Source organism: Nicotiana tabacum, chromosome 13, assembly GCF_000715075.1.
Source record: "Nicotiana tabacum cultivar K326 chromosome 13, ASM71507v2, whole genome shotgun sequence".
In the NCBI taxonomy this organism is placed as follows: Eukaryota; Viridiplantae; Streptophyta; class Magnoliopsida; order Solanales; family Solanaceae; genus Nicotiana; species Nicotiana tabacum.
Genome location: NC_134092.1, coordinates 90,834,225 through 90,906,313, shown reverse-complemented (window position 1 = coordinate 90,906,313; position 72,089 = coordinate 90,834,225). Strand labels below are relative to the sequence as shown.

The 72,089-nt window shown below is 38.0% G+C and overlaps 2 protein-coding genes across 3 annotated transcripts; both read right to left on the bottom strand.

The window, feature by feature from the left end:
- Positions 1 to 34,686: 34,686 nt before the first annotated feature.
- On the bottom strand, positions 34,687 to 36,782 carry LOC107818209 (chlorophyll a-b binding protein 6A, chloroplastic). Its single transcript, XM_016644161.2, has 4 exons — positions 36,407 to 36,782; positions 36,090 to 36,192; positions 35,203 to 35,491; positions 34,687 to 35,042 (listed from the first exon to the last, which is right to left on the bottom strand). The coding sequence occupies exons 1-4, from the start codon at positions 36,598 to 36,600 to the stop codon at positions 34,891 to 34,893; spliced, it is 738 nt and encodes a 245-aa protein (XP_016499647.1). The 5' UTR covers positions 36,601 to 36,782; the 3' UTR covers positions 34,687 to 34,890.
- Positions 36,783 to 43,473: 6,691 nt separating this feature from the next.
- On the bottom strand, positions 43,474 to 54,612 carry LOC107776317 (uncharacterized). Of its 2 annotated transcripts, none has more exons than XM_016596211.2 (4): positions 54,405 to 54,612; positions 50,156 to 50,341; positions 49,542 to 49,610; positions 43,474 to 43,843 (listed from the first exon to the last, which is right to left on the bottom strand). In XM_016596211.2, exons 1-4 carry the CDS (start codon positions 54,405 to 54,407, stop codon positions 43,820 to 43,822), a joined length of 282 nt encoding a protein of 93 aa, XP_016451697.1. In that variant the 5' UTR covers positions 54,408 to 54,612; the 3' UTR covers positions 43,474 to 43,819. The 2 variants fall into 2 exon arrangements, with proteins under 2 accessions (XP_016451697.1, XP_016451687.1); XM_016596201.2 differs by having other exon boundaries at positions 49,571 to 49,610; positions 54,405 to 54,604.
- Positions 54,613 to 72,089: the final 17,477 nt, after the last annotated feature.

Below are 72,089 nucleotides of genomic sequence, written 5' to 3'. Positions count from 1 at the left end.
GGAACTCAACATGCCCAAATGTATATATGCCCAAAAAGAATAAAAGAATGTCATTATAAGTGTTCCCACATTCTCAACATAATCAAATATACATGACAGGTATATAGACAAATAATTGAAACAAAAGAATAATCAATATTGTGGGAAATTATAGTAATGTGGTGGTTCTACTTAGCAAATAATTCACATTGAAAAACCTTTTGTTGTCATTAAACATTAAACCCCCAAAGAGCTAAATGTGTCAATGAATTAAGGCTAAGAAGGAAATTCCATTCAAGGTTTATGCTCCCTTTGAATCCCCCGGCACTTCAAAGTTCCCAAGGGACTCAAGACCCAGTGCAATGCTTGTGCTGGGAAGGGCAGCCCAACTTAGAATCGAACTCCACTCCCAAATACCCTTAAACAATAACAACATGTTTTCCTCACAGGTTTAGATGCCAATGACGTCCTTTCAATGTAGACTAAACACTATAGCATTACTTAACACAAAAATATACTTCTCCTCTAACACAAGAACATATAGTCTACATTGGATACCAACCAAACATATATCAAATGAATTTGATGATCTGACTTTAAACACATGTAGGTGAGGGGTAGAAGCATCATAAGCACACTACAAATGTATGAATATTAGAGTTGAACAATATTCCAAGGAAAGGCAAAAACTATACAGCAACAACTCAACAAATACAGAGGTTATCAAAGATATCTAGGACATGATCAACTTTCTCAATAGGTCTACAAATTCACAGACTAAAACATGGAATCCCTAAGGTTTTCTACAGAATCATACTCCTAATAGGGTTAGCTTCAAACAAGTCATCATGTTCAGATAACATCAGTAAAGGTCCTTACTAGGTTTTAGGGGTCATATTTGGTTTAAAAAATTAACAGTAGGGAAAAGACTGGAGTGGTTTTGGACAAGGTATAAAATCAGGAATTAAGCAGGAACATGCAGTATCCAGTTAGCTACTTGACACTTCAAATATAGCAATGATCTTATGTAGATAGGGGGAAACTTTACATATTTATAGAATTGGATTAAGCATGTCATGAGGAGAGAGAGTTACATATAAAGGAAAGATATTGCATTAGAACAAGTTTCACTTAAACTTAAGTCTAGGTTAGGACATGAATCTGAAAATGATCATGCTTCTATTTTTACAATTTATCACTTGGTTATAGAAGAGTAACTAGATCTTTTTTAAGGAAGAAAATCTTAAAAGATAAAATGCAAGTTAGTTCTCAAAGGTCGGTGATACCCCTAAATGATTAGAGACAAGATATAATGACCCGACCGGTCATTTTAAGCTCTATCATGTCATTCGGCGGTTTGACACCTTAAGTAGCTTCACTTCAGGTATTATGACTTGTACGTGTGGTCGAAATTGAATTTCAAGAAGTTCAGAGTTGATTTAGATAGATAATTCTAATTTCGAAAGTGTTAAGTTGGAAGAGTTGACTAAGATTTGACTTTTGAGTAAACAACCTCGAAATAGGTTTGTATGAAGATTTCGGACTTGGGCGTTTGTTTGGGTCGAGTATCGGGTGGCCCGGGAGCATTTCGACGCTTATTTCTGAAGGTTGGCATTTTTAAATTTCAAGGATTTCTTAAGATTGATTGAAGTGAATTTGGATGTTGTCGATGTCCGTTTGAGATTCTGAGCCTTGGAATAGATTCGTATCGTTATTTATGACTTGTGCGTAAAGTTTGGCCTCATTCCAGAATGTTTAAGTATGAATCGGACGCGTTCGTCAAAGTTTGAATGTTGGAAAGTTGAAAGGAGGTTTCGGTCGTCGATTCGTAGTTTTGATGTTATTTGACGTGATTTGAGGCTTCGACTAAGTCCGTATTGTATTTTGGGTTGTGATGGTATGTTTGGATGGGGTCATGGGGGACTCGGGTTTGAAACGGATTGAAAACGAATTGAAACTTGGAATTGAGGACATGATGTTGCTGCTAAGTCTGGTATCATCGCACCTGCGGAAGGAGTGGCCGTAAGTGCGGTCACGCAGGTGCGGTCATGCAAGTGCGTAGGGGGCTATCACATGTACGATTTTTGTGGAAGGGACCTGGGAGCGCAGGTGCGAGGAAAATTCCGCACCTGCGAAGTTGCAGATGCGGAGGAGTGATTGTAGAAGCAAAAGAAGCTGGGCAAGAATGGAGCCGCAGAAGCGGAAGGGCTCCGCATGTGCGAGCGCACAAGAGCGAAGGTTGAACTGCAGAAGCGTTTATGCAGGAGCGGACTTGGGTCTGTAGAAGTGGATTTGCCTGGGCTTAGGGAGAATTGCACCTGCGATGGATTTGTCCGCAGGTGAGGCTAATGGTCCGCTAGTGCGAAAGTCGATGGGTAGTGGGGCTTTTAAATTGAGGATTAGCTCTCATTTCTCTCATTTTTCTTGGGTGGCCGAATTTGGGGAGCTATTTTGAGGGGGGTTTTATCATGCAATACAAGGTAAGTAATTTTTCACTTGTTGTAAGCTAAATATATGGTTTAAATGTGGATCTAAGGATGATAATTTATGGAAATTGTGGAATTTTGCTTGGAAATCTAAAAATTGGTATTTTTGGATTTTTACCACGAAATTGGACATAAAATTAGGAATGAATTATATATTTGAGTTCGTGGTGTTATGGATAAAGTTTATCTTTCAAAATATTTTGGAATTTGGGCACGTGGGCCCGAGAGTTGACTTTATTGACTTTTCGAGCGGAGTTGAGAATCATTATAATTGTGAACCACGTAAGGAACTTGCCAGTTTGGTGCGAACTTTCCTTTGGCTTCTTCTTGACGGGGAAAGATTTTCTTCAAAACCAACTACACCGGGGTGAATTGGTGAGGCTTCACTCTTTTGTTAAATGCACTGGCCATCCTATTCTGATATAACTGGACATGACATATTGCATCCATTCTTTTCTCATCAATGAGCATGAGTTGTTCCTACTTGACTCGTATCCGCTCTGCGTCGTCCAATTTTGCCTCTTGAATGATTCTTAAGGACAGTATCTAGACCTCTGTGGGTATCACCTCTTCAATGTCGTATACCATCATGTACGGCATTTCCCCAGTGAATGTTCTCATGGTAGTCCGATAACCCAGTAAAGCGAAAGGTAACCTCTCATGCCATTGTCTGTGATTGTCTACTATCTTTCACATAATCCTCTTGATATTCTTGTTGGCTGCCTTGACTGCCCCATTCATTTGCGGTCTATGGGCTGTGGAATTGCGGTGGACGATTCTAAACTTCTCAAAGATTTCTCTCATGAGGTCGCTGTTGAGATTAGCGACATTTTCAGTGATAATAGACTCCGGTATCCCAAATATGCAGATGATGTTGTTTCGGACAAAATTTGCCACTACTTTCTTCGTGACGGCCTTGTAAGTAGATGCCTCGACCCATTTGGTGAAATAGTCGATAGCTACCAAGATGAAATGATGTCTGTTTGATGCTGCAGGATCTATAGGTCCAATCATGTCCATGCCCCAGGCAGCGGACGGCCATGGTGAACCCATTATGTTTAACTCATCTAATGAAACCCGGATGAAATCTCCGTGAACCTGGAACTAGTAATACTTCTGCACGTAGAGGATACTGTTGCTTTTCATAGTCATCCAAAAGTATCATAGATGATCTCTACCTTAATAGGGTCGATGTAGGTCTTGTCTGGGTGCTGAATCATAGATGATAGGGTTGCAAGGGTGTTAGGGAAACCGTTCTGAATCCTGGGGATGTGCTTGAACTCAATCCTTGTGAACTTCTTGCACAACTCCTTCACGCAGTGCAGGTATGGCAGTATCTTGACATTTTTGGTGGACCATTCTCCTTTGGACTTGGTGTATCGGTAAATCGGAATCTCCAATGACCAAAAGTTCTTTGATATTCATGTCGAATACCATTCTAATTTTAAGGATGCACACTTCGTATTCATCCATATTATTGGTACAAGAGAATCTTATCTTTGCCGATGCTGGATAGTGTTATCCAGATTCTGAAATCAGGACTGCCCCAATCCTGACTCCTTTGAAGTTTGTTGCTCCATCGAAAAACATTCTTTACCCAGGGTATGATTCTGCAATATCCTCCCCAGCAAATATTACTTCTTCATCGGGGAAATACATGTTAAGCGGTTAAAGCTTGTCCTTTGATAGCCTTTTGAGTTATGTACAAAATGTAAAATTCGATGAGGAGAATTTGCCATTTAGCTAGTTTTTCGGTAGGCATTGGCTTCTAAAAAATGTATTTTTGCGGGTCGAGCCGAGATATCAGAAGCGTGGTGTATGCTGGCATGTAATGCCTTAGCTTCTGAGCAATCTAAGTCAGAGCACAACAAGTGCATTCTATCAGGGTATACTTGACCTCGCATGGCTTGAACTTCTTGCTTAAGTAGTAGATGGGCTCCTCCTTTATCCCGATTCCGTCATGCTACCCCAACATACAGCCGAAGGCATTGTCCAAGACTGACAAATAGAGCAACAAAAGTTTCCATGGTTTGGGGGAACCAACACTGGCGGGTTTGAAAGATACTCTTTGATTCTGTCAAAGTCTTTCTGGCACTCCTCCATCCATTTTGTGGTAGCATCCTTCTTCAGCATCTTGAAAATGGGTTCACAGATTACCGTGGACTGGGCTATGAAATGACTGATGTAATTCAATCTGTCCAGGAAACTCATAACATCTTTCTTACTTTTTGGTGGCGGTAATTCCTGGATGGCCTTGATTTTTGATGGATCCAGTTCTATCCCCTTCTTGCTTACAATGAAACCCAATAGTTTTCCAGTAGGGACTCCGACGCACACTTTGCTGGGTTCAACTTCAAATTGTACCTTCGCATACGTTCGAAAAATTTCCTCAAGTCATCCAAGTACTCCGAGCTCTTTCGAGACTTTATGATGACGCCATCCACATAAACTTCAATCTCCTTATGAATCATGTCGTGAAAGAGGGTCGTCATGGCCCTCGTGTAAGTGGCACCGGCGTTCTTGAGACAGAATGACATAACTCTATAAAAGTAGACTCCCCAAGGCGTAGTGAAAGCTGTCTTCTCTGCGTCTTCCTCGTGCATTAAGATTTGATGGTATCCAGCGAAACAATCCACAAACAACTGCAGTTCATGCTTCGCGCAGTTATCGATGAGTATGTGGATGTTTAGTAGAGGAAAATCATCCTTTGGACTAGCTTTTTTGAGATCTCAGTAGTCCACACATATTCTGATATTTCTGTCCTTCTTGGGCACTGGGACGATGTTTGCCAACCAGCTTGGATAGTTGGTGACCCTTACTACATTTTGCTTTTATCTGTTTGGTCACTTCTTCCTTTACCCTCAGACTTAATCGGGTTTGAACTTTCTCGTCTTGTGCTTGACCGGTAGCCTGGTTGGGTCGGTGGACAGTCAATGCAAGACAATATCGGTGCTTAATCTTGGCATGTCATCATAGGACCATGCGAACACATCGACATAGGGGAGCTCAATTATTTTTTCCTTCTGCTCAGCTTCTAGATGAATGTTGATTCTAGTTTCCTTTACATCTTCTTCGCTTCAAGATTGATCTCTTTCGTTTCTTCGAGGTTGGGCTTTTTCTAACTTTCCAACTGAGGATTTCCTGTGGGAGATTGTCGGGCATCATGCTCTCATCATACTCCTCGTAATTTGGGTCATTGGCTCAATGGTTTCGTTATATGTCATAATCGTGGAACGCGGTTTTTTATCGGTTTGATTAGTGAAAAGAAAAGCTAAGTATAAATAAAGTGGAAAAATAAAGTTGCAATATTTAGGAAAATGATTCTTTTTATTTCATCATAAGGGGAACAAAAACCTTTTTCTCGGAGTTAACAGTGCGAGCTTTCCCTTCCGGAGGCTGATATCATATACCAGCCCTTCCTTTCTGCGCATTATGTTCAATTGGCTCTATGATTCCATCTAACTTGGCTCCTAGCCATGTTCCCGACCTGTATCCATATTTCATCATCTCCCTCATAACCATCTCAGATCTATACGGCGACTACACTCCCAAATTTTGCTCAATCTTCTCCATCTCAGTAGTCTGCATGATTTCCACAACGTGGAAGGCAACTCTGTCCATCCCTTCAATGAATGGAAGAACATACTCCAAATAGGTGAAGTGACCCCACTCGCCATGAACCATGATCTCTTGGAATCTCCACTCGAATGTTATGCATTTGTGTAAAGTAGATGGTACGACCCCTGCCATATGTATCCAGGACCTGCCCAACATCAAGTTGTAGAAAGAGGAGATTTCCATCACTTGGAACAACACCGGAAAATCGACCGGCCCGATTTGCAAAGCTAGATAAATTTCTCCAATAACAGCATTTTGTGAACCAACAAAAGCTCTCACCCTTACGTGGCTTTCCTTGACTTCCCTCAAATGAATTCCTAACTCCCTTAGGGTGGAGAGCGGACAAATGTTGACTCCCGACCCTTCATCAACCTGCACTCGCAACACCACTTTGTCCCTGCATTTGACAGTGATGTGAAGATCCTTGTTGTGACTTGTGCCTTCGGTAGGAAGTTCGTCTCTTCTGAAAGTGATCATGTTGGCTTCGACCATTTTCCCAATTGTCGCGGCCAATGCCTCGCTAATGGTGTTACTTGGTACACTTACCCCACTTAGTACTTTCAACAGGACGTCCTTATGACTGTCGGAGCTCATTAATAGATCCATGATAGATATTTGTGCAGGAGTTTTCTTCTATCGCTCTTCCACAGAATACTCTTTTCTTGACATTCTTTTCCAAAACTTAGCGGCTTCTGGGTCGGTTATGTTCCTCCTTGAATTTGGTCTCTCCCCCGAATTTCCTCGATTGACATCTTCAGGGGCGTAGCATCTCCCAGACCTAGTCATACCATGGGCTACGACAGAGTCTGTCATTTTGGCCTTTCTGGTATGTCCATGGGATGATTTTGTACTCCCATTCTTCTTCATCTCGAGTAGCATCGGCAGGTTGCTGCGGATAAGTCTGAACCGTCACTGTAGGCCTTAGTTGTACTGTAATGATCGGAGCCTTTTGAGTAGGGATCCTTGCGGCTTCTACATTTCCTATAGTGACAATTGTTCCCTTCAGGTCATACTCTTCCTCTAATATGATCATGTTAGCTCCTTGGTTTCGATGATTTGGCAGTGGGTTACAATTCATGTTGGGTGGTGCCGGAGTGCACTGAATGGCTTCGCTCTTGATCAGGGTTTCAATTTCATATTTCAACTTGAAACAATCTTCAGTATCGTGCCTAGGTACATTGGAATAGTACACACATCTTTTAGTGGCATCAAAATATTTTGAGGGATGTTCAGGAACCCTTCCCTCGATTGGGTGTATCAATTATGCTCTTCTCAATGGTTCGAACAAGTAGGCTAAAGGCTCAACAATCGGGGTATAAGCTCTAGGACCCATCTCTTCAAAGTTGGGACAAGGGCATGGTGCATAAGCAGGTCAGTTCTGATGAGTAGTGGTTTGGACGGGAGCATATGGTCGTTATGGATTTTTGTTATTGTTGGCTCGATGAGGGTTGTATTATGGCTGAGGGTGGTAATATGGCTGGGTATTATAGACTTGGAGCGTAAGTGGGTGGTGGTGAGTGGTTGTTTGGGGAATAAGAGGTTCTCCCGTGATGTGGATTGGGTTGGTAGTAAGGGACGACTACTAAAACCTCCTATATCTTCTTCTTTTCGCTATCGATTGACCCTGACTGGATGGCCATGCTAGCCGTTTGTAATGCTATCATGGATTGCACTTTACCAGATTTTAGGCCCTCTTCTAAGAAATCACCCAGTTTGACCAACTCGAGGAACTTTTGTCCCATTATTCCCATCATCTTTTCAAAGTGTATTCCCTCTTGGGCTCTGATGAAATACTTGGTTAGTTCACTGTCATCCAGTGGAGGTTGTGCCCTGGCAGCCTCTGACCTCCACCGTTGTGCATATTCTTGGAATGAATCAGATGGTTTTTTCTACAGGTTCACTAGTGCGAACCGATCAGGAGTGATCTCTGTATTGAATTGAAAACGATTCATGAAGTCCTACGCCATATCTTGCCAAGTTCTATTTAGCGGATCTTGTCGAGTATACCAGGTGAGTGCTTCTCCCGTCAAACTTCTTATAAAAAATTTCAGCCTTAGCTTCTCGTTCCTCCCCACTCTAACTAACTTATCACAATATGCCCTCAAATGTGTGTGAGGGTCCCCTGTCCCATCGAAGATATCGAACTTTGGGGGTTTGTATCCTGCTGGCATATCCAAATCTGGATGAATACACATATCCTCGTAGTCTAAACTTTCACTTCCCCGGGCAACTTGGAGACTCTCATTTGCCTTCTCAACATTTGCAACTTCTCAGATACTGACTCTTCTTTCTTACGCCTGGCTTCTATCTTCATCTCGGCATATTTGTCAATCTCATTAGGCATACTGACCCTGACATGTGCTGTAAAGGTAGGTTCAGAAATGGCATATACAGGGGGAACGTACCACTCATAGGTGGCGGCATGTGCCACATGTGTGTGCTGGTTAGTGGTGAAAATGACTCTGTCACGAGGAGGGGTAGTTGCATTAGTGGTAATATGCGGGTTCTGTGATGCTTGAGCGTATTGTGGTACATAGGAAGTGTGAATAGGGGGATTTGGTGGCTTAGTTGGGACTAATGGAGGTATGACTTGAGTGGTGGGAGTTAAAGTTAGGGTGTTGTTGTTTTGGCATGATGTGGAAGGAAAGTGATCTGGAAGTGAATCTGAAGAAGGGAATCTAGGTTGCTGAGAATGTTGTCACCGCCAGGTGCCCCAATTCTCTGATATGCTGTACCTCCTCCCTTAAGGATTCCATTTCCTAGGCCATCCTAGACACGTGTTCATCATTCCTAGCGTTGTCTCTTTCCCCTGATCACTTCGGGATGTCGGCTATGACTAGAGCATGTTCAGTTGGGTCTTTTGCAGCTGGCATTTTTTCCTTTGACCTTAGATTGTATGGTGGTTCCACCAGTTTTGGTCGACAAAAACCAACTTTCTTTTCTTTTTTGGGGATAATTATAAAACAAAAAAAAAAAGAAAAGAAAAGTAACAAGAGTCAGTTTCTTCATTTATAGGAGTAGGAAATCACACAGAGCAAATAATTCGTGCACTACAACTAGCTCGTTCCTAGAATTCACAGGGACATCTCATTGCCGGAGGTAGGCCTAATTCGTAGATATTTGACAGACATTTAGACTTGACACATTCAGATTCGAAGTAATTTATTTTCATTGATAATTTGGACTAATAAAAGTGGGCAAGGGTTACATCATTGTTTCATAGAACTGCATGGGCTTGGAAAACTCGCCCTTTTGGAAAGTAAAAGAGAGAACTAAGGATAAAGGTACAAAGTGGGTAGTAGGGGAAATCAACCAACTCTAATAACCATCCCCTGAGTCATTTCCCATGTCCTTCTCTTCTTCTGGTTCTTCTTCCAGATCCTCCAGGTCTTCCTCAAACTCCTCCCCGTCATCGTTGAATTCAGACTCCTCCTCCGTATCTTCTTCTGGCTCTGTGCTTGATTCTATATGGATGCACTCCACTACCCGATCATCATCTTCAGCAGGTGGCAACATGTGGTCAATGGATCCTGGGACCACCTAAAAATGCATTGACGTGGTCACAAGATAATGCGGCAGGATATCATGGTAAATTTGCAAAGCAACCACTGCGTCCTCTAACTAGGTTATACCCTCTCTGCTTGGGCGGGCCAGTTCTACTCGGGAGTACACTATGAGGTTTAGCCCATAGGAACTGTTACCAGATCATTCCACTCTTCTTGTAGTCTTTTTATCCTTGGAATTGGGATCTGGCCATTGAGCTCATCCTCATATAGCGTTATCCTTGTCCACAGCGGTACATCTTGGATCATCCTGAATTGTCTGAGGACCCACAGGGGTGAGTATGGTTGAATTCCTTCTAGTCTGATCATCTCAATGAAGTACTTCTGAGGAGTCCTCAAGATTGCCCTTCCACCTAACCAAGAGAGTTTCCAGTTGATCCATTCTCCTGTCATATTGGTCAGTGTTTCCATCTATTCTTCTTGCCCATGTGGGAGATCCAGTGTCTCATTCTTTCATTGTGGCTGCGGATCATATTGCTAACACCCACGAAGTAGTCGATGGTGGCCTCTCACTGGAAGAAATGTTCAGTAGCCCAAATCTGAAGCAGCAAGTTACAACCCTTAAATAAATCATACCCTCGTGCACATGCAGACAAAGCTCTCGCATCTCAGCTAACACAATCGGCACCAAAGTATCTTGAAGATTGCCACGGAATGTTGCTAGGACCACTAGTAACAAGTTGATGTTGATACGGCCCCTTCGTTGTGGGAAGACCAATAATCCCAACAGTGCCATTGAGAAAGTGATAGGCCTGAGACTCTCCCACGTCGCTTGGTCACATTGAAACTCCACCAAATACCATTCGTAGCTTTCACGGTGCCCGAATCTGTCGAACATCTAGTCGAGGTTCACCCATCCGTCCTCGATACTTCTGAGGCTTCTGCTGTTGGCAAGGCCTAAGGCATCCAAGAACTGGTAATCGGGTATAGTAACTGGCAATACTAGCTCTCTTTCGTTAAACGACAGCTCCGTGAAACTTGTGACTTCTTCCAATGTTGGTACTAACTCACAGTCGGCGAATTTGAACACCGCCTTAGTCGGATCCCAAAATTCTATCAACAGGCAAGTGAGCACCCAGTCTGCTCGGATGTTCATCAATGCAGTTAATGACCCCAGGTGCGTCCGAACATCATCTCCATGCTCTCGACGAATATTCTTCCACCACTGTTTCAACTTCTTTGGTTCCCCCATTACCATGTTGATTTCAAGAATATTTTGGTTGATTTTCATTTTCTGAGGCGGGTAAAAGAAAGATATTTGGGTAAGTGTTTGCGTCAGATCCTTAAGTGTCTTGTCATGTTTGTTTTCCTTTCCACAGAAGTTATGTCGTTGGGTGCATAACCCGTTGACATCAGGGTGGCTTTCCTAATTGTGTATCGGTACCGATGACCGACTCACCTTAGATTTATGCAGTATGACCTATTTTACTAGAATAGAATATTTCCTACTTTTGAATTGGACTGAAGTCTACAAGAAGTTATGTCAGTTGACCTGACAAAGCCATTCTCTGAAACTAGAGATTTTTGAAAATAAGGTTCGGAGGGGTGTAAATGACTACCCTCGCGTGCCATTGTGTGTGATAGTGTACGGCCAAGACTCGATTGGAAGAAATGTGATGACAGTGTGTATAAAGCGGTAATACACAAATGTGTAGCAGCAATAATCATGATAATCATAAAGAGCAAATAATTATAAAGAGTAAATAAAGTAGGTAAGCATGTAATTGTAATTTCAGCTATAATCAAAGCAAGATATAAATAAATCTAGAGTCCAAATTAGTCTAAATCTATTAAGGTCAAAACCTAAGTGTGATTTCCCCAGCAGAGTTGCCATATTGTTGCACCCTATTTTGCACTAGTGAAGACAGAATTCAACTTGTGGTTTCTCTATTGTTGATGAAAAAAGAGTCACCACCTAATATTTAAAGGTATACTAGGGTACCTACTAACTTATGTTCATTATAGGTCTGCAAACCGATGAGATTATGGGTAAGGGTTTTTGTTCTTCTAAGGGGAAGGTGTTTGGCACCCCTTAAAATCTACCTGAGGTAGCTCCATAGGATTTAGACTAATTTTAAGGAATCAATTATTTATACAATACTTAATTACTACTAAGGCATGACTTACTATATGTTAAAGGGTGTGTATATGTAAAACTTAAGAGGGATGAGAGATTATAAAAGAGTTATTGAAGGTTGAGAGAGTTCTGAAAATAGTCCATATTATAAGGCTTGTCATTATTAAGTTATGAAAGTAGTTACTTTGAAGAATAGATGCTTGTATAATTTTTAAAAGGTGTACGTAAGAAAAGTGATTCTAAATGTACCTTGGTTTTAAAAATTCTGAAGAAGGCGAATCTTTGAAAATTTATTTGGGTGATCGTTCATTACTGTTTTTCATGAAAATCTGGTTTAATCCCTTATTAGAAAAGAACAGTGAACAAGTTATAATTAGCGGGGGCAAAAATTAATTACTAGCTAATTCCCTTTAAGTCCTATATTAGTTAAAGTTTGCCTATGTTTTATGTAATATTAGAGCATGAAAGTAAAGTACACAATCTAATATATGAGTGTTAGATACATGGTAATGAAATAATGAAGCAGTAAGCGTAAGATAAGACAACAAAGGCAGTAAGCGAAAATAATGAAGCAGTAAACTAGGCTATGGAAATAATGAGCAGTAACAAAAGAAGTAAGGGAGAAAGGACTGGACTCTGATGGTTGGGTCTCAATAAGACAGGCCCAACAATTGATAAGTGCGGCTATAGCTGAGTGGCTCTTCAGGAAATGCAGTGAGGATGGTTTGGGCCTGAGTTTCTTAGGAACTCAGCCGGCCCAAATGTATACATACCCAAAAAGAATAAAAGAAGGCCATTAGAAGTGTTCCAACATTCTCAACATATTCAAATATACATGACATGTATATAGACAAATAATTGAAACAAAAGAATAATCAATACTGTGGGAAATTATACTAATGTGGTAGTTCTACTTAGCAAATAATTCACATTGAAAAATATTTTGTTGTCATTAAACATTAAACCCCCAAAGAACTAAATGTGTCAATGAATTAAGGGCTAAGAAGGAAATTCCACTCAAGGTCAATGCTCCCATTGAATCTCCCAACACTTCAAAGTTACCAAGGGACTCAAGGCCCAGGGCAATGCTAGTACCGGGGAGGGCATCCCTACCTAGAGTCGAACTCTACTCCCAAATACCCTTAAACACTAACAACATATTTTCCTCACAGGTTTAGATGCCAATGAGGCCCTAAATGTAAACTAAACGCTATAGCATTACTTACCAGAAAAATATACTTTCCCTCTAACACAAGAACATATAGTCTACTTTGGATACAAAAACAAACATATATCAAATGAATTTGATGATCTGAATTTAAACACATGTAAGTGAGGGGCAGAAGCATCATAAGCACACTACAAAGGTATGAACATTAGAGCTGAACAATATTCCAAGGAAAGGCAAAACTATACCGTAACAACTCAACAAATACAGAGGTTATCAAAGATATCTAGGACATGATCAACTTTCTCAATAGGTCTACAAATTCATAGACTAAAACATAGAATCCCTAAGGATTTCTACAGAATCATACTCCTAATAGTGCTAGCTTTAAACAAGTCATCATGTTCATATAGAATCATTAAAGGTCCTTATAAGATTTTAGGGGTCATATTTGGTTTAAAACATTAGCAATAGGGAAAGGGCTGGAGTGGTTTTGGACAAGGTATAAATTTGGAATTAAGCACGAACATGCAGTATCCAGTTAGCTACTTCACACTTCAAATACAAAAATGATATTATCTAGACAAGGAAAACTTTACACATTTATAGAATTTGATTAAGCTTGTCATGAGGAGAGAGAGTTGTAGATAAAGAAAAGATATTGCATTAGAACTGGTTTAACTCAAACTTAAGTCTAGGTTAGTACATGAATATGAAAATGATCATGCTTCTGCTTTTACAAATTAATACTTGGTTATAGCAGAGTAACTAGATCCTTTTTAAGGAAGACAACCTTAAAAGATAAAATGCAAGTTTGTTCTCAAAGGTTGATGATAACCCTAAAGGATTAGAGACAAGAGGTATGATATCAAGTAAGCCTGCACTTGAAGATGTTGACTAATCAAGAAAATAATTAAGTTCAGCCTAATAGGTTATCAGTCTTTATAACAAAGAAAGGTAAGAAGGATCACGATTGTATTATGAAGATAACATAGTCTTAACAGATGTGTACAATAGGACTACAAGGAGAAGAGAAAAAAGTTTAATTCAAACAAAAGTAGGTCAACAAAAGCAAAAACAACTAGACAAAATAAAAGACCATAGTAACAACTCAGAAATAGTTTAACAAACACAAGTAGAGAAGAAAACATATAAACACTTAGAGATTATGCTTAAGTTTAAAGGAGAGGGGATATAAATTTAAACTCCTTCGGATTCACCTTAATCGTAGTTATCAAATAATAAGCTCAACTTCAAGACTCACAAATGATAGAGATGTAACAGATAAGGATAAAGCTTATTGCAGATCAATGAAAAGCTATCAAGTTCATGTGAACATGAACACATAATAACTTAAATATGTAGACTGTTGGAAACTCAGGAACAAAGATTAGTAATAATCAATTAATGGTTTAATCAATCATCGATTAAAGACTCAAATCAAGACAAGTAATCACAAGTAGCCATTAAACTAACAAAACATAAACGTTAACATACTGAGCACCATAAAATAATTGTAATACTCAGAATATTTGTAGCATTCAAAGGGAATGAACAAAGGAGAAGAATGAGAGATGTGCTGACCTTTTTGAGAGCAGCAGACCAAACAAAGATCTTTCTTAGTTTCTTATGATCCCAGGAACCTCAAGTTTGAACCAACGATAGTACTCAGCAAACAAAAGATAAGAACGGTAAGAAAACCTAGGCTTTGAACTATAAATTTCATAGATGATTGAAGTGTTTGTGTGTGTGTTTATCTTCAGTGTTATGTGGTTGGTCATTGTTACGTAAAAGCATTGAAGGCTCCTATTTATAGTGGCTATTGAAGGCTCTAGGGTTTTAGAGGATTCAAATCGGATAGTGGAAGATGACGATTACCAATTGATGTAAGCAAAATCGAGTGCAAATCTAAGAGACAGAGGTGAAAATAAGTGAGGGTTTTACTTGAGGGGGAAGAGATTGACCGTTGAAGGCAAAGACCATTGGATAAAGCTTCAATGTCCAGAGGTCTTTGCATTTGACATCTGGACCTTGAATAACTATGATTATATTCTGAGATATGCCCATGCATGCTCCAATTTGAAAGAACATAACAGAAACCAGATGATTTGAACTTTCGTCTTTGAGTCTAGGGTTTTCGGATTTGGGTTTTGAATATCTATCAACGAGAATGGAAAGACAAAAACTTTCTTCATAGCCCAGAGACAAAACATGTGATTCTCTAAGTTTGATTTGAAAGCAAAGAGAGAATGGTGTTTCAAGCTTGAGAGATGATACTCTGATGATCCGGATTTAGTGAACAAAAAGGGAAAATAACAACGGGATTCTGGCTAGGGAGGCAAGAAAGGATGATTTGACGAGAGCTTTCACGACCTTTCACGGATTTGTGCAAGGTTTTGTTGATTGATGTTCATGGAAATTTGATAGAATATAGAGCAAAAGAGGAAATGAGGGCGGTTGTATGAGTGATGGAAATGATTATGGTTTTGGGTAGGTTAGAATGGTCTCTGAGTTTAAGATAGGGGAATAGGATCTAGGTCGTTGAACTTTTAGATCAACGGTCCTGATATTTAGGGATTTAACAGATTTAATGGGAAATTTTGGTGTCCGTTGGATCCCTGTGATCCAACGGTTAGGATTAAATATTCTGGGTGTTTAGCAATTAAAGAAAAAATAGAGTAAAATTCATGGGCCATTGATCATAAAAATGGACGGCCCAGATGAATTGTGTTTGTTTTGTGAGTGATAAGGACGGGCGACGTGGCGTGCTTTGATTGGTTCAAATGGTTTGGGGCGGATTGCCATCCTGGAATGGAAGGGTCGTTTGGACTGGGCAGATGAGGGGTTGGGCCTGGTATTGGGCCAAAATTAATTTAATGAATGGCCACTTTGTATTTAACTAAGGAATTGCAATGGTAGCCATTTCAGGTTTTAACCCTTTTATATTTAATTTAATTAAACTTAATTATTTTTAATAAAATATAGTAAAATTATAATTATTAAATAGTACTAATTATTGAAATTAATTATTTGTAAAAATACTTTTTTTTTTTATAAATTGTAACACTAATTTTAAAATTTCACATAGTAATCTATTTAACTAGAAATTAAAGAGTAATTTATTAAATGAACTATAGAACATATGTATAGAAATTATAATTAATAATCCTAAAATAGTAAATATATTTGTAATTATGGAATGTCAATGCTATGTGATTAAATTTTAAACTAATGCTTGCTTAATTTGTGAAAAATAGATATTCATTACTAGAAAATACTTTGAAAACATTTATTGTAAATTATTAAGTATAAATAAATTAATTTAAAACGGGAGGGTCAAAATTGTCGTCAACAAGACCCGCTATGGGCACTACGAGTTTCTTGTGATGTATATTGGGGTGACCAATATCACAACAACCTTTATGCATTTGATGAACAATGTGTTCCATTGATATCTTGATTCATTAGTCATCGTGTTCATTGATGACGTCTTGGGGTACTCGCGTAGCTGGGAGGATCATGAGTAATATTTGAGGATCGTACTCCAGACTTTGTGGGAGAAGAAGTTGTACGCTAAATTCTACAAGTGTGAGTTTTGGCTTTATTCTGTGGTGTTCTTTGGGCACGTGGTTTCCAGTGAGGGGATCAAGGTAGATCCGAAGAAGATTGAGGCAGTTCAGAGTTGGCCTAGACCATCATCAGCTACAGAGATTCAGAGCTTCTTGGGTTTTGGCCGGATATTATTGTTGTTTTGTGGAGGGTTTCTCGTCCATTGCTGTACCTTTAACTAGATTGACCCAGAAGATAACCTTTCACATGGTCTGAGGAGTATGGGGAGAACTTTTAGAAGCTCAAGAATGAATTGACTACAACCCTAGTGTTGGTATTGCCTTCAGGTTTGGGTTCTTACACCGTGTATTGTGATGCATTGCATATTGGGCTTAGCACTGTGTTGATGCAGGACAGTTGGGTGATTGCCTACGCATCTCGATAGTTGAAGGTTCATGAGAATAATTACCATATGTATGACTTAGAGTTGGAAGCTATTAATCACGCGTTGAAGATTTAAAGGCACAAATCTGTACGGTGTTCATTGTGAGGTCTATACCGACCATCGGAGTCTTCAATATCTGTTCAAGCAGAAGGATCTTAATTTGCGGCAGTGGAGATGTTTAGAGTTGCAGAAATACTATGATATCACCATATTATATTATCTAGGGAAAAGGCCAACGTGGTGGCCGATGCATTGAGTAGGAAGGCGGAGAGTATGGGTAATTCGGCATATTTACCGGTAGCAGAGAGGCCACTAGCCATGGATGTTCAGACCTTGGCCAATCAGTTTAAGAGATTGGATGTCTCAGAGTCCGGCCGTGTTCTTGCTTGTATTGTGGCACAGTCATCGTTGTTGGAGCATATCAAGGCTCGCCAGTTTGATGATCCTCACTTGTTGGTGTTGAAGGATACAGTGCTGCAGAAAATTGTGATTGGTGATGACGGTGTCATGCGGCTTTGAGGCTGAATTTGTATTCCAAATGTGGGTGGTTTGAGTGATTTGATACTTGAGGAGGCTCACAGCTCGCGCTATTCCATTCACTGAGGTGTCACGAAGATGTACTGTGACTTAAAATAACACTATTTATTTCAGAGGATGAAGAAAGATATCATTATTATGTCTCTTGGTGCTTGAATTATCAACAGGTTTTGTATGAGCATCAAAACCGGGAGGGTTGATTCAGAGATTAGAGATACCGGAGTGAAAGTGGGAGCATATTACTATGGATTTCGTTGTCGGGATCCCACGAACTTTGAAGAAATATAAAGCAGTTTGGCTTATTGCGGACCGGTTGACTAAGTTCGCACACTTCATTCCGGTGGTGACTTCCTATTCTTTAGAGCAGTTGGCTCAGATATACATCCGGGAGATTATCTGCTTGCATGTCGTGCCCATTTCCATCATTTTTGGTCAAGGCACGCAATTCAAATCACAGTTTTGGAGAGTAGTAGAGTGGGAGTTGGGCACATGGGTTGAGTTGAGTATAATATTCCATCCTCATATGGACGGACAGTACGAGCATACTATTCAGATCTTGGAGGATATATTACGTGTCTGTGTTATGGATTTTGGAAGTTCATGGGATTAGTTTCTTCCATTAGTAGTGTTTCGCCTACAACAACAACTTCTAGTCAAGTATCCTGATGGTGCCTTATGAGGCCTTGTATAGGAGGAAATATCATTCTCTGATTGGTTGGTTTGAGCCTGGGGAGGCTAGGTTATTGGGTACTGATTCGGTTCATGATGCAATTGAGAAGGTTAAGGTTATTTAGGAGCGGCTTCGTACAGTGCAGTCCAGACAAGAGAATTATGCTGATAGGAAGGTTCGTGATGTTGCATATATGGTGGGTGAAAAGTTTTTGCTCAGAGTTTCACCCATGAAGGGTGTGATGAGGTTCGGGAAGAAGAGCAAGTTGAAAGAATGTACCCAAGTACTGGGCTACAATAAGCATTTAATGCTTAAGTTGGAAGAATGTAATGACCCGGCAGGTCAAACTGACTTTTGTGTAGACCACTCCGGAATAAAGTTTTGATGGTTTTTTATAGTTTTGTATGGTGATTTTGGACACATGCGTATTTCTTGAAGTTGATATGGAGGCCCGTAGGTTGATTTGATGATCTTTGGAAAAAGTTGGAAAGTTGAAAGTTCAGAAGGTTGAGAGGTTTGACCGAGCATTGAATTTATTGATACCAGGTTTGGATTTTGGTTTCGAAAGTTCTAATAGGTCTGTTGTGTCATTTGGGACTTGCATGCAAAATTTGAGGTCATTCGAGTTGATTTGATGTGGTTCGGCATTAGTTTTAGAAGTTGGAAGCTCATTAGTTCATTAGGCTTGAATTGGGATGCGATTCGGGTTTGGTGTTATTTGATGTGATATGAGGCTTCGAGTATGTTCGTGTTGTATTATAGGACTTGTTGGTATGATTGGTTGAGGTCTCAGGGGCCTCGGGTGTGTTACGGATGAGTTTCAAACCATTTTCTTCATGTTTGGATAGCTAATCTGGTGTCTGGTGTTTGCTTCTTCGCATTCATGATGATGGGGTCGCGTTTGCAAAGGCTTATGGGTTGGAAGGCGAAGTGCTCTTCATGTTTGAGAGGAAAGTAACTCTTCGTGAAGCTTTGGAGGTCAATACCCTTCGCGAACGCGAGAGGGATGTTGTGTTCGCATAGAAGGGAGGTCGTCTAAGGGGCGCAGGGGCTTAAGCCATCGTGTTCTCGAGGGAGGTCTTATGTTCGCGTAGGCATGGGCTCCTTGGTCATTGCATTCGCGGCCGGGTCATCACGTTTGTGAAGGAGGATTTTTGTTGAAGGCGAAGTTGTGTTTCGCGAACGCAAGGCTTCTTCCACGTTCGTGAAGGGTAAGGCTTGGGTAGATTATATAGTACTCTATTTCAAGGGTTTGGTTCATTTTAACATATTGTGAGTTGTAGAGCTCAGTTTTGGGCGATTTTGGAGGGGATTTTCACGATTTGGACAGGGATAAGGGATTTTGATTCGGATTGTCCATTATTCATGATTCCATCTTTGTTTTTATTATTTAATGAGTGATTTGAGTCAGAGGAATTGAGGGTTTGTTTTAAAAAACTTTCCTAAGGTATAAAATGGGAATTTGAAGGTCGATTTGAGGTCGGAATTGGATGATTTTGATATACTTGGACTCATAATCGAATGGGTGTTCGAATTTGTGAATTTTGTCGGACTTCGAGGTGCAAGCCCAGAGTTTACTTTTTTGGTTGACTTTTTTATTTTGGTTAAAGATCTTAGCTTTATTAATTGGATTCAATTCTTATGACTTTTATTAATCATATCGAGTTATTTTGGCTAGATTCAGGTTGTCCGGAGGTTGAGGAGTGATTTCACTTTCTTGAGGTAATTATCTTACCTAAACTTGGTTGAGGCACTAGTTGCCTGAATTATTTGTGATAGCTACGCGCTATGAGTGACCATATATGTGGGGTTTGAGCCCATGTGCGAGCACCGGGGTATTTATCCATGCTCGGGGTAGTGCTTAAGTTATGATATGCCTAGAATTGGCTGTAATGCTTTAAGCTATAATGTTTCTCATATTTGTAACTTTGTTGTAAACTATTTGATCCATGTTTGAGGTTACATAGAGGCTAAATCCTTGAATGAACTTGATAATTGCTATTTCTGTGATAAAATTGTCAATTTGAGTTATGATAGTATACCTTACACATGCCTACACTTTAGCATGTCATTATACCAGTCCAGGAGCATGAAATTTGATATTCATACATTACATAAATGTATTCTTGTATATTTTCTTCTATGTGATATGATTTGGACTAGATGCCTGTGACGACGCCGGGCGGATTGTGTTGTTATGCTTGTGATCATGCTGGACGGATTGTGTTGTTATGCCTGTGACCACACCGGACGGATTGTATTGTTATGCCTGTGACCATGCCAGGTGGATTGTACTGTTATGACTATGTCCACGCCGGGCTGGTAGCACATTGAATTGGCCGTGCTTGCGTGTGGATATGGATATATCCCCCTAGGGTCACCCTCTCATGTTTCTCTCTTGATGGTGTACACGCGTATTTGAGGAAACTGGTCAGTGGTTTGATACGAATATTGAAGAAAATATGGCCAGTGTTTGTTTTGGATTTGCATTGCATCTTTGCATGAAATTTCTATGGTTAATTACCTTATTCATTTGCATATCATCTTTATATGTTGTATCATTGACTGGACAGAGAACTTGAGTAATTGCACACACATACACAGAGGGTCATTTCTGTTCTTTATGACTTGGTTACATTATTGTTCTGTACTTGTTAAATTGATTAAACTGTATAGGTTATAGTAAGTATCATTTATAATTATCGCTTATTTTTCCTAGCCAAGGTTAGTTACAATACTTTTTGAGTACATTGGGTCGGTTGTACTCATACTACACTCTGCACTTAATTATGCAGATCCAAGTGTGGGGACCAGTTACCAGTAGCAGATTTGCTTGTAGACTGAGCATCGATAGATGAGGTAGAGTAGCATTCTCGCCTACTATTTTGGCGTCTCTTTTCTTACATATTGTTGTTTTAATTCAAACAATATTGTTATTTAGCTTTCAGACTTGTAATCCGTTATAGGGCTCATGACTCTGTATTTACCCATTGTAGAGCTCACGGCTCTAGCAGGGAGCCCGAGTGTCTGATCGTCGGATCCATCAGTGTGTGTCCTCGCCATCTGTGAGAGAATAGAAAGTCAAATATTCAGATTTTGAAGTCAATCAATTCGCACGATAAGGAATCAAAGAAGTGGAATTTTCCTAACAGTTCTGTAGCCTCTCGAAGATAAGTACAGATGTTTTTGTACTGATCCGCAAGACTCTACTAAACTTGGTTATGACTCGTAACACCTATGAACCTAGAGCTCTGATACTACCTTGTCACGACCCCAATTTCCTACCTTAGGATGTCATGATGACACCTAGCCTTTAAGACTAGGTAAGCTAACATGTATAGAGAAATAGCGAAAATAATAATAAAACCTCGAATTTAAACCATCAAACTATCATAACAAATACAGAATATTCTAAAACATATACTGCAGCATTGTTTGATAAAGGAAGTTACAGTAACAAGAAGATAATGGAAGGTGACTCCGAGGCCTGCGAACATCGGGTAGGTATACCTTGAAGTCTCCTAAAAGCAGCTAACCAATCAATCTCTAGCGTCCAGCACAGGCAGACATACCTAGATCTGCACAAATATGTGCAAAAGAGTAGTATGAGTACACCACAACGGTACCAAGTAAGTATCAAGCTTAACCTCGATAGAGTAGTGACGAGGCCAGGTCAAGACACCTAATAGGACAAGATAAACAGAACAAAAATATAACAACGGGAAGTAATGGAAAGCGGAGAAATGAATGATAACAAAATAGTTTAGTAACGTAAACTAATGACAGAACTGTAAGAAAAAAGACAACAAGAAGGAAGCAAATAATGAGAACCACAAATAATCAAATACGGACAAAACTGGTAAGACAAGGAAGAATAAAAACAACAAGAACTGTTCAACTAATAATTCTTTTCAACATGAAATGCACAACAAGAATCACACCGAGGTACTGCCTCGTATTCACATTTCACAATTTTAAGAACAATCTTTCCTTATATCAGTGCGTGAGCCTTCCATTTAGTTTTGAAAATAATTTTTCCCAGAATAGCTATACGTGTTTTAGCCTACCTTATCACACCGCGTGACGTTAAGTAGTTCCCCTACTAGCAACACGCGTATCAAGCCTACCTTATCCCACCGTACGTGTATCAACCCCTAGCCTTATACCACCGCATGCGTATCAATATCACAACACAGTCACAACTCGCACCACAAGTGCACGTATGCCACAGCTTGCCACAAAGTCAACAATATTAATATTTCCACAATAAATAGCCCATGGCTCAACAACGATGTGTACAAGAATCTCAACAATAACAAAATAAATGTGAATTGATCAGCAAGAAGGATATCTCAACAATTAAAATTTTTATCTCAATGTGATAACGGCTTTTACAACTTCAAAACCAATAACTCAACAAGAAGATATTCCGCGAAATGACAACTTCAAGTAAAGGTAATTCAACAACTTAAGAGGTAACAAGACAATAAGGAAGGTAATAACTTCAACTAAAGCATATAAGAGCAAAATAGCAAATAAGATGTAGGATAAGTGTTAACAACGTCAAATAAAGCATGTAAGGGTACATGTAAGAGTAGATTAACAATGAGGGATATAACATGTTATGACAATTCAATTTAAGGCGTGGAAACAGTCTAAATAACCTAAACAGATCAATTACCACATATAGCCCATGTACCCACTCGTCACCATGCGTACACAACTTGCACATAACAGAATTAGCAAAAACAACCCAATTCCTAAGAGGTAGTTCCCTTACACAAAGTTAGGCAAGACACATACCTCAACTAGGCCAACTCAACCCTCAGAAATTGCTTTTCCCCTAAAATTCGCCTCTACACGATTCAAATCTAACCAAAAGTGACTTAATATCATCAAACAATGCAAGGGAAAACAATTACAATAAATAAAGCTTTGATCTTTACAAAATTTCCAAAAAGTCAACAAAAGTCGACCCCGGGCCCGCCTGGTCAAAACCCGGTCCATGGGTAGATTCCGGTGACCCATAACTCCACGAGTCCATATATGTGATTAGGTTTTAACTCTGAGTCCAAATCGACTCTAAAAACTCAATTCTTTATTTTTCAAAAATGATGAAATATAGTTGGAAATTGATTAGAATCACTTACCCAATGTTTGTAGATGAAAATCCCCTCTCCAAATTGGCTCCTACCGAGTCTAGGGTTCTAAGATGTGAGAAATAAGATTAAATCCCGACTTTTCTAACTTTTGTTCAGTTGCAGATGTCGCAATTATGACACTGGGTTCGCAATTGCAAAGAATTTCTCGCAATTGCGGCACTGACAGGCCAAGGGAAATCATCACAAATGCAACGTTGGATTGACAAATGCGAACCATGTTCCTGTCGCAAATGCGACCATAACCATCGCAAATATGAGCTCCTATACCTGCCTAAACTTCACAACTACGAACCAAGCATCACAATTGCAACACCTAAGACCCCCTGGTATGTTCGTAATTCCGAGGCTGGTGCTCGCAAATGTGATATCAGAGCACCAGCACACCAGCAAGTTGAGTTTCAACTCAAATCATTCTGCGACATGTCCGAAACTCATCCGAGCCCTCAGGGCTCCAAAATAAACATGCACACAAGTCTAAAAATATCATACGAACTCTCTCGCGTGATCAAAATACAAAAATAACATCTAAAACTATGAATCAGACACCAAAACGCAAGAACTTCGAAGTAAAGTTCAAGAACTTCTAGAATTCCAACCAAGCAAAAATGACACAATTTTGCAGACAACTTCTAAATAGTATAACGGACCTATTCCAAGTCCAAAACCAAATTCCGAACCCGATAGCCAAAAGTCAACCTACGGTTAAACTTCTAAACCTCAAGTTGACAATTTTCGGCAAAACAACACAAATAAACCTACGAACCTCCGAATTGGATTCCGGCCATACACCCAAGTCCAAAATCATGGTATGAAGCTATAGGAGCCATCAAAACACCGTTCCGGGGTCGTTTTCACAAAAGTCAACCATTGGTCAATATAAACAACTTAGGCTTCTAAGACAAGAATCAAAGGGTCCAAATCAACCCAAAACCTTACCGAAATGAAACCAATCAAACCCGTAATTTATAAAACCAAAATTACACATGTGTGAAACATCAAAAGGGGAGACGGGGCGCAAATACACAAAATGACCGGTTGGGTCATTACATTCTCCCCCTCTTAAATAAATGTCTGTCCTTGAATGTGCCTAGAGGCATACCTGAAGTGATAAAAATGTGAGGATAACGACTCTGCATGTCATGCTCGGTCTCCCAGGTCGCCTCCTCGACCAGATGACCCCTCAATTGAACCTTCCTTGAAGCAATGTTCTTGGATCTCAACTTCGAAGTCAACCAATTCGCATGATAAGGAATCAAAGAAGTGGAATTTTCTTAAACATACTTATGACTCGTAACATCTATGAACCTAGAGCTCTGATACCAGCTTGTCACGACCCCAATTTCCCACTTTAGGATGTCGTGATGGTACCTAGTCTCTAAGACTAGGTGACCCTAATATGTATAGAGAAATAGTAGAAATAATAATAAAACCTCAAATTTAAACCATCAAACTATCATAATAAATCTCAAAAGCACAACTGGCAATAACTCCCAAAATCTGGTGGAACTGAGTCATAAGCTCTACAGAATATTCTAAAACGTCTACTACAACAGTGTCTGATAAAGGAAGTAATAATAATGAAAAGATAACGGAAGGTGACTCCACGGCCTGTCGATGTCGGGCAGGTATACCTTGAAGTCTCATGAAAGTAGCTAACCAATCAATCTCTAGCACCAGCATGGGCAAACGTACCTGGATCTGCAAAATAATATGCAGAAACATAGTATGAGTACACCATAATGGTACCCAGTAAGTATCAAGTCTAACCTCGGTAGAGTAGTGACTAGGCCAGGTCAAGACACCTACTAGGACAAGATAAATGGAACAAAAATATAACAACGGTAAGTAATGAAAAGCGGAGAAATGAATGATAACAAAGCAGTTTAGTAACGTAAACTAATGACAGAACTGTAAGGAAAAAGATAACAAGTAGGAAGCAAATAATGAGAACCACAAACAATAAAATACTGATAAAACTTGTAAGACAAGGAAGAATAAAAGCAACAAGAACTGTTCAACCAATAACTCTTTTCAACATGAAATGTACAACAAGAATCATAACTGAGGTACCGCCTTGTATTCACATTTTACAATTTCAATCACAATCTTTCCTTATATCACTGCGTGAGCCTTACATTTAGTTTTAAAAATTATTTTTCCCGAAATAGCAACACGTATTTTAGCCAACCTTATCACACCGTGTGGCTTCAAGTAGTTCCCTTACTAGAAACACGTGTATCAAGCCCACCTTATCTCACCGATGCATATCAACCCGCAGCCTCACACCAACCGCATGCGTATCAATATCACAACACAATCACCACTCGCACCACAAGTGCCAATATGCCACAACTTACCACAAACTCAACAACACTAATGTTTCCACAATAAATAGCCCATGGATTGACCACGATGTGTACAAGAATCTCAACAATAACAAAATGAATGTGAATTGCTCAGCAAGAAGGATATCTCAACAAATAATAATTTCTCCTCAATGTGATAACGACTTTTACAACTTTAAAACCAAAAACTCAACAAGAAGATATCCCACCAATTAACAACTTCAATTAAAAGTAATTCAACAACTTAAGAGGTAATAAGACAATAAGGAAGGCAATAACTTCAACTAAAGCATAAAAAAGCAAAATAACAAAAGGTAGGACAAGTGTTAACAATGTCGAATAAAGCATGTAAGGTTAGATTAACACATGTAAGAGTAGATTAACAATGAGGGATATAAAAATGTAATGACAATTCAATTAAAGGCATGAAAAAAGTCTAAATAACCTAAACTGGTCAATTACCACATATAGCTTGTGTACCCACTCGTCAACTTGTGTACACAGCTTTCATATAATACAATTAGCACAAACAATCCAATTCCTAAGGGGTAGTCCACCCCCCCCCCACCCACAAGTTAGGCAAGACACTTACCTCAACTAGGCCAACTCAACCCTCGGAAATAGCCTTTCACCTAAAATTCACCTCCACCCCCGCTTAAATATAACCAAAAGTTACTTAATATCATCAAACAATGCAAGGGAAAATAATTACAACAGATAAAGCTTTGATCTTTATAAAATTCCTAAAAAGTCAACAAAAGTCAACCCTAGGCCGACACGGTCAAAACCCAGGTCTAAGGATAGATTCCGACTACCAATAACCCCACGAGTTCATATATGTGATTAGTTTTCAAACCCGAGTCCAAATCGACTCTCAAAACTCAATTCTTCATTTTTCAAAAACTTGACAATATTTCACAATTTTTCTCTTTGATTCTCATAAATTTGATGTTAAATCTAAGACATAATGATGAAATATTGTTGAAAATTGATTAGAATCACTTACCCAATGTTTGTAGATGAAACCCCTCCCCCCCCCCCTCCAAATCGCCTCCTACTGAGTCTAGGGTTCGAAGATGTGAGAAATGAGACTAATTTCATACTTTTCTAACTTTTATTCAGTTTCAGATGTCGCAATTGCGACACTGGGTTTGCAATTGTGAACTTTTGCAATTGCAAAGAATTTCTCGTAATTGCGGCACTGACTGATTAAGGGGAATCATCGCAAATGCGACGTTGGGTTCGCAAAATGCGAACCTTGTTCCTTTCACAAATGCGGCCATAGCCATCGCAAATGCAAACTCTTCTATCCAGCCCAGACTTCGCAATTGCGAACCAAGCATCGCAATTGCGAAAAATAAGATCTCCCTGCTATGTTCACAATTGTGAGGTTGGTGCTCATAATTGCGACATGAGAGCACCAGCACACCAGCAAGTTTAGTTTCAGTTCAAATCATTCCGCGACATGTCCGAAACTCATCCGAGCCCTCGGGGCTCCAAACCAAACATCCACACAAGTCTAAAAATATCATACAAACCCGCTCACACAATCAAAATACAAAAATGACATCTAGAACTACGAACCGAACACCAAAACACATGAGTTTCAAGCTAAAGTTCAAGAACTTCTAGAATTGCAACCAAATATCCGAATACTATCAAATCAACTCCAAATGATATCAAATTTTGCGGACAAGTTCTAAATAGCATAACAGACCAATTCTAAGTCCCAAAACTAAATTCTAAACCGGATAGCTAAAAGTCAATCACTTGTCAAGCTTCTAAACCTCAAATTGTCAATTTTCGGCAAATCAATACAAATTAACCTACGGACCTCTGAATTCGATTTCGGGCATACGTCTAAGTCTAAAATCAAGACATGAATCTATCGGGGCCATCAAAACACAATTACAGGTTCGTTTTCACTAAAGTCAACCATTGGTCAGCATAAACAACTTAGGCTTCTAAGCGAAGAATCAAAGGGTCCAAATCTACACAAAACCATCCCGAAATGAAATCAATCAACCCCGTAAGTCATAAAACTAAACTTACACATGTGTGAAACATCAAAAAGGAAAATGGGGTGCAAATACACAAAACGACAGGTCAGCTCGTTACATATAGACGCTAATAATATGAATATAATTACCAATCCTTTGTAAATAAAAGTTAAAGTGGGTATGTTATTCAAAGATAAGGATCATATATAATGTCATGAAATACAACATAATCAAAGTTTAAAAAAATGTGTTTGATAAGGTATGCATGAGATTTTAATTCTAGCAGACTATCAGTATAGTATAATATCTTTATGTATATATGTTGATGTGCATTAACTAAGGTATAAATTCAATAGTATGCTAAAAGGTATTCTCAAATCAGGATTAGTTATTTTTTTTGTGTTGTAGATGTTTTCATAGTAGGATGAGCAAATATTTTTAAAATATTAGTAAGTATTAATCTGAATATTGTATCCAGAATTTTCAGTAAGCAACTATTAGGATTTGAATAATTTAACCAAACCCTGGTTCTGTCACTAAAGATACTAGATAATGATGCATTTTAGTTTTGCTTATATAATTTTCTTTGCCTTAGTTTTAACAACTTGGATTTACTGTTGACTTTGATTTTCATAATTGTGATAGTATGCCATTTGTTTAATTGGCACATGTTAGAAATTAATATTATACCTATATGATAAAAGGTACTCCATTGATTGTATAATCAGGATTGTACCAAGGCTAAACAAATTTCATGTTTTCAAAATTAGAAGTTTCAACAAACTTTGCATATGCCCAATTGATGAAACATTTGATATACGTCAGGCTACTTCAGTAATAATAGAGAACTTGGTAAAACACACAAGAATAATGACCCAAAGTCAGTATACACTACTGGAGATTATGGAGTGACCATGAACTGAAAGCAAGCATGTAGAATAAAGGAAAAGGCTCTTGAAATATCGAGAAGACACTCAAGTAGTTCATATGGAAAGTTGCCGAATTATCTTCATATGTTGGAGATAACAAATCCAGGATATGTTGCTAAGCTACACAAGTCAGAAGATTGATGTTTTATGATTCTATTTGTAGAACTTTATGCAAGAATAAAAGGATGAAAATATTTTTGGCATATTCTAGTAGTTGATGGAACTTTCCTTAAAGCATCACACTGAGAAACCTTAATCACAACTTGCACACAAGATGCATCATGTAAGTATAGATCATCAATAAAATAATGTTTAAACATTTCTTTTTTCCCCTAAAAACAGTGATATACTTGTAATAATTTGATTCTTTTATACAGGTAAAATTTGATAAAATCAAGTCTGGACGTCAAAAAAATGAGATAACGAATTCACTCTGAGAAAATTGCACTACCGTCCCGCATGGCGTGGGGCGCTAGTGCAAAAAGTGGTCAGAAATGAGTTTTTCAAACTTTTTGGATCTCCTACATGCGCGCCGCATGGGGCGGTGATGGTAGGCTATAATTACATGCTTTAGTATCTTATTACACTCCAAATTACTGCACTTTAATTGAGTTTGAGCTTTAATCGCTAGTGCTTTGCACTAATTATGTATTTTATGCCTTGTAGGAGAATTTTGAGCTATGTAAATGTTATGGAGATAATTCGATTTATTTGAAGCTTTGAAGTCGGAGTAAAAGCCCAAGGGATAAATCCTAGATCGCATTCGGGGGTCGAGAACCACATCGGGATAGCTGAAAAGCAAGAAAGTTCCGTACTCTGAAAAAGTCCCACAGCCGCGGTGCGTGGGGCGGCGTATGGCGCGCCGCGGCTGCCCAATTTTCCTGAAGCCTGTCAGAACAAGCTCTCTGAAGTTTCCCACAACCGCCCCGCGTGGTGTGTCGCCCCATGCGGCGCGCCTGTGCAAGTTTTACAAAGCTATTATCCCAGTTCGCACAGGAAAAGGTTTTTTCGTCTGGGCCTAACCCTATTTAGTATAAATACATGTAAAAATATTATTTTAAGGACTTTTGACACATCTAAGACCAAATGAGGCTAGAGAGAAGGTGGAGAAGTGAAAGCACAAAGGATTCATCATTCAATCCTCACTCAAGACAAGAGTTTGGATCGTTTTATATTTTTCTTTATATTTGTGATAAATTACTCCATATCTATGAAGTAGTTCTCTTTAGGGATTGATGAATTTGGTGTATTGATATTTGTTTATGGATATTAACTCTAGTTTTTATGCATTGAATCATTTTGGGTGTTTTAATTATTGCATCTATAATCACATGTTCATGTAATCGAGAGAGGAATACCTGTGATATTTTTGCATTATCTTGTTGGTTGAATTCATTAATTCTTCTTAGTAATCGAAAGAGGCTAGTTGAATTATTGTTTAGACCTAGTTAGGTGAATAACTGAGAGGGGTTCTCCTAAAGACCAATCCACTACGAACTCTTGCATATCTTCACCGAGCTTAAATTGGTTCACATTGTGAGGTTGAGACTTAATCGAGAGAGAAGTTTCTACTAAACGTTTGAACTAATAATTGAGTGAATTCGAGAGACTCACTTGAACATTAGAAGTGAACTAACTAGAGTTAAATCTCAGACAATTATCTTGCACCTATCCAATCAACCCCTATTTTCTCCCATTGATATCTTCCTTGCTTACTTTTGTTGCGATTGTCATAGTCAATTAGCTCTAGATTCTTAGTTAATTTTAGTTTTTAATCACATAATTCTCAACTGTTGATCATCTTGGATAGCAATCTAGCTATAAACTACGATAATACTGTTTAACTCCAATCCATGTGGATACGATATTATATTATACTATATTCGACTAGCGAGCATATTTTAGTGTGTGTTTTGCGCTCGTCAAATGTTAGGTGCAGGGCGCGACGCGGTATCCCAAAAATATTAGAGTGACTTTTCATTTTCGCTAAAAAGGGGTAGTTTTGTCCGGAGTTTATTTTTGGGGCCGCTTAAATACACCAAAACACCATTTTAGATGGACTTTTGACATATTTTTGACCTAAGGAGGCTAAGAAGGCTTGGGAAGAACACAAACACAAGGATTTCATCATTCCTTCCTCACTCAAGATCCGGATTTGGATTGAATTTATGTTTTCCTATACTTTAGTTATATTTGTGAAGAACTTCTCCGTGTCTATGGAGTAGTTCCTTTTGGGTTTTGATGGATTTGGTGTATTGGTGATTGTTTGTGGATTATAACTCTATTTTTATGTATTTAAATCTTTTTGGAAGATTTAATTATTGCATCTATATTCACTAGTTCTTGTAATCGAGAGAGGCATAACTTGTGATATCTTTGCATTATATTGTTGGTTGGGTTCATAGATTCTTCTAAGTAATCGAAGGAGGCTAGTTGAATCATTGATTAAACCTAGTTAGGAAAATAATCGAAAGAGGTTTTCCTAAAGACCAATCCACTACGCATTTTTGCACATTTTCACAGTGCTTAAATTGGTTCATCTCGTGAGATTAAGACTTAATCGAGAGAGGAGTTTTTGTTGAACGTTTGAACTAATAACAGAGTGAATTCGAGAGACTCACTTGAACATTGGAAGTGAATTATCTAGAGTTAGATTCCGAACAATTATCTTGCACTTATTCTGTCAAAACCCTATCCTCTTCCACTAATAGCCTTAATTGCTTATTCCTTGTTTCGATAGTCACTAGTCAATAGCTGTTGATTTTAGATTCTTTGTTAAATTTTATTATTAATCATATAAATCTCAAATGTTGATCCTCCTGGATAGAAATCAAGCTAGAAACTACGAAAATACTATTTAAGTCCAATCCCTATGGACACGATATTATACTATACTATCTTTGACTAGCGAGCACAATTTAAGTGTGTGTTTTATGCTCGTCAACACCTCATATCTCTTGCAAAAGGCCAAAACTACTAGGTCTACCGGGCCCAGTGTGAAGGGATAAGTGTAAATATTTAAATACCCCTCCACATGAGTAGTAATATCGACCTCAGGCCCGGGGACTACCACGTTCTTACCTCCCCATTTACAGTCCTCTTGGACTATGGGAAGGGTATCTTTGGTAATAGAGCATATATATCTCGATTCCCCTTCACCTCGGTCTTGTTTGGATGAGGCCTTCTCGACTTTGAAGTCGTCGGTGATTGAACAGCCCCCGGGAATAAAGCTTTTCATAGGGGCTCTGGGGCCGCTTTGATAGCAGCCACTTCGGGAGAAACCACCTCGGGAGCAGTCGTCTCGAGAACAACCACCTCGGGAACGGCCACCTCGGTACCTGTGGCCGGGTGGGAAGATGAAGAGGCAGCCTGCTGAGAAATTGATTTGGAAGTCTTGATTATCGTGATCTGGAGAATAAGAAGATTTGAAGGGAAGATATAAAGATTTAAAGGAAAGATATGAAGGTTTGAAGGAAAGGGTATGAAGGTTTGAAGGTATGATGAAGATCTAGGTAGAAACCTAAGAACAATTATGAAGATTTGAAGATCAAAGGTAAAGAGATGAAGATTTAAAAGAGTTGATAACCGCTAGATAATTCGAAGATAAAAGCTAGGATCGGAAAGTGGAAGAAGTACAAAAGGTCGAAGCTTTTATAGTAGAAAATGTAATCATTGCGCGACGTTTCACATTCGGATGAGACAACTCGATGGTTGACACGTTTTCTAAGTCAGAACGACGTGACTGATGGGACGTTTCGGCTTATTCGTCATCATGATTGTAACGTACGAAGGAAGGAACCGGGGTTCATTTATCGTTTCCCATCATTTCGACAAACCTACCCTCTAAGAAACGAGGGATTATTTGTATACGGGTGAACTCTGGGTCAGCACGCATCCTAAGTACTCGATGAATCAAACGAAGTATAAATATATGAGATAGAGACCGAATCTGAGAACTCTTTAGTTCGAGGCTGGAATAGGGTGCTCGCCACCGGGCCTGACAAGACAACACCCCCCGAACTCAGAACAAGCTCCAAGACCTCGGAAAACATTACAAATGGTTGCACGCGATTAACAGAGGGCCATGATATCCGCACCCAATCGGATATCACAGCGCGGATCTTGCCCGATGCCGGTAGCGTATCAATGATTGATGTACAAGGAGGATTTTTACCTTTTTTAGAACTGTACTAGGGGTAAAAATCCCCTACTATATAAAGGAGAAGTTTCTTATTCAATAGACACATTATAACACGCATATCAAGGCAATACAAACTTATTTCTCTGTTTTTTAGCTATTGAAAGGTTCTTATTTAAATCATAGTTCTTCATACATATTTGGCTTCGAATTGAGGGTCCGGTCGAGGGCAAAACTATTGTTAAGCTTAAATCCGAGTCCGGACTCAACGTCACAACTGGTTTGATTATTTATCTTATCTTTAATTCGTTTATCTACATTTTTTATTACTTATGTTGAATCAATCCAAATATCATCAAAATCACGTACAAATTTAATTGTTATCTGTTTTAAGAGTAAACAGACTTCATAAATGCTTCTTGGAAACTAGATGTAGAAGGTTTGAGATCAATTCATTGGATCCATCTCTTTCATATAAGGAAATTTCATGTACATGTTACAATCACTGATTATCTACTTATAAAAAACTATTCAATATAATTCTAAAGAGGGTAATGATTGTTAAAGAAATTTTAAACAAAGAAAAAATTAACACATATTAACTCAGTATTTATTTCTTGCTCCATAATAAAAAGTGCATCAGCTTCTGATCATACTATGTCGACTCACTATCATAATTAAACACTTATAGAGAACTATTCAATATATCTCCATGTGGGAATTTTTCATTTATATCTTACCATCACAATTATCTACAAATAGAAAACTATTCAATATATTTCTAAAGAGTGTAACGATTATTAAAGAAATTTTAAACAAAGAAAGAAATTAATATGCACTAACTCAGTATTTGTTTCTTGCTCCAAAGTAAAAGGTGGACCAGCTTCTGGTCAAACTATCGACCCACTATGTCTATATAAATACCGAACTCTTCATATAGAGAATACTAAAACTTTTCTCCAACATTGCAGAAATATCTTGATACAAAAATAAAAAAGAAGTCAAAAAATGAAAATGAATGTAAGGATAGTCATTGCTTTGTTGTTATTGATGGTCTTGGCCATTGGAGGAAATTTTGTTGAAGGTACTCAGATTATTATGCATGCGCAAAAACATGCCAACAAGCCTATGGTTCAAGGCTAATTAAATCTTATTGTAAGCCCATACCATTTGGAGATGCAAAAGTTTGTGTATGCGAACACAACCCACCCATTCTTAAAAGATCACGCAAGAGTTTATTTCCATGATTCATGTAAACCTGTTAATTGAAAGAGAGTTATATAGATAACCACCTTGCTATTTCTCTCTGTAATAGCTAGCAAATTCTTCTATGAAATGAAGGTTAGATACTTCTATCAATAATTAATCAGTGGAGATGCTTTCATAAATATCCTCATTACTTATTGTTGTTTATGGTGGTTTTTTTATGGTTACGTCAATATTGATATTTGTTGATGAAAAAGAATAAATCTAAGGACTTATTCTAGTCAATTTTTATCATATGAAGAGTGAATAAACCAGCGACAAGATAAAGAAACCACTAAACTAAAGGGACTCGTGGCAGATAAATTCTCTTGAAATTTATAAGGAAATACATTAATGGCTAAGAGAACAGGATCACTTGAAGATGATACAAAAAAATTAAAAGAGTCGTATAAAGTTTTCGAGAATACAAAAGGTCAATGCTTATTCCCAAACGAAATGTTAGAGGGGGAAATTAGAATAAGACTTTAATTAAAATTGTCCAAAATATTCGAGGATGCAAGAGTTTATTAATTGAGATAGTCAAGACTTTCAACTCTTAATTGGATAAATGAAACCGAAAACACTAAAATATGAAGAAAAAAATTCATTAGACCCTAGCATTCTATAATAATCATAATCAAAATTCTTAAATTATTTGGAAAACATTCCATAGATCCTTGTACTATTATTTTTTTGTCACAACCAGATTCTTGAACTCCTCTTTTCTTGTTATGAAACCACTTTAATGTCCAGTAGAAAGCGACCTGAACACAAGTTTTAACCAATGCAACAGCTTTAAAAATCATTTAATTTGCTCCTAACTAGAGTTTGTCTCATAACATATACAGTACTGTTTGGTAGTAGCATGGAAGGAAGAGATAGTAACTTTCTAGTTCTAGGTAAAAGGTAAACGTCCAATTCATTACAAATGTGTTACATGGGGAGTTTTACAATGTATGTTTGGGATGGTAGATTTATTTCAAGGCAAAATGCCTTTAGGGATAATGACATCTCCAATGTTGTTGTGCCATGGATCAGCCAAGTGAGTTGCTAAGTTCTCCAATGGTCCTGTTCCAGGGTATGCTGATTGTTGAACGCAGAACCCGACGAAAGCCAACAAGGCAAGGCGACCTACTCAACACCAACACCAAATAAAAGAACGTTAATTAGCATTTATTCAATCTCATCTTCAACTGAGACCATTCATTCACCTACAAATTTGAAATTTATTATACTTTGTTTTTCTCTACCAAAAATTTAAATTCAATAAGAAGGGTCATCATGTTCTCACCATTTTTGACTTCCTTGACTTTGAGTTCTTCAAACTTTTTTGGGTCCTTAGAGTAACCCAATGGGTCAAAAGCACCACCAGGGTACTTCTTCTTCTCAGGGTCCTTCTCCATACTTCTTTGGTGCTCTACAAAAGCAATGGCTAAGAATTCAATGGCCAAAATTGTGGGAAGAGTACCCCATGGGACGGGTTGGCCCAAATATGTAGCTTGCCCTCCGGGAATGGCAGCCCATTCTTGGGCCTTTACCCAGTTGCCCAGGCCCAATGCTTCTGGTACTAGGATTCCAGGCTGCAAAAACAATTGATGAAATATTATATATGTTAGAAATTCACTTGTTCATTAAAAGAATCCGAAAACTTTAAAAGGAGTTTGTAATTTCTTCCCAAACATTTCAAATGTTGAACTTGGAATATTTCTAGTTTTTTTTTTTTTTAAATCTAATAAGCATTTTATTCAGCTTTCCGAACAGAGTACATTGAGATGAGGGAGTACACAAAAAGTCTAATATTTCTAGTTAGTGATCATATTATTTTACTATAACTCAATCACAATAAAAAAAGATTTGCTCTAGAAAAAAATGAGTAATACTGAGCTCCGTTCGATTACTATGTTAATGACCTTAGGGACTTGACCAGGTTAATTTCGATTCATCATCAAATATTAAATTATAATTCTTTAAATATCAAATTAATTACCTCTAAGTACACATGGCAACGTACTACTTTATTCTAACTGTAACTTTCCTTTCCCATTTCCCCTACTTTAATAACAAGAGTCTGTATGCCTTGGCTAAGATTATTTGTACTAATTATATTGTTAAAAGTCTCATGTTTAGAAACAAAATTTTTACTTAAAAATAAAACAAGTAAATAGGAGCTTAGCTTACCACAGCAAGCATAGCCCATCTGCAGTGAATGAGTTCAGACTCCTTGTATCTCTCCAAGTTCGCTGGTACTTCTCCTAGACCAAGTGGATCGAATCCAAAATCTCTGTATTCACAAATCACCCTCCATTATACAATTATTCTGAAGTTAAATTTAAAAAACATATTTGACCGTTCAGCCAAAAATAGTTAAAGTCCCTAGCCGAATATACAAAAAAATATACACTAATTATGTATAAAATGTGTATACTATATATAATATATGAAAAATATATATTTTCCACGACAACTAAAATGGATTGTAGGGAGTAAATTATTACCCGGGGGCAGAGCCGTCAAGATAAGGAGGGCGGGGCTGGCCCGGCATCCACTCGGCAGACATGCTGAACCGGGAGTTGGCATTGGCTGCTCCTAAACACACCGGCACCGCGGCGGCAAATTTAGACTTGGAAGAAGAGAGGACAGAGGGGGAAACTGCTGCAATTCCGCAGCTCATCAATGTATTGGAAGCCATTGTATTAAGCTACTATTAGACTTGAAAGAATGTTAAAATGGGAGGAAAGAAGAAAAGAAAAATGAGAATATGGGGAATAGAGGAGCAGGGTGATGGCAAGTATAAGGGAAGAAGAGGAGATATAGGAGAATCTGAATGTTGAATGTTATTGGTTAAGGAGTCTGGCTTCTGTTGTGTAATTGGGCCATGTGGAAGATGAAAATGGGATATATTGAAGATACTTGATGTTGCTTTTGTGGTGGAGGTTCACACAGTTGGCTTAGAGTATTTGTCTACATGGATAATCAACTGAAGTAAATGTGTATAGAGTTTAACTTTCATGTGATGAAGGTTTAAAAAATATTTGCAAAATAAAATCAGTTAAAAAGTAATTACATGTAACTCTATAGTATAACATTAATTGGGTAAGCTAGAATAAATATTAAACGGATAGCATGCTATAACAGGTTATATTACACTGATTATATAAGAAATTCTTACACTGCCATGGTACATTGTGTGTGCATGCAGGGGTGGATGCACGGTTACCGAAGCGGTGTCATGCGACACCGATTCGTCGGAAAATTTTATCAAAAATATGTATTAATACGGTACGAAAATGGATAACTAGGAAAAAATAACACCACTTGACATAAATTGTGTCTTGGTGTGTTGGTTATGTGTTTGATTTTGCTCTAAGAGGTCAAAGGTTCAAACATCACTAACACATTTTTCTTTTGCAAATATTTGAGAGCTTTTGTGGTTAAAATTTGTGATGAAGTAGAATTGAACTCGGGACTTTTTCTAGTTTAAGACTCAACAAAATCAATAGACTAAGGCTATACATGTTACATTCCAGCTCTTCAATAAATTTCGACACCGCTTACAAAAATTCATGTGTACACCCCTGTGTGCATGTACGGATGTACATGAGTATTGTCATGGGCTGCTTTCCATCATCGACCCATGACCCCTTGGGCGCGCCCCGTGGCGTCCCGGCAAGCCTCCCAACGCCTAGAGCCACGGTCGGCCCTGTGGTCCCGACAGCGCCAAGTGACAAACGAGCATGCGCCTCTGTCGCCCCACCGATAATCAGTGCCAGCGCCCAGCGGCTGGCGAATGCCATCAGCGCTGCGCGCACCGACAATGCCGCGCGCGCAGACCCAATGCCAAGCACCAGCGCCCCGCCGCTGGCAGATCCAAATAGTGTCGCGCGCTCCCACAGCAATGCGCGCGCAGACCCTGATGCTCAAGACAAAGTTGCTGCCATCGGACTTGCTTCCATAGAAAACTAAATCCTTTTCATTGTAATTATAGAGTAGTTTTACTTCATTCATTTTCAGTGTGCTTCTACAGCTTTCTTAGGTCAACTCATGTAACTTTGGTTTATTTTTTTTAAGCATTATTAAGGGGGACCAAAGCATTCAAACATTCAAGCATTCAAACAATTCTCTGTACTGGTGTCTCTCCCCCCGACACCGCATTGCATCTTGTAATAGCTTTCATCATCATCAATACAATCATCAGCTTTCATCATCAATTGCTCATTTTTCGCTGCTCAATTGCTCACGACATTGGTTTTCCCGTACGGCACTGACAATCTAGTCTAGCGTACGGCGAGGACCTCGGTTGGCGTATAGCAACCGCACTAATATCGGTTACTTAGCCTTACGTCGCCCTTCCAAGGAACTTCAGGAAGGCGCCGCGTAACAGTTGGTATCAGAACCTAGGCTCGACATCGGACGAGGGAACTCATTGCCATCATCATCACTATTTCTGACCATGGTGAATTACGGGGATCGCATCACGACCCTAGAAGAGACGGTTGACGCATTACGGCCCATCGTGGATACGTTGCCTGATCTAAAAACCAACCTAGTGCAAAGGTTGGACGACCTGAACCGCAGAATGCGGCAGGCCGAAGTTGACATAGCAAACATCAGTCAAGACTCTGAGGAAGACCGGCAAACGGCTGCCGTCGAGGCAACCAAAATTCATGGCAAATTCGAGGACCTCCAACAGGAGCGTGACGAGGATTTAGCCCATTGGGAACTAGAGGCAGACAGACTGACCGTCATGCAGTAAATCATAGACAACTTGACAGGCCAGCTCAATGTTGTCAATGCTGCCCTTCAAAGCCTGCTCAAAGGAGGCGAAAACCACATCAGGGGTGCCATGAACATGGCCCCCATGCCACAAAAGCTGAAAATTCTGGAGCCCAAACCATACAACGGAACCCTGGATGCTAAAGAAGTGGAAAACTTCATCTTTGACATCGAACAATACTTCGATGCCGTTGGATAGTTGGAGGAATCCAAGAAGGTAGCAACTGCTGCCATGTATCTTCAAGGCGATGCATAACTCTGGTGGCGAGTCAAATACAAAGCCATCAAGGCCGGTGAAGATACTCTCCAGACATGGGCAGAACTGAAGGCCGCCATACGCCTGCAGTTCTTCCCCGAAAATGTGGAATACAATGCACGGAGAAAGTTGCATGAACTCTGCCACACCAGGTCGGTGTGGGACTACGTGCATGAATTCTCCGCACTCATGCTAAACATACGGGATATGGGAGACAAAGACAAACTGTTCGCATTCATAGAAGGTTTGAAACCTCATGCTCGTATGGAGCTACAAAGACAACGGGTAGATACCCTGCCCAAGGCCATTCAAGCTGCAGAGTGCCTTGGGGATTACCAGTTGGAAACTTAGAAGAATAGGCCCCAGCCGCCTGTCCGAAGGGGATACAACGGGAGCCAACCTAGCAACGGTGGCCCCAACAGAAACGGAGGAGATCGAGGTGTATCCAAATCTAAGACTCCTTCCTCAAGCAGCAATACTGCTGCATCAGTCAATAACAATCAGGGGAGAAAACCCCCATCAGAATGTCGTCATTGCGGCGGGGAACATTGGAACAATCAATGCCCCAATACACAAATCAATGCTCAACAAACTGTTGACGATGATGAGTCAGATCAGGACGGCTTAGTCGGCGAAGAATAGGTAGGGGCCTTCAACGCATTTGTTGGCTCCATTCATGATACCTTGGCGGGAACCAGTGTTGGCAACCCCAAGAAGAAGGCATTCCCAATCGACAAGAAAGGGAAAGGAAAGGCGGACGAGAGGCCTCCCACATCACAAAAGAGGACCTTAATGTTCGTTGACATGAAACTAAACTGTAGACCTATTCGGGCATTGATAGACACGGGTGCTAGCCACAACTACCTGGCCTCAACTCAGGTGCAACGCCTCGGTCTAGCAGTGCAAAAATGCAAGGGTCGTGTCAAGGCTATCAACTCTCCATCTCAGCAAGTGAGTGGAATAGCCAAAGAAGTGCCAATCAAGCTTGGCCCATACAAGGGAATATTCGACCTACACATAGCTATCATCGATGACTTCGAACTGATAGTGGGATTGGAATTCCTCAGGCAGACCAACACCATCCCGGTACCATATGCCAACATGCTCCTAATGATGGGAGACAACGGGGCCAAACCCCACACCATACCGTGCATATCCAAGAAGATGGCCGCTGGAAACATCACGGCCATGCAGTTTAAGGAGGGAACCAATAGAACTGAACCCACGGTTCCGGCTGCCCTCAACATCATCAAACAGACATCACATCATCGGGGTCCAACAGCTCATGGCACCCCTCATTGTGTGAAGACTTGTCAAGCATTCCAAAAGGACAAGTCGGATCACTCAGCTCAAGCGGGACTCTTGGAGCAGCTACCTGTCCCACAGAGACCTTGGGAAAACATTTCCCTGAATTTCATCACAGGATTACCCAAGGTAGGAAATCATACAACCATCATGGTAGTAGTAGACCAATTTTCCAAGTATGCTGCCTTCATCGCAGCCCCACAGAACATATCGGCAGAAGATACAGCTCGACTCTTCTTCTCTCATGTTGTCAAACATTGGGGTATGCCCAGCAACATCATTAGTGACTGCGACCCATGCTTCACTAGCAAGTTTTGGACCCAACTCTTCAGTTGCCTCGGATCCAAATTGAGTTACAACTCAAACCATCATCATCAGCAAACATATGATCAAACAGACCGGTTCAATGACATGCTGGAGGAATATCTCCGCCAATTTGCAACCGGGTCACAAACACATTGGGTGAAGCTTCTGGATGCTGCTCAGCTGTGTTTCAATTCACAAAAGTGCGCCCATACAAACAAAAGCGCTTTTGAAATTGTTACCGGACAGCAACCGCTACTCCCACAAAATGTGAATGCACCAAACATGCCATCATCTCATCGAGCTGCCAGTTTCTCGACAGAATGGGAGCAAACTTTGAAGATAGTGCGGAGCTATCTTGTCAAAGCCCAAGAGAGGGCAACGAGGTATGCCGAACAAAACCGTCGCTTTGCCCAACATCAAGCAGGGGACAAAGTGATGGTAAGAACCCCGAGGCGGAACTTATTTGCAAAGAGGACCCAAGATCCTCTCCTATTGCAAAGCTACATCGGGCCTTTTTCCATTGAAAGGCGCATCGGAAAATCCACATACAAGCTGAACACACCAGCCTGGTGGAAAATCCATCCAGTCTTCCATGTCAGCCGCTTCAGGCCATTTCAGAAATGCATGAAAGATCATTCAGAAAGACATCTCACAACACCGAGGGGAACAGACCTCCCAGCCAACAAAAGCCTGACCAATCATCATCATCCAGTAGGTAAGGCTCCGAAGACGTCGCCAACTCAGGTGGGGGAGAATGTCATGGGTTGCTTTCCATCATCGACCCATGACCCCTTGGACGCGCCCCGTGGCGTCCCGGCAAGCCTCCTAGCGTCACGGTCGGCCCCGTGGTCCCGGCAGCGCCAAGTGACAAGCGAGCATGCGCCTCTGTCGCCCCACTGATAATCAGTGCCAGCGCCCAGCGGCTGGCGAATGCCATCAGCGCCGCGCGCACCGACAATGTCCCGCGCGCAGACCCAATGCCAAGCACCAGCGCCCCGGCGCTGGCAGATCCAAATAGTGTCGCGCTCGCCCACAGCAATGCGCGCACAGACCCTGATGCTCAAGACAAAGTTGCTGCCATCGGACTTGCTTCCATAGAAGACTAAGTCCTTTTCATTGTAATTATAGAGTAGTTTTACTTCATTCATTTTCAGTGTGCTTCTACAGCTTTCTTAGGTCAACTCATGTAACTTTGGTTTATTTTTTTTAAGCATTATTAAGGGGGACCAAAGCATTCAAACAATTCTCTGTACTGGTGTCTCTCCCCCCGACACCGCATTGCATCTTGTAATAGCTTTCATCATCATCATCAATACAATCATCAGCTTTCAACATCAGTTGCTCATTTTTCGCTGCTCAATTGCTCACGACATTAGTTTTCCCGTACGGCACTGACAATCTAGTCTAGCGTACGGCGAGGACCTCGGTTGGCGCATAACAACCGCACTGACATCGGTTGTTTAGCCTTACGTCGCCCTTCCAAGAAATTTCAGGAAGGCGCCGCGTAACAGTATGTACGTATGTTTGTATTTTGTACCCTTAGGTACAAGTGGACTTCCTTGCATACATATTGTATTACTAGGTTTATTTCAATGTTGGCAAACCTTCCATAATAGAATGGACATATGAAACAGTCACTTGTCACATGTGAAAGATTGCAGGTTTCTGAACTCAAATTATTTGGGCCAAATTGTCTAACCAAGAATCATCTGGGTAAAACAATCAATGTCAAAGTTGCTAACTAAACCGTCGTCGACATATTTCTTAACTAATACATTTACAAGGCGTTTATTAAGTTTTTTTTTTTGTTTCTCGCCCCTTTGATCCCCTTTGTTGGAGCTATTGTTCCTTTGGTGACTCAAAGTCTCGAACCCATAACCCTGGGGTTGTAGGTGGTGCTTTATTAAGTTTATTGAAGTTTTAGAAAGAATAATTTTGAAACACATGTTTTTTCCACTTTTTTTCAAATAAATTTTCTCAATGAAAAAAGAGATTTAGGATGGTTTTCATCGAAAAACTCTTCATACACTCAACAAAACAGCTCAAAATTTTTAAAGAAAAAACTGCAACTATCCAAACACGTATGAATCTACAGACTTTCGTCGCATAAAATCATCTTCGAAACTTCTTCCAACCGGTAATGCAAGTTAAACCATGTATATTACCATGTCATTGACACGATAAAGTAAATTATATTAATAAATAATTGCAAAGTAGTAATCTGAAAATCAGTACCTTCACCATTTACTGTACAGAAGATTTGAACAAAAGCTTTTTATTTTTTAATTTTTTTTGGTGATGGGTAGACATATATAGAGGAAGGAAAAGAAAAGTGTTAGTATTGAATCCTGAATTAACTAGAAATTATAACTAGCAGGATACAACCCCAATCTCTAATCAAACGTTCATTTTCTTCCACTTTGTTGTAAATTGTAATATATAAATGTCTAACTTTTATACAGATTCGGAGTGATCAATCACAAAGCATGTAATCTATCATACTACGCTAAATTGAGGATATGTTTTTCTCAATGAGAACTTGTGTGAAATTTAATTGGATCTCACATAAGAAGAAAGAAGGAAGGTCCCAGCGACATTACAAATAACACTCAGAATTCTTAACATAGCATAATTTAGCGATGGGTGGAGTCTTACTGTGTCTCCATCATTTCCGTGGTATCAATATTTTTAGGTTTAACCATCCGGTATCCGAAATTCACTATCCCGATTAATCCAGATTCGTGCCAGATAAGCCAACTAATAGGGGCAAGGACTCCCTTCCAAGAAGTTCTCCATTCTTAGAGTAGAAGAATCCTAACCATCCACCACACAATTCAGTTGGTGGTGTCGCTATCTGTATCTAATCAATCATTCTAGTGTCCTAAACAAACAATCATTGTTCCAAGGGAGAAGCGATTCATGCATGGAATGAATATGAGATACAAGAAAATTCACACAGCCAAACATTTACATGCAATGCAAATCTTTAAATCAAAAAAAAAAAAAAAAAAAAAAAAAAAACCTGCAATAACAAAGACATAAAACCATTCTCGGGTAAGTGTTCCATCACACTGCTTTTAAACAGAATGACACAATACCATTCTCGGACAGCAGGCAACTTAGCACTACCTCAAGTGTCTTATCAAGCCAGATACTGTGTACAAGAACGTGGATCTTTAAGAAATAAACTGTTGCTGGGGTGGTTGTCACCAACTTGCACCACTTTCTGCATCACGGGACTGGTAAAAATCATTTGGTCTCACAATATTTACATCCTCAAATTCATTGTCATCTGAAAGGATAAGAGAACCACAAATGGATGAGAAACTGTTTAACAAAAATGTGTATCATAGATGGAGCAACTAATATAAATATTGTGATGTCGAAGAATAGAGCACTATGTACAAACAGGGACGACCAGAAGAAATCCTACATTCCTCAAAAGCCCAATTTCACTTCCTGTTAAATCTTGCTCTCGGGAGTTTAATAGCTGTGGAAACTGCTGCTGCTAATAACTAGAAATGTCATACAATTTTCATCTTAAATTCCCAGAGAAACCAAATGCAGAATTGTTTTACTTTTAAAATAAGTTCTAATACCAGAAACGTTGTTGTAGGAGTACTTCTAGCCACCAAATTCACAATTGTTTTACTTTTAAAGTTGGTGATGGTGTGGCAGTACTTCTATATGGCACCAAAATTAACAATTTAAAAAGCAATCATGTATTTGATGAGATACAATCCTTCACACTCCCCAGCGGCTCCTTAAGAATTCCCTCCTTCCATCTTCTTCCATCCCACACCAAACTTCTTTATCATGGCAAAGCAGAAAAACCTCTCGTGCTCCACAGTCACACGGCATAGCCGACGTTTCCAAAAGACTCAAACCCCTGAAGAAACAGTTAATCTTGAGTCATCCCTTGACTCCCATCCTCTCAAAACTAACAATGAGAGCAGTGACTCTTCAGAAGATCAAGTGCTAAGCCAGAAAAGAGACGGAAAAAGACCCATGGATCAAACCCCAAAAGGCATGCATGCAAAAAGGGGAAAGTGGAAAGTACTGAGTCAAGATGAATTTCTATGGTCCAGCCGAAAAATCTAGGTTTGAATCCTACAAGTCAATCTATGGCATATGGGCATACTATAAGTCTCTCTTATGAAAGATTTTCATTGTGATGTTGTCTCTATTTTTTTCAACGCCTTTCTCCTCTGTTTGACACTATTGGGAACACTGTCTATGAAGAACCTGTGAGGATGTTTTATGCAAATCTCTTTGGGAATAATAAAGACGATTTGGAGTCAATGGTTTTAGGTACTCGTATTGTGCTTGATGTGTATCAATTTTAGAAAATCTTTTCTGCTAAGTTACATGGTTATGATGTGTTTGTTCAAAATTCCTGGCCTAAAGATTTTGAAATGTCCCTAGATGAGGCAAAAGCAATTTTGTATGAAAATCCTCCTGCTATTGGTCCCAAGAGTTTAAAGTTTGAACATCGTGTGTTAGCTCATATGATTGCAACCACCCTTCTACCTTAGATTGGTTCTTTTAGCTCCTTAACCACCAGGAATATCTCTGTTCTGTATTTTCTTGTGTGGATTCGCCAGTACATGCTTGAAAGTATTAGAGAAGTTTCATCCTCTGCTTCATGTCTACCGTATGGTCTGTTTATCTCTCATATTCTCGAAGTAATGAAGGTTGATGTGGCACCTTTCTCTCCCAAAATTATCTCCAGCACTTATGATAAGACAACATTTGCCAGTGTTGTGAAAAGCGCTCGCTTCAACACTTAAAGCGCGAAGCGAAGCCTCACTTTTATGTTGTGAAGCATAGCAGGTGAGTTGAAGCGTGTGCTTCTGCTAAAAAGAAAGAAGTGCAACTGAAGCGAGAAGCGACAGTAGCGAGTGCTTCAGTATTTTAAGTGACTGCCTACGTTAAAAATAAAAAAAACTGTGTCTTTTTTCAAAACATCATCGAGTAGCTGAGCAAAGCAGCGACTAGGGTTCCCATTTTCAGCACTTTTAAAGTTTAAGTTCAAGCCCGGGTATGTGATTTCCTCCTCCTCCTCCTCCTCCTCCTCCTCCTCCTCCTTTCACTGTTTCAGTCTTAAAATTGCAGCAAAATGCTGCCAAATTTTTTTTTTCCTTCAGTTCTTTTTCTCATTCTCTTCTTCTTCTTTTTATTTTCGTTTCGGTCCTTAAAATTGCAGCGAAATGCTGCCCAATTATTTTCTTACTTATTGCCATATTTTTCGTTTCACTATTTATTTTAATTTTTTTTTTTAAATTCTGCTTCACTTCAAAAAAGCGAGCGCTTCGCTTCTCGCTTCACACTTTAAGCGAAAAGGGGCTTGTCGTTTTTTCTCGCTTCACGCTCTTCACAACACTGGCCTTTGCTATGATAGGCTACACCTTGGTTGAAGATAGCTAGGTAAGGCATGCTAAAACTGGGGATACTCCAGTGCAAGCTGAACCTCCTGCTGAACCAATAGAGACACAGTCGACTGATCCCAGCAACTTACAACAAATTCAGCAGGGTTTTGAAGGCCTGAAGAACATGCTCCCAGCCATGAAAGAACAAGTGGACAAGATAAGGAATGTCACCAAGGAAACAGGTACAGATGTGGCTAAACTCAGGATGGACATGGGAGCCACTAAGAGAGAAGGGATCAGAGCTTTCAACTCCATGACCGAGAAGATGGACAAGCTCATCAAAGAAGTTGAAACCACATATAACTCTTTCTGCACCAAAGTGATCAATACCCTGAAGTACTTTTGGGGGAGAAACTAAGGCCTACTGTGTGTGTAGGATAAAACATTTTTTTTGGTACTGTTAATTTTGCTTTTGGTCTGTAAGAACCAATTTACTACTATGCCTCAGCTGAAGGCATAGGACTAGCTTTCCTATTTGCTTCTGCATGTTACGTACACTTGCATAATTGCCTCCATTGCATAGTTCTTTCCTTTTTGATTGATGTCAAAGGGGGAGAAAATAAGGAAGCAACAAAGCACGGAACATCAGCGCATCAAAGTCCAGGGGAGCACAAACTCAGGGGGGAAGTGTCATCTGCTTTATTACTCCTTTTGATTGTCATCATCAAAAAGAGGGGATTGTTACACTTTATATTTCAATGATGACAATAGCAAATATCTAACCAATCCTAATGTATGCAGGAACTTAAGAACTTGGAAGGAAAGAAATGCAAATGCTTCAATTGACAAAAGGAAGGAAATCAAGCCAATGCCGAATCAAGCAGTCTGGAGCAAATCAATCAAGACAAGGATGAGCGATCAAGTTCGAAAATAAAGGAAAAACTGTGGAGAAAGAAATCACAAGATCATAATTGACAAAATTCAAATTTAGACAACAAGCAAAATGGAAGTTGGAGTGATTGTCGATCAATCAACTACAGGCCAATGATTGCTCCTGAAAAGTCAGGAAAATACAAGGAAAGAAGAGCATATCCAAGAATTGAATCCAGACCTCTTTTGTGAACTGGATTCAGAGGCAACCTTTGGGTCAAATCTCTTAGAATATTTTTTACCTCAATTAATGGTCCGTCTGCTCAAGATGTGCAACGACTCTGACAACAAGAAGAACTCAAGACCTACCTATATGAAGAACTGAAGGACAAAAGAAAGACTTACGCATTTCCATATACAAGTTTCTACATCTTTCTAGTTCTTAGTACAAACACTGTATTCTTGAGTTTACTAGTGTCACAAAAGATAGGAAAAGTTAGAAAACAGTCAAGAAGTAGTGTCAAGCATTGAGAACCATTCAAACTGAACTTCGTTAGTGGTGAATGAACGAAAACCACAACTGTTGTAACTGTTCACATATTGAAGATCTAAGAGAACCCTTGTGACCCAAGTGAACTCGATGTAGATACCACAACGGTATTCGAACCAGTATAAAAACTCTGAGCCTTTACTGTTTCTTTATTTCTGCATATTTACTTTCTGCCTAATTCTATGACTTAAGAGAAAAGGAGTCGACTATTACTTACATTAGTCAACTAATTTTTAATTGGGCACAATTCACCCCTCCCCTCTTGTGCACTCCCTTACACTCAAAAGGATTCTTTTTCGTTTTCGCAATTATTTCTAATTTCTTCTTTTAATTCTGGAAGGTCACAAAAGATGGATTTGCACAAATAATAATGTGCAAAAAGCCATAACATATCAATTGAAGGGAGAGAAAGTTCTTTGAAAGATTTGCTACCAAATGGTTTTGTTTGTAACTCAACATTAAACTCCTTGAAGCACTAAATATATCTTCATCAAAACTCAGAAATTCATGACGACTCCAAGTTTCAGCATGAGGAAGCAAGAAACAATTGACTTATATAAAGATGATGTCCGGGCCAGCTAGCATGCACCTCGACTATTCCACTTGTACCTGCTACCTCCCACCAACACCGGTACTTGGTAATTCTACTCACCCAGGGCTTAGGCAGATGAGAAGAAATCACTTTTATTTTTTAAGATTTTCACTCACTTTATTGACCGGCCGCACCCTTGGTGCAAATTCCTTTTCTTCTTGTCAAGACAAGGAACAATAAACCATTCCACTGAGTAACATGCAGTAACAACGCCAAACAACCAGCTTGATCAGACATCCTTTCCACCTCACTTAGGGTGAAGTAGGATTCTCTATGCTCTAGACCATTAGCAACCATATTGTCCATTAAATTGCAGGATCACATCGATCCCTTTATGTTCAATAAGCAGATTCAGACATTCCTGCCCTCTTTGAAATAGCATCTAACTCTTGATGTCAATAATCATGTTATAGACATGTAATATCTCTTCTCAACCTACATTATGACATTGGCAACAACATCATCAAGCTCCTTCCCACCCCTATCAGTTGTATTAAAATGTTTCAGTCTTCAGCTAACTTTTTCAAGCCATATATTACGCTAAATCTAGTCTTAAATTAATGCTGACCTGGTTTTGCACCAAATAACATACATGAATATTTACTGTACTGGTTTCAGTCAACTTGTGATTGTTGTCAGTACGAAAAATGCATGATCATCTTGATTATGTACGAAAAATGCATGATCATCTTGATTATGTATTATCTAACACCTAATTATTATTATTTTTAATTTATAACTGTCATGGAAAGCCTCAAATCTAATCACCTGTACCAAAATTTCAATATACTTAGAATTTTCCAGTTTTCCCTGAGTCTTCCACTTAGGCCAAATGAGTAGCTTTCGCAGTAGTCAAACTTCCTGGATTTTCAGAAGCCATACTCAAACACATCTTTTCTAATCCATTAAAGAGATTGATTGCCACCAAAGGTTGGTACTCAAATCAGATGTATATTTGCACGAAACAAAGGAGAATGCATCTTGAACATTCTTCACCACCATGTTATACAAGAGCATGTGAATACAAACCGTTGAGCCCTATGTTGCTCAGACTCAGGTGCGGGTATCCGATCCAAGTGCGGATCTAGAAGTCGGATTCTTCATCACATAAGTTTTAGGATTCAGGGGTATGGCCGAGTGCGGATATAGGTGCTTGGATACGGCCAATAAATGTATATTACAACAAATAAAGTATATTTTTCAATTAGTTAAAGTTATTGAGCTAAAACTAATAAAACTTTATTCTTTATAAACACCAATATTTTATTCATAAGATATCTCGCGTAATAGAAAAGCATTCTCATACCATATATAACTATAACTATATATATAGTTACCCAAAAATCAAACCGAATACCCATCAATCTATACTTCTCTGCGATAGAATGTAGTCAAAGTACCCAAGGTAAGTTGACCAAATCCGGTATGGATCTCACACCCATACCCACATCCATGTCGTGTCGACATGAGTGCGGAAGGGATTTTGAAGAGTCAGCGCAACATAGGTTGAGACTAAGGGTATATAGTAGAAGCAGATTCAAACCAGTATCCACTCGAAATAAGACAATTTATGATACAAAGATCCCTAAGTTTGCTAAAAGGTTTCTACCAGAACAGAAGAAACACAAAAGAGAGAACCTTTCCTCAGAGTCAGTGCCACCACAGCATCATTTTCAACCTGAAAAGTTACATAATGGTAATTCTTAGAATATAAGTCAGATACCACATGAAGTGACAAACTATTCGATTATTACAATGTGAAAAGTGTCTTGTGAACCTCTATAACTTCTCGCATTACAATAAAGATAAAGTTTGTTACTTATATAGTACCTTCCATCACATTATAGATATACAATTTTGACTTGGCACAAGTAGTAAAGAAAGAAATTAACTTTTATCCTATTTAAGTGGAAGTAGGTTCTAACAGGTTGGAAAATCTGTAACATTTTAGACAATTTAAACTTTTTAGTTAAAAGGTCGTACTACCTCTTAGATAATATAATATCAAAAGGTATTGGATAGTTGAGGGGTATTTTCATAGAAAGTGGACATGTTTTTGAGACAACCGGAAGGAAAGTACCAGTCCATTATGAGGCAGATTATATCTGAACACAATGGATAAAAAAAAGAGAGGGATATTAACCATAGTGCTGCTGATTATCCAGAATCCTCGATGATACCATTCATTCTCAATTACACAGTAGTGAAAGAGGGGTTATCTACCTTCTGATCAGCCAATGACTTCGAGTCGTCCAACACATCACCAGTAGCTACAAGGATTAATCGCTGATCATTAACAGATTGATCTATGAGGTTATACAATTTCTCCTTTATTTGTAGGATTGTCTCGGTTGGATCACATTGAATAAAGTATGTGGACTTGTCATGCTTAACACGGATATACATTGCCTGCATAAATGAAGAGAAGCTAAAGAACCCAGATGATTTATCTAAAGAGAATATCCCAAACTTGCTCCTTTCTCAATAATTACCTTTGGTTCTACTTGAAGTTCCAAATAAACCAATGTATCCAGCTTAGCACATTTAACATAAACCCCCCCGACTAAAGTTTGTAATTTTTATTTTAGTATTTACGTGGTATTAGTTAGATCCAATAATTACTTAGAATAGTAAATCTATTACTTCTAAGTCAGAGAGTCTGACAAAAACTTCATAAACCCAACCAACATTCTTTTATTTCATTTACTTTAAACATGCATCCATTTTTTTTTTGATAAGATTAAACACGCATCCATTTAAGTTGATAGTTGCTGGATGTTCCTTCTCAAGATAGTTGGTTCGAGAACAACACTTTTGAGCCTGACAGTATAAATTAAAAAGCCGGTCTTCAAATTTTCCCTTATTGCTAACCTTAATATGAATTTTTTGATGAACTGAATGACTCGTAAAAAAGGCTTGAAGTTGGCATACGTACTTGACGTCTCACCAAATACATAACCACTGGGACATGTCAAGTTCGGCTCAATCATGAAGGGATAAAGACTTGCTCAGCCGGACTTATAAGTGGTAAAAAAACAAGATATACTTAAGTAAATATATATAGGAATTATTTACAAACAGAAAAGAACTGCAACCTTTCTTACTTTCATGCAATCTCTGACCCTAAACAAGAAGATCTGTTACCATTCACTTAGAACAGATTGACATATGAGCACATAACATTCTAAAGTAAGTTCTATCTCATTCTCTCACTCTCTTGTTTATAATGAAGTTTCTAATGGGTTTTTGTTTGGATGGGTGACATTGACTAATTCCAGAATCTTCCCTGCTTCCTAAAACAGTCAATGAAGGCACAATTTATCAGCAAAACCTGCCGATCATTCTTCTTCTTAATTATATTACCCCATAAGCGAATAAAAAGACCGTGTGGACATAGGTTACTAGATGTTCATACATTTACAGACTGGACACATTAATTAGGTTTGCACATACGGAGAGGCTTGGGTTTTATCTCTTGCCAGTGGCAGATCCACAATTAAACAAGTGGATTCCAGTAGCTTTTACCCAAACCTAGTATATGTATTAAGAAATCCACTAAATATTTGACTATGAACCCAGTTATTATTGTATATTAACTTGAGGTTGTTATAGGAATCTATAAACTTCAAATTCTGGATTTGCCTTTGTCTCTTGCTTAAAAACTATTATTAAATGGCATGGTTCATGAGAAGTTGGTCTAGTGGTCCTAAAGACCAAATCGACACTCAATTTGTTGCTTGCAAGGTCTCCAAGCATTGGCATGTTTTTGCTATACTTTAAAGTGCAGTCGACTTTGTTGCTTTCTCTTGTTCTCTTTTCCAATTATGTAACTGTAGAGTAGGAAAAAAGAATTGAGGAGTTATCTGATATAAACTTTTCTTTGAAACAGGAAAATAAGCAATAGAAACCAGTAGAACATGAGCTAGCTAACCAAATTGGAGTTGATAGGTTGGGCTCACACAGCGTTTGGGCGAGGCTTGGCTTTTATCCTAGTGAAATTTTTTGATTTATGAGAGGCGAATTCTTCTAGCGGCAACATATTATACTAAATTATTTAACAACAGTGCTCCTCTAGAGCCCCTCCCTATCCCTAATCCAAAGAGGGGAGAGGGAAGTAAAGAAGGCAATCGCCATGGAGACTACAATGTTAAGAAGGAGAGAACCTCAAACATCAAGTACATCTATTAGTCTTGTAGCCGCAGGAAGCATCTATAAGATCATTTTTAAGGTCCTTTCAGATAAACTAAAGGTCTTGGATGATACAGTGTCTCACTCTCAGCATGTGTCTGTGGATGGCAGATAAATTTTAGATGCGGAATTGGTGGACAATAAGGAGTTGGGTTCTAGAAGAAAGAAAGGGATACCAGGTGTTCTATGCAAGTTGGATCTAGAGAAAGCATAAGACTGTGAATTGGAACTTCTTGGACTTTGATGCTAAGGATAGGCTTCGGATAAAGGTAAAAGTGGATAAAGTTCTGCATATCTATAGTAAATTTCTCAATTTTCATCAATGGAAGCCCATCTGGCTTTCTGGAGAGCTCAGATTAAGAGAAGAGATCATTTATCTCCCATGCTATTTATATTGATAATGGAGGCACTCAGTAAGATGATGGATAGAATGGTGACAAGGGGTAAGGGCTTCAAAGCAGGAGTTTGGCGGGAATGACGTTATGATAACATCAGGTCTCCCACTTTCATTTTTGCATACGGCACTCTAGTCTTTTGTGATGCAGAGGCAAAACAATTAGCTTACATGTCCTGATATGGTTTCAAGTAATTTTTGGGGCTGAAGATCAACTTCTGGAAATGGAAAATATCCCAGTGGAAGATGTAGACAACATTGAACAACTATCAGAAGTACTTAATTGCAGAGCAGGAACATCCCCAACTACCTACAAAGGGAAACTGCTTTGAAAGAGTGGAGAAGAGATTGGTGGGGTGGCAAAAAAAAGTACATGTTTAAGGGAGGAAAGGCAGTTCTGATCAAGAGCATACTTTCAAGTATCCTGACTTATTACATGTCCATAATGCACGAACCGACAACAAATGAAACTGGGAAGCTGGAGAAACTTGAAAGAAATTTCTTACCAGACCCGCATGACACGACAATAAAGTTTCATTAGGTAAATTGGAATGTGACCACCTCTCCAATCAAGCGTAGAGGACTCAGGGAGAAAGATTTAAAGGTTTTCAACAAAGTGCTGATAGGGAAGTCGATGTGGAAGTTTGGAAATAAAGAACATGCAACTATGGAGGATAGTGATTGCGGACGAGTATGACATTCAGGATAGGGATTGGAGGACTGGTAACATCAATATCCCCTATGGATGTGGCTTGGAGGAGCATAATGAAGAGATGGCAGGATTCCAATAACAACATTATGTGGCAACGGGAATAGAGTAAGTTCTTGGAAAAAGATTGCTGAAGAAGGAGGACCAGCGATTCTCAAACCTATCAGTGTCGATATTGAAAGCTACAAGGATGGTTTGTTGGTTTGCATGGATATCAACAAGAATAGTGATCCTAACAGCAGAAAATTTGAGGAAAAGCAAAACGGCATATGTTTAGTTGGTAATTGATGTGTAAGATTTTGGGGGGAAAAAAGGAATCACTCACTAGTGTGCTGAGGGATTTCAAGCCAGCAGACATGGACAGTCCTGAAATTGCTTAGATACAATGAACAACGCCAGAAACAGTGGAACAAGTGATGCACAGTTAGGCACTAAGGAGCAGGAAAAGAAGTAGAGGACAGGATGTTGTGCCGCTAGCACTCATATTGATACTTAGAAACAAAGGAACAGGAATTAAAGGGGAGGAATATGACTTTGTAAAGCACTACAACTTAGGGTTTGTCTTGAAGTTCTAATAGGAACAGATCATTGGAAGTCTTTGTAGAGAACCATATTTTTGTGTTAACTCTTTACTTTTTGTATACCTCTTGTGTTCAGAATTTCTTCTCGACAACATCAGTAAAACATTACTTCCATATAAAAAACGAGGTTCATAATGAACTCCTTCTATTAACGCCCAAACTGAGAAAGAAAACCAAATAGAAAGATCCTACAATTTAAGGAATCCGTTAAATCGAGCGACCATTTAAGAGATGATAGACAGCATGCCGTTAAAATTACTTCATCATCTTAGCCTAAATAAGCCATTAAAATTGATAAATCACATACATCGCCTGCAGACAAATCAATTGCATCCAAATTGGAACACATTTTAAACAAAAGGAACCCATCATTCGACAACAGCACATAACAATTAAGGGTATAGAAAATGTACAAGTGAAACACTAAAAATTCCCTAACATAATGCTGAATAACCAGTCCCCTCAAGCGTAAATCGCATGAAAAATCTCTTACAAATAGTTAATGAAGCCCAATTCTTCTGACGGGTTAGCCATTACAGGAATTTGAGAAAAGGAATATGAAAAAGAGATCAAACAAAGGAAAGCACAGAGCTCACTAACCATGGTGATGCTTATTGTCAGTGTGTGGATGATCTTTGGCACTGACAAGGAAGAATTTATGTGGGACTTCTTGAACCAACGTCGGGTTTTTTGGGCGTGGCAAATTTAAAGCAGTATATGAGAGTTTTGGCTCACAAAATTCAGTATTAGATAAATTTGCCTCTGGTATCGGCCGAGGCAAATTTGTAGTAGTAAATCTGAGTTTTGGCTCACATAATTTAATAGAGTACCAGTAGTCGTGCCTCAATATTAATTAAAATAAATTGTGATTGGGCTGGTTTAAACATATTAGAGCATATTACTTTGATAAATTTCAGATCTTATTTGTTAATATAATATACTCAATAATAAAATTCCTATTAAATTAAAGGAACTTATATAGTCATTGAATAACTTTTTTGTTTCTATTATCCAATATTTAGTATTTTAACATTGTTAATAGAAATTTTTATTAGCAAATTACTTTGTTTAATATTTTTGTCTGCTCGCTTTCTTTTTGTAATATAAGAGAAGATATATATTTTATTAACCTTGACATATTTTTTATTTTAAATTTTATTCTGTTGTTGTCAATAATATTATTATAAAATATTTTATTTTATTATTTTATAGATATTTAAATTCAAAAATAATAACCAATAACTAATTATTAACTAAATAGCTAATTATTAACTACTTATGCCATGTGGCTTTTTTTTAAGCTGCCACTTGGCTTAATGAGAGGGCTTTTTCCTCTCCTTTTAATAATAGATAGATTAGATAAATTTTCTTCGTTTCGGAAAAAAGAAAAAAAAAAAAAAAGGATAAATTTGCTCTTGAAATTTGTGAGAAATGTCAAAAAAAAAAAATCAAAAGAATGTCAATTGTTGATCTTCTAGACCGTAAGTTCTTTTTTCCCCTTCTTGAAATTGGATCACTATATTTATTTGAATTATATGATATCTTTGGTCTCCAAACTTGTCTAATCTTCTACTTTCGACCCTTTATTTACAATTAAGATTTAGCAAATTTGTTATTGAAATTTGTGATCATTTTAAAAGAAAATTCATGATCGAACGATTAGAAATGACTTAAGAACATGATGATCTTGTTTTATTATTAAAGTATTTGATTAAGGATAAAATAAAGTGAGATTACGATAACTAATTCATGATAATAGAATATATTGAAAATATGTAGTATACGAGTGTAACTCTTGGAATAAAAATTTGAATAGATTATTCCTCTCTTAAATCTAACCTAAGTCTATCTTGTATGTTCTATAACTACCTGTTTATATAGAAGATCGCAATGCTCCTTATACGATCAATACAAAATAACTTTTCATATGTTTCTCAAACTCTTTTATGGTATGAGAGCACATCTAAGACTTATGTCTCATGGCTTTCTATACCATCGTTTACACTCTTAATAACTCAACCTTAAGGAGAAGCAACTCAATCACTCCAAATGCATCTCATTCTAACTTCATAAAACTTGATAGAGACAATCATATCTCATGGAAATCTCAAGTTCTTCTAATACTATGAGGCCAGGACCTTGAGGGTTTGGTACTCATGAATGCCCAAAAGTTTATTATGTGCAGTCCATATGAGGCATCTATAGTTGACCAGTGCTCAATTTCAATTATTTAGCTTGGAAGAAACAAGATAAATTGCTACTCAATAGGCTTTTGTCTTCTCTAACAGAGGGAGTGCTTTGCACAGGTTATAGGATGTTCATCATCAAGAGAAGCTTCGCAGGCTCTAGGGAATATGTTTGCTTCTAAATCTGGAGCAAAAATTATGCAACTCTGTTTGTAACTTCATACAACAAAGAAGAGAACTATGTCAATAGTTAATTAACTATAGAAAATAAAGGCATTTGAAGATGATGATGATTTAGTATCAGCAACACAACCAATTTTTAATGATGATTTAGGTCTAGAATTTGATGCACTAGTGGTATCTGTGACGTCTCGAATTGAGCCTATCATAATCACAGATCTTCATGGCTTACTGCTTATGCGATGAGATTCGCTTGGAACATGTGAATATACTCCATCAAGGCTTCGGGCAGGCGAATATTTCAATCAAAAATTTTAATACTCAAAAAGGAGATCACAACTTCAAGAAGAATTAGAACTCAGGTTATTATAATAGTGAAAAATGGGATAAAGGTTGTGGCAGAAACACATGGCAAAATCAATCTCCACATGTTAATTTTTCAAGTCCTAACTCTGGCTCAAGCTCTAGTCTAGTTTAGTGCCAGGTTTGCTTCAAATTTGGGAACTCCGCTATAACTACTACTATCGATTCAATCATATGTATCAAGCTTCCAACAAACAACATATGGATGTCAAGGTTGCACAACCATCTATTGTTTTCGATCCATCTTGGTTTTTAAATTCGGGTGCGATCAATTACTTAAAAAATAAGATAGTACATTGGAAATGAGAAAATTCATGTGGGAAGTATTACAGGTTTAATGATTTCTCATGTTGGTGACTCAAGTTTATTTATACCTATTCTTGTACTTTATTTTTGTGTAATATTTTTTACATTCCACAAATTATCAAAGATTTATTAAGTGTAGCATAATTTATTTCAGACAATAATATAATTTTTGAGTTTCACCCTCACTTTTGTTTTGTGATGGATCGGGCAACTGGAAAGGTACTATTGGATGGGACTTGTGAGCATGGCTTGTACAAGATTCAATCGCCTTCTTCACCCTTCAAGACACTTATTCAACCTCAAGCTCTGACTGCATATTTTTCTCTTTTATACTTTGACATAATCGTTTAGGTCAATGCCCCAATTATAACTGTTAATAAAGTCATTTGGACACTTCAACCACTCTTGGATGGTTCTTTGTTGCAAGTTTATTATTCCGTCAATATGAAAAAAACCAATAAATTTTATTTTCTAGTTCTTTGTCTAGTTTAGTTTTTCCTCTAGATTTGATTCATTCATATGTATGGGGACTATAAGTGTTTGATATTTTCTTACATTTTAAGTTTCAAGTTGAAAACTTCTTTGAACGTAAGATTCAAGTTGTTCAATTCGACTGGGAAAGTGAATATAAAAAATTTCAAGTAGGCCTTCTTCATCAAGTTTCTTTCCTTCACATTCATAAGCAAAATGGTTTTATTGAACGAAAATATAAGCATATTGTTGAAACTGGCTTTCCTTACTTGCACATGCCTCGATTCCCTTGAACTATTGGAATGAAGCATTTTGTGCAGCTGTTTATCTTATAAATTGCATGTCTACTCCAATCTTGAACTATCTTTCTCCTTTTAAGAAACATTTTGGCTAGATATGAGATTATAATTTCTTAAGAGTGTTTGGGTGTGCTTCCAATATTTATTTTTGACCCTAGAATATAATTCTCACACGCTCGCATTTAGAACTCAATAATGTTTCTTTATGGAATATAATTCATAACATAAAGGATACAAATATTATTACATTCTTATTAGTCGAATGTATATCTCTAGGTATGTCGTTTTTTATGAAACTTTGTTTTCCTTATCTAATTCTTTGTCACCTTATTCATCCTTGCATTCCCCTCTCTACTCATATTCCCCTCTCTACTGTATTGGCTACCTTATGGGTTATTGCATCATACTACCAAGATTCTTTGTTGCCCATTATTGTGACACCATCTTCCAGTAGACCACCATATCCATCTCCTTATATAAACACGCAAATATCTATTTCATTTTTCCCCACTACCTTATTCTCTATTGATCTCACAATTGGTCTACAATTTTTCAATATAAATTCTCATGTTAACACTGCTATATTACCCCATCATGTTAACACTGCTATTTTGGGATGCAAGTGAGCGTTCAAGTTGAAATTTAATCCAAATAGATCTATCGAATGCCGCTTTGTAACTAAGGGTTCAATCAAAAATTCGGAGTGGACTATCTTGATACTTCTAATCCAGTTGTAAAATCTACTACCATCCGGGCTATTTTAACATTAGCTTTATCTAAAGGGTGATTACTTCATCAACTTGATATAAAGAATATATTCTTTCATGGTGAGTTTAATGAGAAGGTATACATGACCCAACCTACAGGTTACGTTAATCTCAAGTTTCCTAATCATGTTTGTAAACTTCACAAAACTCTTTATGGGCTCAAACAAGCTATTAGAGCTTGGTTTGGACGACTAAGTTCCTTATTGTTTGACCTAAATTTGTTCCTCCAAGTCAGATACGTCTTTATTTATACGGCAACTTAATTCTCATTTCATCATTGTCTTAGTTTATGTTGATTATCTTTTGGTCACAAAAAGCTCTAAGGATCTTATTTCAGGTGTTATATCTGTTACATCCCGCATTTTCAAAAGTCAACATCAAGTATATCGTAAGTCAATTCACGTAAGCTCGAAAATGAGATCATCCTTGATATTATATAAAGTAAGTTACCTTGTAGGTTACAAAGGTTTAAGATCATGATCAACAAGTGCCAAGAGGGTTAGAAGTTGAGTGAGTCAAAGAAAATAAGTTTCGTCGAAAGCTGGCAAGTTGGGAATGTTATAACTCGTACCTTTGGGGTAAGACTAGAAGTTATTAACATACTATAAAGGTCATATTATGAGCTATTTGAATCGTATAATAGTCGTATGTTAAGTTTTGAAGTCAAACGAGTTGTAAAACAAAAGTCGACAAAAGTTATCGCAAATTAGGTTCATAATTTTACTAAATATTTGAGTCTAATGTCACTGAGTTTTTCTCTCAATATACTTAGATTTACGGGGTTATACACCAACCACATTGAATATCTACTAGTCTAGTTTCCAACACATTAAATCGTTCGTCGATACGATGTCTGAGTAGAGAGATATTCGTATTTTCACAAGACTGCACAAGCAGCTCCTTGGACCCACAAAGTCGGTGGAGGATTATCTTGTTATATAAGGTGGTTGTCCTTCGTTTCCAAGTCTCATTTTCGACCAAACCAGACCTCTAAGCACCTCTAAACTCTCTCTAAGCATATCCTAAAGGTTCATACACAAATCCAAGGCCAAACCACCTAAGTTCTTCATTAGAAATATTATAGAAGTGGTGGAGATCACTTATATGATGTCGTTGATGAGTTGTGAGTCTTTTCAAGTTGAACGAGAATTGTTCTTGGAGTTTTTATTTTTGTTTAAAGGTAATTTCCTCTTTTCTTACATGGATTTGATCATATATATAAGCCCTAGCTAAGTTGTTTGGTTGAGATGTTGCAAGATAGTACTTGAAAGTTTTTTGTGATGTTCTTGAGATGTGTTGGGCTATTTGATATTGTTTTTATGATGGATATAAGGCTGAAAACTATATGAATATGGTTATTTGTGTGCTGGAAATATTAGATGATTTAATCATATTAGTTTTTATAAGTTGTAAGCTGGAGAGTAAATGATGAATGCGACTTGTTGAGTATATTGTATAACATGTTGAGATTGTTCTTGGTATGTATAGTTATTGAAGTGTTGCTGAGTTATAGTTATGAATATATGAAGGTATTACAAGGTAAAACCCCTATTTCTTTCTATGTATATAGACATATTGATGTTGTATTTATACTTAGTAATTTTAAGATGGACGAATGGTGTATATGAGTCGTTTGTTGTGTTGTGTGGGTTTGTCAAGCTAGTTTATTTATTTAAAGTGGCTGGAAATTATTGGAGTAACTTGAGTATATTATTGTTGTTGTCATTGATGTGTTTAGAAGGAAAGAAAATATTGGATAAGCGTGTTTGATAATCGTAGTCGAGTTTGCCGCTTGTTGTATTGTTGTTTGTGTCGTAAAACTTGTTATAGGAGTTGCTGGTTGTGTTGGTGTGTTACCTTGCCTATGGTAGGCTTGAGGGAATGATAAGAATAGGGGGAAATATTCTCTGTTTCGTTGTAGGATAGGTTAACTTCCGTTATGCGATTAAGAGAATTGTCCGTATGGTTGACGATAATATCATTCTTGTTATCATAGGGGTCATGAAGCGGATACAAGTTAAGCTCTCAAGCCAGTGGGTTATGACTAGGTATGTTAAGAAAAATCTGTCACGACCCAAAACCCACCTAGTCATGATGGCACCTAACCCTAATGCTAGGTAAGCCAAACATAGAACAAGGTAACTCAAATAATAGATTATTAATAACAAGAGATAAAATAACTACATTTTATACAACCTCCCAAGGACTGGTAGTACAAGTCATGAACCACTATGATTTAGATTTACAAATGAAAATGAAGAACAACTACAATATCTGTTTGAAATTTACATAAATAGAGTTTAAGTCTTAAACTACCATGAGCAAGAGGTAGCTTGAAGACGGAACGCTAGAACGTCTTCAGTGCATGGCTTCATCTTCCACAGCTACGCAACTATAAGATCTACACACGAGGTGCAGAAGTGCAGCATGAGTACAACCAATCCCATGTACTCAGTAAGTATCTTAACTAACCTTGGTGAAGTTGTGACGAGGCTTTAAGTTAAAAGATACTAACTTATAATTTTTACATGTGCAAATGATAAGCAGAAAGAGCAATACGAGAGAAATACACAAATAATCATGTAATAAATGAAACAAGAATACAAATGACAGAGGGCCCCAGAATATCATCATTTGTTAGTCTCTCAACACCATACGACAACAGAAATAAAAAGACAATAATAACCATAATGCATCTTCTCCATTGCGGTGCACAACCCGATCCCATACATAAAATAAACATCGTTGCGACGCGCAACCCTATCTCACATCAATAATCATTGTTGCGGCGTGCAACCCGATCCCAATATCAATAAATATTATTGCGGCGTGCAACCTTATCCCAATATCAATATACACTATTATGGTGTGCAACCCGATCCTAATATCAATAATATCATATGAAACCACAATAACAACCAAACAAGGGAAAAGTTCACAATGTAACACTAATAAAATGAACACGCGGTATTCAACTAGGTAACACAACTCAAACAGAGTAGAATGAGCAGTCAAATATCAAAAGCTAGTCTACTGTATATAATGACAAGGCTTCCACAAAACATAACACACAACCAATCTAAAAGTCACCCCAATCCAGTTAAGCAAAGGAGAGTAGGACATGAAATAAGTAACGATGTTTATCAAATAAGAACAGGGATTAAATGACAGCATTCAATATGTAAATCATAGAGCAAGTAGGAGCATGTAGCAAGTAAGGCAATTAATCAGTGAAGGCCTATGGTAAGTAAAAGCATATAGTGAGTGAAGACATATAGCAAGTGCAAGCATGTAGTAAGTGATGACGTGTAGCAGGTTAATGCATTTAACAAATAAATCACATGGCAATTAGAGGCATGTAATATGTATGGGCTAATAACAAGTAAAGACATGAATTCGAAGAGGGAATGTAATAGAAGTAAATCAAGTAAAAGCATAGATCTAGCAGTGACAGACAAGGTAAAGACATAGCTATAACAGTAACAAACCAAAAGGGAAATACGCAGATGTAACTACAAAGGAACTCAAACGAAAGGTATCAAAACAACAAACACTAATAGAAATCAAAGAAAGGGCATGTAACAATTTAACGAATGAGCGATAATAATAGAAATCTAACTTCCTTCCTTTTCGCATGGTAATAATCACAACTCAATCTCATTTCAAACCGCACGGAAACACTCATCGTACCAACATCATATCCACCGCACAAAAATACCCATCGTGCCAAATATAGCCCGAATGCCCCAATAACCACCTCTTAATAAGAATAAAGAAGTCCGTGTAACATGACAATATCAAACATAGACATAGATTCATGATACTACGATCAAGTTAAGTATGCTAACGAATCTTGAAAATAACACATTAAATCCTTTGGAATTAAATGAAGCATAGATTTAGGGGTCATCAAGTTCAACAAAGGCGCCAAGAAGCATATATTTTCTCCTCCCGAGCATGGAAACCCTAGCACATGCATATACGCATGTCACCTCGAATATACATCACCCCTGCATGTGTAGAAAACAATATCAATTAGTAGGAAATATTCCCCCAACAAAGCTATACAAGACACTTACCTCGTTCCATAACATCACTTACCTCGTTCCATAACACAATCAACAATCACCCACGACTTTTCCTTTAGAACAAGCCTCCAAACAATCGAATCTAGTCAAATATCGTTCAAGTAATTCAAAACAAACTTTAGAAACTATCAACGAATGAAAAAGGTTTAATTTTTATCATTTTTGAAAAAGTCAAAAACAGTCAATCGCATGCCCGCTTGGGTCAAAACTCGAGATTCGGACCAAAACCCGTTTACCTATTCACCCCCGAGCCCGAATATTAATTTATTTTAAAATCCAATCTCAATTTTATTTCTAAATCTCTATTTTACAAAATTTCTAAATTCTACACAAACCCCCAATTTCAACCATGAAATTCCTAGATTTGATGTTAAAAACTCATGAAAAGTAATGAAAATTGATTGAAAATTAGTTAAAGTTACTTGCCAATGAGTCTGGGAAGAAAAGCTCTCAATAAAATCGCCTCAAGAATATTTGAGGCTGATAAATGGTGTAAAATGAGCTAAGTCCCATTTTTTTCCTCTTTTACCCAGTTGCAGGTGTCATATTTGTGAACTCTTGGTCGCAAATACGACATGTTCCATGTCCAATCCGCACTCAATAGTGAGTGGAAACGGTCATAGGAAGAATAGTACCCAACAAGAGTCGGGGTCGATTTTCACAAGGAGTTTAATATGGGTGTTAGGGCTATACACTTGACAAGAGAAAATGGAACAATTAGATTGCACTTCCAACACCAGGTTTTGATTTCTACTTTTAAATTAATTCTATCAATTATAAGCTAAAGAGAAGAAACTAGAAAGCGAATAATTATTTTTGGTGTTTTTCCAATTGGTTAAAAAGTCTAGGGATGTGACCTTAACCTAAGTGTTAGCCTAATGGGTTAAATACGTTAACACTTGTTGTATTGATCGGGGTGAATTATAGCTCTCAACTCTAAGTTACCTACTCAATACCTCTCGGTCATAGAGTGATTTTGCCCAATTTGGCTTTCTCAAGCCCAAATGGGTATCAAGCTAAATAGTTGATATGAGCTCAAGTTGGGTTCTCTATCTCTAATTCAAACCCTTTAATTAGGTTAATCAAACAGTTAATTAGCCCAATCAACTAGGTCTCTCTTTCTCAAGCAAAGACCAAGTCAAAAAGGCATGAATCAATGTTTGCAACCATTAATTCTAAAATTAAAACATAAACTAGGCAAAATAATCAACACTCAATCATAAACAAGCATTAAATTATATACCCATAAGATTTACACACTAGGGTTGGGTCACAACCCTAGTAAGAGTCTAGCTACTCATAGTTAAAAATGAAGAAAACAAAGAAGAAATATTAATTAAACTCATAATCTAAGATTAAAATAATAAAATATGATGTTTAAATCCCAAAATAGTCACAAACTTCCTAAAATAGCAAAATACAACGGCTACAGCAACTCAAACTTCAAAACTTAACCTAAAAATGTGATTCTCGTCTACTTATAGTTGCCCAAAATTCGCTGACAAAAATATCCCTCGAGAAAATCTGCGGCCGCACAATTCCATGTGCGGTCCGCAGATTGCTTCAACTTGCAAGGACTTGGATTCTGTAGCCGCACAATATGGTTTGCAGCTGCAATGCATCTTCTGTGGCCGCACAATTCTTGTGCGGACCGCACTTCAGGCAAGGCTTCAAGTCTTTGTCATTGGCATACTCTCTGAACTTTGAATTCTTTATCAGTGCAGACCTTGTTGTGCGGCCGCACAATTCATGTGTGGTCCACACATCTGCTAAAAGTATGACGGGCTTCTTAACTAGTTCTACAGTCGCAGAGGGAATTCTGCGGTTCGCACTTTCTTCTGCGGCCGCATAAATACCTCTGCGGACCGCACTTCTTGTGTTTTGCGCCCCTTCTTGCCTTGTGAGTCAAAACACTTTTTTTGAGTTGGATTTCATTTTAAGAGCCCAAACTTCCAACATTTCTGTAATTTGCACACTTTCATTAGTTTTGAGAATATAAATCAATACTTTCAGAATAAAATAAAAGCAAAAAAGTGCTAATAAGTGGTCAAAATCCACACTTATCAACTCCCCCAAACTTAAGTCTTTGCTTGTCCTCAAACAAATAAATTAGTTCCCACTAGGGGTGGCAAGTGGGCCGGGCCCGGTCCTAAGTGGGCTTCGCGGGCCCGGTCCTAATTGGGCCGATCCTAAGTGGGCTGGTCCTATACGGTCCGGTCCTAAACGGTCCTGGGCCTCGCGGGCTTATTGCTGGAACCGACTCCGGACCGGGACCACGAACTAACGGGCCCGGGTTTAGTGGGCCGGTCCCGGTCCGATTCAAGGCCCAAACGGGCCTAAACGGGCCCAACAGAAACTTTCTATTTTTAATTTTTCTTTTTTATAGAAGTTAGAGAAAAAAATAGTAATAAAGATATATAAGCTATATTCGATTTATATACTATATATACATCTTAAAATATATATATACTATATTATATATACATAGTATACATCTTAAAATATACTATATATACATCTTAAGATATACTATATTTATATATAGTATAGTATAGTAGATCTTAATATATATATATATACATCTTAAGATATATATACATCTTAAGATATATAAGCTATATATATATATAGTAAGATGTATATATAGTATATCTTAAGATGTATACTATCGAATATGACTTATAAACTATGTATATATAGTATATTCGATATACTATAGTATATATACATATATATAAGCTTATATATATATATACTATATATACATCTTAAGATATATAAGCTATATTCGATTTATATACTATATATACATCTTAAGATATATATATATATATAAAAAAAAATAGTAATAAAGATATATAAGCTATATTCAATTTATATACTATATATACATCTTAATATATATATATATATATATATATATATATATATATAAGATATATATATATATATACACACACTATACTATATATACATCTTATATATACACACACTATACTATATATACATAGTATATAAGTCATATTCGATAATATATATCTTAAGATATATATAATATATATAGTAAGATGTATATATATTATAGTATAGTATAGTATATACTATATATACAACTTAAGATATATAAGCTATATTCGATATATTCGATATACATATATATATAAGCTTATATATATATACTATACTATACTATGTATATCTTAAGATGTATATATAGTATATCGAATATAGTTTATATATCTTATGAGATGTATATATAGTATAGACTATAGTATAGTATATATATAAGCTTATATGTATACTAAACTATACTATAATATATATACATCTTACTATATATAAGCTATATTCGATTTATATACTATATATACATCTTAAGATATACTATATATACATGTATATCTACTATATATATCTAGTATACTATGTATATATAGTATATCTTAAGATGTATATATAGTATAGTATATATAGTATATCTTAAGATGTATATATAGTATAGTATATATAGTATATCTTAAGATGTATATATAGTATATCGAATATAGTTTATATATCTTATGAGATGTATATATAGTATAGACTATAGTATAGTATAAATATAAGCTTATATGTATACTATACTATACTATAATATATATACATCTTACTATATATAAGCTATATTCGATTTATATACTATATATACATCTTAAGATATACTATATATACATGTATATCTACTATATATATCTAGTATATCTAGTATACTATGTATATATAGTATATCTTAAGATGTATATATAGTATATCGAATATAGTTTATATATCTTATGAGATGTATATATAGTATAGACTATAGTATAGTATAAATATAAGCTTATATATATATATATATATATATATATATATATATATATATATATATATATATATAGTATAGCTTAAGATATACTATATATACATGTATATCTACTATATATATCTAGTATATCTAGTATACTATGTATATATAGTATATCTTAAGATGTATATGTAGTATAGTATATATAGTATATCTTAAGATGTATATATAGTATAGTATATATAGTATATCTTAAGATGTATATATAGTATATCGAATATAGTTTATATATCTTATGAGATGTATATATAGTATAGACTATAGTATAGTATAAATATAAGCTTATATGTATACTATACTATACTATAATATATATACATCTTACTATATATAAGCTATATTCGATTTATATACTATATATACATCTTAAGATATACTATATATACATGTATATCTACTATATATATCTAGTATATCTAGTATACTATGTATATATAGTATATCTTAAGATGTATATATAGTATAGTATATATAGTATAGTCCAACGTTTTTTTTTTAAAAAAAAATTAAAAAAAATAGCCGTTTGGCCCGCTAAGGGGACCGGGCCGGTCCCGGTCCGGTCCCGGGCCTGACGGGCTCAATCATAGGACCGGCCCACGAGACCGGACCAGGCCCGCTAAAATCGGACCAAACGGTCCTGGCCCGTTTAGCCGTTTGGCCCGTCTGGCCCGCGGTCCTGGGCCGGTCCCGGGCCTGGACCGGCCCACTTGCCAGGCCTAGTTCCCACCCCCTCAAAGTTAAAGGTAATTTCAGCGAGTCAATTGTGAGCCATTCATACATCAGCTGGGACCAACAATTACCCATACTACTCATGTATTATCAACAAGGTGACAAGTCAAATATTCATATGCACATATAGTTCTAATGTGACATTTGCGCTTCAAGACTTGACTTTACTCATCAAGGACTCTTGTTCTATCATGTAGGTTATGGTGGACTCCAAACTCTTCCTCCTCTACCTTCCATTTGCCAAGCTCACTTAAAAAGTTAGCACTCAATCTTAAGATTCATGAAAGGTTTAGTCTTCTCTCACAAAAGAATGTCACAAGTACGACTTCAAGTGTCATAGGCTTGCCCCTCATGTAGATCAGCACTAATGTAAGTTCACTCAGCTCGAAATCAAGTAGGACTTCTTTCGGGTTGTAATGAAGGCTTTTGGATTTGGGTAGGATACCATATATGTAAGTGGTTACATATTTCCTTAAGCACTCCACATTTTTATTTTTCAGCTCACAATTACTAATTCTTAGAGGCATTTTATTTTCATTGAGGGCTAGAGAGACTTGACATCACTCTTTCTTGTTCATTTCATTCTCTTTCTCGCTTTTTGATGCTCATGTTAGGGATCATTACCTCTTTTTGAATCCATCAACCTTTTCACTTATTCTCTTTTTTGAATTTTTCTTTTTGTTTTTTCTTTTTTTGCCTTCTCTTTTCATAAAGATCATTTCTTTTCTCTTTTTGTGTCTTGATACCTTTTTTAAATTCCTCATCACTCCCCCAAACTTATGCTTTAAGCTACTTATTTCACAAGAGTGTTAAGGAAAGTCCCGATGCCAAGAGAGGGTCACGACAAAACGGGTAAAGTCTTATAACATAGTTATCAAATGAGAAAGGCTAAAGGCTCAAAGGGGGTTGACTAGGGATAACGACATTGGTTGGCAATAGAAAGCTCAAACGGGCCAAGGAAAGCCTACAATCACTTCTCAAACCAAGCAAAACTTAGGATTTCGCTTTGAAACACATTTTGAGCAAGTTCTAGACCATTCGCACGGATACTTGGACTAGCAACAATTCATCTCACCCCTCACACAACCATATTGTAAAAGAGGATAGAGTTGAGAGCCAACAATTACCACATTCAAGTTTAAAGATCACTATGGTCCAATAAACCACTCGATGATCACCAAAGTCAACTCAAGAGTGAGAAAGTCACTAACTAGAGCTATTTCTTTCAAAAACCTTATCTCTAACCATAAACACGTAGTTAAGTGTCACGACCCAAAATCCACTAAAGGTCGTGATGGCGCCTAACCCCGCCGTCAGGCAAGCCAACAATAAATAATTAACTTAATTACTCATTTTAGTGCTTTTGAAATCATAATTTTCATAAATTAAATGGTAAGAAATAGAATTCATAGGGTAAATGATAATATTTTTACAACTTCAATAATAAATAAACCGTAAGCACCCCCAAAACCCGACGTCACAAGTGCATGAGTCTCAACTAGGAAATATAATAAAATACAACATCTGTCTGGAATACAACTTAGACAGGAGAACATAAATAACTCTGATGGAGACTCTGCATGCTACGGATCATAACACGAATGTAACTCACGGTAATTCCCCTCAACATCCGCGCCTCTGCGCCCAAAAGACCACCAGACATATATGTACATGCACAAAAATGTGCAGCAAGTGTAGCATGAGCACGTAAATCAACGCATATCCAGTAAGTATCTAGTCTAACCCTAGAGAAGTAGTGACGAGGGATCGACATCGACACTTACTAGTGGTCCAATATGACAGATACATCAGGAGGTAAACAAATATGGGGCAGAATAAATAAACGAAATAAACAAGTATAAATACGTGGTACAATCCTCCTCTCAGCAGTAGAATCAAACTCTCGATTAGTAGTTACTTCTTCAACCGAAGTATATATTTATATATAATGGACCTCACCAGATAGGTCGTCATAATTCGAATCAGGAAAACTCTCAGATACACTGGCTCCTGACAATTAATATGCACGATTCCATAGGAATATTTTATAGAAATGTCGAGGTGTACGGCCAGATCCCATCATAACCTGGTATATAACCATAGATATATCTATTACATTGTCGAGGTGAACGGCCCGTTTCCATAAAAGTGTGGTACATAATCATGCCGAGGCGAACGACCGATCCCATAAAAGTGTGTGTATTGCTGGGGGTCAAACGACACGAATCATAGATGTATCTATTACACTGCCGAGGCGAACGGCCTGATCCCATTAGAATAAGAAGCTTTGATGGGTTCTTGACCCCACTCACGAATAACGTGTGAGTTATGAACTTTAAGGAAACTTTTCGATGAAGACGCACAACACGAGGGAAATTCTTAAGGAGAGTATAATTATTCCACGGCTAATCATGAAGCCCGTCAAATCTCTATAATGGCAAGTTTATCACTCTACGCGAGTCTAGTCTCCAGTCGTAATGCGAAATAAAGGAATTAAACAAGCAAAGATAACCCCTATAATACAAGTATAGCATGGTGTGAACCTAAGTCTACCCGGACAATAACATGAATCAAGTTACGTACGGACTCTCGTCACCTCGTGCGTACGTAGCCCCCGCAACAAGTAACATATATCAAATACATCACCTAGGGGTAGTTTCCCCCTCACAGAGTTAGACATAAGACTTACCTTGCTTCAAAGTTCTATAACCTAATCCAAAGCCTCTCTAATACCTCAAACCGATGTATGTTGCTCCAAAACTAGTCAAACAATATGCAAACCAATAAAAATATACTCCAATACTCATAATAAATCATTTAAAACAAATTCCCAACTCCGCTCGAAAAATTGATAAAGGAAACCCTCAAGCCTACGTGCCCGGATTCTGAATATTTTCGAAGATAAACATTACCCATAACATTACGAACTCAAATATATAATTTATTCCAAATTCCATGTCTAATTTCGTGGTAAAAATCCAAAAATACCAATTTCTAGGTTTTTTTCAAAATCTTACAATTTCTACCAATTTCCATGCTTGAATCTATATAAAAACCATGTATTTAACTCAAAATAGGTGGGGATAACTTACCTTGCCATTTATGATAAAAACCTCCACTTAAACCTCTCCAAGAATCGCCCAAACCAAGAGAGAATGAAAGAAAATGAGCCAAATCCCGTTCTTAAAAGAGCACACTGCCCAACGACCTCTCACACCTACGGTCACTTGACCACTTCTGCGGTCCCACAGGTGCGGCCGAAATACCGCTTATGCGGTCCTCCTTCAGGCCCCTCAACTCCGCATATGCGGCCCCATATGCGCTTCTGCGGCTCCACGTGCGCAGGTGCGGTCCCGCTTCTCCGGAATGCGACCGCATCTATGGTCCCAGCCTTCCCCAGCCAGAACCGCTTCTGCAACCCTCTTGGCCGCTTCTGTGGCTCTGCACCTACGGCCAAAACCTCGCAGGTGCGGTTACACAAGAAGACATCTACTTCAGCACTTCTTCCAAGTCCATATTCGATCAGTTGATCATTCGTAATCCACCCTAGGCCCTAGGGACCTTAACCAAATATACCAACACGTCCCAAAATATGATACGAACTTAGTCGAAGCCTCAAACCACATCAAACAACATCAAAACTTCAAATTGCACATCGATTCAAGCATAATGAGCTGTTGAACTTCTAACTTCCACATCAGATGCCGAAACCTATCAAATCACGTCTGATTGACCTCAAATTTTGCAAACAAGTCACATTCAACATTACGGACCTACTCCAACTTCCGGAATTGGAATCCGAACCCGATATCAAAAGGTCCACTCCCTGTCAAACTTTCCAAAAAAAACATCAACTTCCAACTTTCGCCAAAAGACCCTGAAATGACATACAGACCTCCAAATCCACATCTGGACGCGCTCCTAAGATCAACATCACCACGCGGAGCTATTCCCAGGCTTGGAATCCCAAATGGACACCGATAACAATAAAATACGCTTCAACCCAAATTTATGAAATTATTCCAAAATGCCAACTTTCCACGATAAGTGTCGTAATGCTCTCGGGTAATCCAAAACCCGATCTAGATATACGCTCAAATCCAAAATCACCATATGAACTTGTTGGAACTTTCAAATCCCGATTCTAAGGTCGTTTACTCAAAAGTCAAACTTTAAACAATTCTTCCAACTTAAAGATCCCGAAATTAGATATTTCTTTCCAAATCAACTCTGAACTTCTCGAAAATTTGATTCCGACCATATGTACGAGTCATAATACATTAAGTGGAGCTACTCAGGGCCTCAAACCGCCGAACGACACGCTAGAGCTCAAAACGACTGGTCGGGTCGTTACATTCTCTCTCACTTAAACGTACGTTTGTCCTCGAATGTGCTAAAAATCGCTCCGGAGTTGTCCAAAATAACTGATTAACACCTCATGCACCTACCCGTGCCACCACAACCCAGTTGAGTACATTAGCTCGAGCCAGACTAAAGATCCTTCCTGCTACCTTGGCTAACAAGCTTTAGAACCAAATTCCAACATCCGAAATTTACCATGACACCTAATTCTAACATGCGAACATTGTATCAATCACTACACTGTACCAAAACATGATCATGCATCTATACTGAAATCACACCATGCACCACATAACTCATTTGCCCAAGGCAATCTCTCCCCAAGTACAACAGTTGAAATTTTACGAATCTGGTGCCCACAATACACCTCATAACACATATAAGTCCTGTTCCAACTCTCGCAATACTGCTAAGACGGAAGAGATGTGTAAAAACTCATAACCACCCGCCGAATTAACAAATCATGGAGTCTCTTCTCCTGAACTGAATAACGATATTTTCTCTTTAATATACTTTATGTAAATCTGATCGCACTAATCCCATGTCCAATAATCTCGTCTCACCCAGTACAAGCTGCTTAGGCAATAAGCCACCTCAAACACTGACCAAGAATCTCATATGACGCCATCAATTCCCCAACAAGCTACAAAC

Coding starts and splice junctions, on each gene's coding strand:
- LOC107818209 (XM_016644161.2), bottom strand. CDS start 36,600: ATGGCTTCCAATACATTGATGAGCTGCGGAATTGCAGCAGTTTCCCCC. Junction 35,492..36,089: donor GATGGGCTATGCTTGCTGTG/GTAAGCTAAGCT, acceptor TTGTTTTTGCAG/CCTGGAATCCTAGTACCAGA. Junction 35,043..35,202: donor AGTCAAGGAAGTCAAAAATG/GTGAGAACATGA, acceptor GGTGTTGAGTAG/GTCGCCTTGCCTTGTTGGCT.
- LOC107776317 (XM_016596201.2), bottom strand. Junction 49,611..50,155: donor AGTCATTGGCTGATCAGAAG/GTAGATAACCCC, acceptor GTAACTTTTCAG/GTTGAAAATGATGCTGTGGT. Junction 43,844..49,570: donor GGCACTGACTCTGAGGAAAG/GTTCTCTCTTTT, acceptor TTATCCTTTCAG/ATGACAATGAATTTGAGGAT.